Source organism: Corapipo altera, unplaced genomic scaffold (genome assembly GCF_003945725.1).
Source record: "Corapipo altera isolate COAL_440 unplaced genomic scaffold, ASM394572v1 22b, whole genome shotgun sequence".
Classification (NCBI taxonomy): Eukaryota; Metazoa; Chordata; class Aves; order Passeriformes; family Pipridae; genus Corapipo; species Corapipo altera.
Window position 1 is genome coordinate 22275348 of NW_020884876.1, and position 72089 is coordinate 22347436.

The 72089-nt window shown below is 40.1% G+C and overlaps 1 protein-coding gene across 1 annotated transcript; it reads right to left on the reverse strand.

The window, feature by feature from the left end:
* Positions 1 to 16250: 16250 nt before the first annotated feature.
* On the reverse strand, positions 16251 to 50515 carry ENPEP (glutamyl aminopeptidase). Its single transcript, XM_027636324.1, has 20 exons — positions 49643 to 50515; positions 44602 to 44743; positions 41945 to 42076; positions 37968 to 38088; positions 35706 to 35860; positions 34966 to 35079; positions 33178 to 33312; positions 30027 to 30092; positions 28589 to 28654; positions 27128 to 27279; positions 24200 to 24279; positions 22409 to 22536; positions 22236 to 22291; positions 21268 to 21418; positions 20598 to 20671; positions 20396 to 20497; positions 20117 to 20287; positions 18215 to 18355; positions 17326 to 17404; positions 16251 to 17079 (listed from the first exon to the last, which is right to left on the reverse strand). Exons 1-20 carry the CDS (start codon positions 50272 to 50274, stop codon positions 16939 to 16941), a joined length of 2838 nt encoding a protein of 945 aa, XP_027492125.1. The 5' UTR covers positions 50275 to 50515; the 3' UTR covers positions 16251 to 16938.
* Between the last annotated feature and the right edge of the window lie 21574 nt (positions 50516 to 72089).

Consider the following 72089-nt stretch of genomic DNA (forward strand, 5'->3'; position numbering starts at 1 on the left):
GGATTTTGCACACAGGAACCCAGTTTCAGTCCATCACATTTTTTATTCCCTGTATATGGCAAGATGGGCTGCCTGTCTTTGTCTTCTTATCCCAGGAGAAGAAAACGGTGTTTTGCTACACAGCTGAGAAGCCTCAAGAGTGGTATTAGTGTGCAGCCTTCAGCTTCAAGGACGGTGCCTATATGTTCAGAACTGACAGCACTTTAGACTCACACAGTGCATGTATGTGTCCCAGCGATGTCCTCAGATCGTGTTGGGTCAAGACCTTGCTGTGCAATACTTCCCATGCCTGGCATGGAGCTGCAGTAGGCCTGGGGATGGAGACCTGAGGGCACACAATGGCTCTGCCAGAAGTCAGCATTGGCAGTTAGTAGCTTATATCTATACATGAGCAGTTCTATACCTATGCATGGAGATTATTACTTGTTATTACAATGGCTAGAGAGGGAGATGTGGGGAGCTGGAGTTAGACAAGGTTTGTAATTAGTGCCACCCAGATCCTCATATGACAGAACAGGAGGCTATCAGAAGTGGTGGCCCTAAGCTAACACTGAGCAGCACAGTTTTCTGCAAAATCCTTCTTCAAACCCTGTTTCATCCAGATATGTTACTGGTGAATAATGACAGTGGAATTTGTACCATGTTATGGAGAGTATCTGAAGAATACAGTGCCACCTCTCAGGTATCCCAATTGTGTGAAAACTTTTTGACTTTAGCTTCTCTGTGCTTACTTCACCATGACAAAACCAAAGACAATGCTTTTCCTTTTTGTCTTCCCTAGGAAAATTTTATTTGCCTGCTAGACTCAGGAAAATAGAGACAGGAACAAGAAAAAAAAAAAAAGGAAAATAAGCAAACAGAATTAGATTTTTTTTTCCTTAAAAATGTTGAACATTTTAAAACACAAATATTTTTCACCAAAAAAAAGGCTTACATCTGTTATTTATAAAATTCCATTTTTATGTGATTTTTTTTTACTGTCTTCCATTCAGATGGCAAAAACCCAAATCAGACACAAGAATTACATGTTGTAGCAGTAAGTATTAGATTCCCTGAAAGAATATAGCAACGATTAGTTTTTTCCTAAAGATTTGGCAACAGAGGTGTGTTTGGAAGAGGGGTAGAAGGACCAGAGGCAGCTCGAGAACAAAGAGAAGGGTGATTAATAGAATGCAACCCTCTTTATCTTCTTTGCCTTCAGATACCAGAAATATTCAGGTGAGCAATGAAAATGGCAAGTACGCGTTACATCCCTGATGAGAGCCTCAGTCAGATGAAACAGACTTTCAGATAAATCCATTCTCTTCTTCAGATGAATATATTCAAAAAGGCACAAGCTTGTCAGCTTGGGCACTAGACTTATTTTTAAACATTTATCTAGTCAGCATGCCAAGCTCCTAGATATGCTCACAAGCAAAATTCTTAAGCCCAGTGCTTTATAACAGCAGAATGGCACTGCTGTCTTCCTTGGGAAATGCATTATTTGGGCTGTGTCTGCACACCGAAGCTGTGTGGCTTCGACCACTCGGGCATAAGAGCACAAACACAACCATTCTCCTCTCCCCCACATCGTGACTGCCATTATACCGACATAAAGACCCCATACCGATGTTGTTATTCCTCATCAGGAAAAGGAATGAATTGCAAGCACCTTCCTGCCACTGTAAGTGAATTGATACCATGAGCTGTAGATGCAGTTAAAAGACCCCTGTTGTGCTTCCCCCGCACCAGGTCTCTCACACAACCGACACAGTTACACTTGTACAAAATCTAGCTATAGAGCAGGCTTTCATGGACCAGGAGTCTTTACCCTTATTTAATCCACTTAGACTAACAGCAGTGCACTGCTAATTCACATGGCAAAGGGCAAAGGGCTTTTTGCAAAGAAAAACTTTTTCTTGTAACAAAAACAGATGAACCCACTTTCCTACAAAGAATTGATTACTGGATGCCTTTGTGGATTTTGTACAGCAATCTGGTCGTGTGAACTAGGTGTAGTTTGGTGGATGCAAAGGCTTAACCCCCTCTTCCTCCAACCATATATGGGAAAGGAAGGAATTTGTACTAAGTTTAAGATTGCAAAAAAATACAACAGCTCTCTATTTTTTTTTTTACACATAACCTACTTGGTTTTACATGTAATACCAAACATTTTAAAATAGTAGCAATACAGAGCCCTCTGAAGTTTTCCTAAAATGTTTGTTGTGCTAAGAATCTCAATCTCCATTAAGCTGTCAATACATTTTAATGGGAAACATATAAAATCATGAATTTGTTATGTTAAGTGCTAACTTTGTCCTCTTAACATTACTGCTAATCTGAAGGAGCCTTGGTCCATAAAGAAGTTTCTTAGAAGATGGGCAACTAAATATTATGGCTTTATTAAATATTAAAGGATTATATACACTTTATGCACATACTTGCTTAAATTGTGTTTTAGGCCACTAATGATTTTCACTAATCGAAATCAAGCATTTTTGAATCCAGTCTATTGCTGCAGTCTCAGTTGTGTTAAGCTGCAAAAGGAATTTTTAGGTATGACATGGTCTCCTATGTGCTACTTACAATTCAATTACATTGAATTTGACCAAATGCAATAAAGAGCCAATGCAATAGAGACAGATGCTGCAATAATTCTAAGAGAACAGAAATATACATCTATACACACAATGGCAGGTGCCACTAGAAATTATAGTAAGCTGGAGGGGAGGTAAGTGAAGGCAATTTGTACCCATGTTTGTTTAATTTTTTTAAATCTCCTTTAGTATTCAGAATTTTCTTTCAGCAGTGGCAGATCCTTCAGCAATTAAATGAATATGCAAATATTTTAAAGTTTCTAACACTAGGTATATATATGAACTCAGTGACATTCACATAGTTAAAGTCAGGTTTGTGCTTCATTGCTATGCTGAAAGAAACAAGCAGATTTTTCCCTGCTCTCTTAGCAAGGAAGTTACATCGATATTAACAAAAAGACTTTCTGTATGAACTGGTTATTAGTCATGTTCTGTCAGTCTGTCAGATTTTGCTTCCTCCTTGTCTGACACCGCATCCACTAAATCTCTATTCACCTGTAGACTGAGGCAAGTAGAATAAACCAGGACTTGATTTCTTTGTATAAAGTACTACCAGAAAATCTCAGTCTGCAAAAAAACCACAAAAAACAACCACACAAAAAACCCCAGCCTTGTGGATTAGTGGAGATTAAAACTATGGAAAGTTATTTTCTTCCACTATTCAATCACTTTTGAAGGTAGTCTTAAATCTGCACTCACACCGTCCTTTTCAAATTTTCCAGTGAAAATTGAGATTTGATTTTCTTGACAGTAAAATATCAGTGGCAGCAAAACCAAGGCTTTTCTTCCAGGCTGTGACAGAGATGAAAATTGTACGGCCCTTCTTTTCCTCTTCCCTTTCTTGGGCTCAGTTTCTTACCCCGTGATAAATGGCACTTAGGTCCAGGCAGATCCAGCTGTATTGCAAGCACTGCTTCCTTAAGCATAACATCGTGCTCTCTGTATCAGCTCATGGCCAGAGCCTGGGGTAGTGTGGAGCCTCCTGAAATTCAGCAAGGATATGGGCGTAAGCCATCCTTGTTGTGTGTGTGTCAGATCTGGAAAATAACAACTGATTTTTGCTTCAATAAGACATAGAGTCAACATCATCTCCAAAACTGTGGGGTTTATAATTTCTGCTCATAACAGTACTTTCAGTCTAATACATATTGGAGGGGTTGGGAGGTGCTAGTAATGTTATCTCACCTACTAACATATAGAACTTTTCAGCTCTCATCCTGCAAATTATATCGCACAGTTGGTGCTCCATAGAAAGAAAGCTCCTCTTTAACAGACTAGATGGGAAATTTAGGGCTTTTAATGGTTGTATCCAAAACCCACCAGACCAAACAAACTCAGTAATTTTGCATCCAGAGACTCTTTGCTGAGCACATGAAAAAAAGACCTAGCTTCTGCACTCACATAGATGCACAGATCATTTTGCCTTTGTGAGAAGGGATTAATTCCTGATGGCTGTGTCTTGCCTGTGGGCCAGGGGTGCTCCGTATTACTGCCCCTCAAGGAAGTTGTTCTGGTTCCCTCCTAGCCCACAGACTCCTTTTCCTCCCTCCAGACTGGGCAGGGGGCAAAGCGAAGGGATCATATTCCCACATTTCACCCCAACACAGAGTCAAGACGTAGCTGAGCCAGACAGCAGGACCCAGGAGCTAAGCAGTACTCAGGGTCAGACTGCATAAACACAGTCAGTATTAAATCTGTATTATTTGCTTTTGCTGCAGTGCCTCAGGTCTCTGAGAACCTTACTGTGCCAGGCACTGTATGAGTCCAGAACAAACTTACCCCGATATAGAATTTGAATAAGGACAGTATTGAACCATGACAGATTTAGAACACAGCTTTTAAAGATATCATTAGAAATATTTTAAACCCCTGGTTTTTTTGAACAACACCATCCCCCACTGCTTTAGAGGGGAGACCTTGTCAGGCGCTAAATAAGTGTTTACAGAAAGGTGTTTATGACCCAATATTAAATAATAGTTTAAGATGGAAATGTTGACAGAGCCTGACTGCTAGCAATGCTTTGCAGAATCTTGATGCGTCTGGGAATTTATTTCCTTTTACAGCCTATGAAAAAAAGAGAATAGCTCTCTCCATGTTTTAAAATTTCACATCAAGGGCCAACCAAAATGATCTATAATCCCTGAAAACAGGAATCTCTACTGGAAATGGGAACAAAACCTCTAGTGTAAATGTTTTAGCAGGAAAAACAATATAAAAATCATCTCCATATGTTGCATAGATTCCTTTTTCTGTTTACAGCTCACTGTTTCAGAAGCTGGGATTTTTAACTAGTACTGTCTTTTCATTTTTCTACTCCCCTTGTTTGTCTTTTTATCTTAAAATGTGTATTTGCTTCAGAAACGTCTTCTTAATTTTGACCCACTGGTGGCCCAGCTAAGCACTGAGCTAATATTGACTAATATTTCAAAATAAATTGCTCCCTCTAGTGAGATCACGGCAGTACTGATGTCTAGCAGATGTGTGACTGAAAACTGCTTGAATGTGTTTCTCTCTAACACTCGATTAAGCAGCTGGGTTATTATAGATTTGAGTCTGTGCTTCTTACCCCACAAAACTCCAGATGATCTCAAAAGGAGACTTGCCTGAGCAGGGAGTGCATGATAAGGCTTTTTGCATTTAAGATAATAATATTTACAATGGCTTATGCCTCCTACACCATTAATTCTTCTCTTAAAGAATGCAACAATTAACTAGCAGACCTTTGGAGGAGCACTGCTTGTAGAATGCTAAAGTCTTTTCTATGAATAAGTTTCATACAAACGATACTGTTATCACTATCTCCTTCATTTCTTTCAGCTCCAAGTTGTTTAAAAAAAATCCAATTAAAGGTAGACTTCACGCCAAACAGAAGCCACATGCTTCAGTTTGCTCCCCTACATCCAGTAGCTTCAAAAGTAAAAAAAATTAATATGGCATATTTTATGGCATCTTCAAAAGTCTTCTGAGAAAAAAAGACATTTAAAAGGAACAGCATTAGCATTGTTTTCATCACCTTCTAGCACGATGGCATGGTAGTATCGGAAGTGAAGCATTTCATAAGGAAATGGGTGTCCTTTCTCTTTTCAACTTCTAGATTACATGGGGAACACTTGGGAATAAGTTCCAGAGAGGCCAGAACCAGGGTGCTGGGATGCTCCTCTAATTGTGTGAGCTGTTCATTAGCAGCATTATCCCAAAGCTGTCTATGCAGTCACTGAGTGCTGCAGATGCCAGGTCCCTCCCTGAGTGTCTGTACTGCATGGTCCAAGTAGGCCATCACCTGTGGAGGGCTCGGCCCAGGTGGCCTCTCTTCCCTCCACACAGGGGCATCATCTCCCAGAGCAAACCCGTGCTGTCAGGGAACTGGAAAACCAGCAACTGGCACCTTGTTATCAGCCCATTCTGCTCTCTGCTCCGTTCTGCTTGCTGGCAGGGCAGGGCTGGCAGAGGCCCTGAGAACTTGCTGCTGGAGTGGCTGGCTGTGGACATTCTGCCTGTCCCCACCTGCTGGAGTAGGTCTGGGGGCTCTCAGCAGAGATTACCCACAGGCAGGCTGACTCGATGCTGAGAGTGGCAGCGTGATTTCATTAGCAGCTCAGCCTGATTTCATTACCAGGATGATTGGATTAGTGTGGAGGAGTGGCTGTAATGGGAGTGGCTCGGCCACCCACCCCTGCCCTCCCTGGTGCACCAGCAGCGTGGGGGGCTTGACCTGAGGGAGGTTTGGGTGCTGCCCAACCTCTTGCAGGGGGGTTTGGGCACTGCAGACCATGCAGGATGGCAATAGGGCCTTTTATTCTCCCTCCCATGGCCCTGCCTGCTACATGGAGAAGATGCAAACACTTAGTAGGCTCCTGGCTCTCTAAGAGAGGTCTCCCTCACAGTGGTGACCTTGGGACAGCTTGACTCATGTGAGATGAGTATGTGGAAGAGACCTCAGCCTCCTCAGAATGTGTAAGAGCAAGGCCACCCCATCAGAGGAGGTAGGTATGAGCGGAGGCAGGAGACATGCCTGAATACAGGGACCTGGTGTTCCAAAACTTTGTTCCAGTCAGGGCAAACACTGCATAAGCACTGGGATCAAGGCTTTGTTCTCCATAGCCTGTGGAAAGTCAGTCATGTGAGGGAGCCCATCCCTCTGGCAGCTTCTCCTAGCTTGGCTGCCTGAGGGAGAGGATCTGCACCGTGTGTGCCAGGTGCTGAGAGGACAGGTACCCAATGCCTTGCTACTGTCCTGCCTGAGGCGCCATTCCTGGACTCACCCTGGCTCTCCAGCCTCCCTTTGTAGTGCTGCAAAAGTGTCACTGAGCTTCTGACACTACAGACACTATCGTGACTGTGAACCTGGGTTCATCTTCTGTAAGCAGAGGTTGACTGGCTGTAGCAGTTCTCCAGAGGTCTGTGCATAGCCATGTCTGCAGGAGGGTAACCACCATAGTCCTTCTTCTGTACACAAGGTAATGACTTAAAGGCAGGTGCTCAGGCTTCTTAAACAAATATTTCCCAACTTCTTTTCAGTGAGGAATAAAAGAACATGTGACTCCCCAGAGCAATGGATTTAAAAAAAAAACAAACATAAGCTTGTTTTGGAAATGTTGAGGGCTTTGTTGTGGACTACTGGCAGGGCTGTGGGGGGACATTCTCTCTGGGATAAACTGGCTGTGCCATTCTCTGCCACACCTCTGGTAGCCAGAGCTTGTTCCCAGTTGCAGTGTGGGTCCTTCCATGGCCCCTCAGCGTTTTGCTGAGCACAGTGAGTTACGCAGCATGAGCACAGGCAGACACTTGGTTTCCACAATCTCTCAAAGCACAAGTGTGTGTGTGTGTGTGTGTGTCCATAAAGAAAGTCAAGTTTGCAAGGAGATGTAATATCTTCTTAATGACTCAGTTGCTATAGGTGAAACAAGTTAAAAAATACCTGGCTCAGGGTGACGGTAAGGGAGTTTATGGGCATTTATGATTGCTGTAAGTTACACATGACTGTTTTTGCTAGGAAGCTTGTTTTAGTTGTAAACAACTTCTTGAAGTAAAATAGCATGCCAGAATCCAGCACATCTGCTGTATACAGACATCTATGAGAACTTGCTGTGACTGTCTTCAGTTCTGAATATTTGGGTTTTTGGTTCTTCATGGCAGTGCCCACTGCTTTTTGAAACTTAATGTGCATTTCTCCATTTCTGATGACAAGTGGTGTTCTCCAGTGGTCAGTATTGGGACCAGTACCATTTAACATCTTTGTCAGGAACATGGACAGTGGGATTGAGTGCACTCAGACAGTTTGCCAATAACACCAGGCTGTGTGGTGCAGTCGGAACTCTGGAGGGAAGGGATGCTATCCAGAGGGACCTTCACAGTCTTGAGAGGTGGTCTAGAGTGAACCTCATGAAGTTCAAAAAGGACAAGTGCCAAGGTCCTGCCTCTGGGTTGGGGCAATCCCAAGCACAAATAGAGGATGGACAGAGAATGGATTGAGAGCAGCCCTGAGGGGTGTTGTTCAATAAGAAGCTCAACATGACCAGCAATGCGTGCTTGCAGCGCAGAAGGCCAACCGTGTCCTGGGCTGCATCAAAAGAAATATGGTCAGCAGGTCAAGAGATGTGATTCTGTCTTTCTACTCCACTTGCATGATACCCCACCAGGAATACTGCATCCAGCTTTGGGACCTCCAGTATAAGAATGGCTTGGACCTGTTGGAGTGAATTTGGAGGAGGGTCACAAAGATGATCAGAGGGCTGGAGCACCTTTCCTATGAAGACAGACTGAGAGAGTTCGGGTTGCTCAGCCTGGAGAAGAGAAGGCTTCAGGGAGACCTTATAGCAAACTTCCAGTACCTAAGGGAAGCTACAAGAGAGCTGGAGATGGACTTTTTACAAGAACAGGTAGGGATAGGAAAGGGGGAATGGCTTTAAGATGAAGAATGATGGGTTAATTTTGGATATTAGGAAGAAATTCTTTATTGCAAGGTACTGAGACAGGTTGCTCAGAGAAGTTGTGGCTGCCCCATCCCTGGAAGTGTTCAAAGCCAGGTTGGATGGGCCTGGTCTATTGGAGGGTGTCCCTGCCCAAGGCAGGGGGTTTGAACTAGATGATCTTTAGGATCCTTTTCAACCCAGGCCATTCTGTGATTAAAATGGCCACATGTAATCTTAAAAAGTGATACAGAAATTTTTTTTGTGGGTTGATCCCTTTTTTTTTAATACCTATAAATTTTAGAATGATTGTAATTTATTCTAGATTGAGTAGTTTTATGTGATGTTACTTAGAAGACCCTATGTGCCTAATGACTGGTGCTGTTCATAAGGTCTCTAAGGCAAGTTTGGAGCTATTTTGTTTATTTTTTGAAGATGTATATAAATAGCTAAGGAACTGTTTCTGTAACCACGCACGCTGTGTTAAGGTAGTTATAGTTAAATGCAATGGCTACCAACTGTCACTAGAGGCTGCTCTTAATACACTGTGACGAAGGAAAAATAGTGAAAAATTTACTGCACGTCTCCTATCTCCCATAAAGTAGATTTTTTTTCCTTTCTTTAATGAGAGGAAAAAAAAAATTAATCACCATGCTGCATCTGCATGGTTATCCTATTTATTTCCATTGCTGAATATTCGTTTAACCATGAAATCATCCTAGCTATTACAATCCAATACAAGGACAAACCACATTTCCCAGACCACCAATACTCATTGTTTTTCTAGTGCACACAGAAAATAGATCAAAATTTTTGTATTGCATTTTAAGAAGTATTTGAGCAATAGCTCCTAATTATAGAAGGAAATTTTTGGTTTTGGAATAATATATTTCACATAGTAAAAAATTAATGATACTCCATTAATATGTTTTCTGGTGCTTGCTTTTTTCTGTTCCTAATCTTCCTCATCTGATTTGTCCTTGAAAGATTGTATTCACCTCCTATGCAAGGAGTCCTAGCTAAAAGATAAAAATAACTTCAATATTTTGCAAAGAACTCAAATATTTTCTATGTAACTGTTAACCTCTAAGCCAAGCGTGTTTAAATAAACAAAACATACAAGCTGTTTGTGTCACTAGGACATGGATGTCAACCTGCTTTGGTAATTTAACTGTCTCTCTGTTCCCCTGTCCCATTGTTTCCATGTTCATTTGGACAGCCCAGAAGGTACCCCAAAAATGTCTTTTTCCTTAGTAAACCCGCCCATCCATTAGACCAGAACAAGCAGTTTTGGCCAAATGAGTTGCTCTCCATTCATTGAAAATGCAAAGATGTTCAAACGTTTCTTGCCCTGCTCTTTGTCTTCTAGCTGTGTGTCTGTAGACATGAGTAGGGGACATAGGGAGAGGTCGGTCCAGGGTGAGCAGAGGGTGCTGTATTGGTGTGTTAGTGTAGCACCACATTTGAATGAATAGTGCCAGCTAAGACATGCTCTTTGGTGTTGTACCTGATTTCCTGCTCCTGCAACCTGATTTTAGCTACGGCTGACCTTCCCCTTGGTTGCGGTGTTTTGATGCTAACTTTGTGTTATTGGCTCTGTTGGCTGTTCCATTTTTGTAATACTTAGTGTCTGACTCAATGTTCATTAAAGCCAGCCCCGCTTGCATCAGCCCTTCTGAAATTGCTCAATTGTGTGCTTCTGTCTTGTGGCTAAGGTGATACCTGAGGGGGTAGTTTGCTCTGGTTTGCCTCCCAGTTTGCACTGGTTGACTTTCACGCCTGGAACTTGTCTTTCCTCTGTTGCAGTCTGGCTGGGGAGCTGAGCAACTTGTCTGTGAAGCCAACAGTCGTGTTATTTTGGGGCATTCACTGGAGGAGTACAGTTCTGTTTGTTTGTTTTTCTCCTGAATTAGGGAGGAGGGGAGTGAGTCTGTACAGCTTGAATTAAGCTTTGTTTTCTGCTGAGGAAATGAAAAGCTGAAGTCTTGTCTCACCTGACACAGAAATATTCCCTTTTGCAGGAGTGAGCCCTTTGGTTTGGAGTCCTTGAGGTGGTACAGTAAAAGAAGGTACGTATTTACAAGAGCAGTGGAGAGAGGAGTGCCCCTTATGTGCGGTGGTTGGAGACCTTGTGTGGGAAGTGGAAGACTTGGTGAATTATTGTTTCTGCTGGAAAGAATTTTAAACCACGTCTGCCCTTTAAGGCTATTACTCAAACCACTGTACTGTTGAGTGGTGCTCCCCTACATTTCTAAATACTTAGGGCCTATTGATTCAGATCTCAGCTTATTAGCAGCCTCTGTTGAAGACATCCATCTTTACTTAAAGTAATAATAAAATATTCTGTTATAAAATGTTAATAAAATAGTCTGGCAATCCTGTGTTTTCAGATGCTCATGTGAAGCACCAAAGTAGGAAGTTACTAATTTGCTTTTGATTGTGGCTGTTGTTTAAGTACCACGAGAGAATGTGAGAGACCAGACCCAGTATAGTCATGTGGAAGAGTTCATGTGCATTTCTGTGAGGGAGGCAGAGCTGAGCCTTGATCTGTTTGCTTTCTTTGCAAGTGTTTCAGCCCAAGAAAAAGCGGGGATGATGACTTTTAATCAGGGTTTATGTAACTTCAGGTCCATAGTGTTTTCTCCAACTGAATTGCTTAAGGAACCTGGGTGGGCCATAATTTCAGTTTGCTGAAAGTGACTGTTTGTTAAAATAAATGAATCCAGTCAGTTTTTGGCTACTCACCAGACACCTGGAAAACCTGCCTCTCAGACTGCCACAGCAACACCTTTGGCTTATAAGAGCTTGACCTACAACTTAACACCTTTTTTTGCCGTGATGTTCTGCAGCTTTTACTCTGGCTAATAGCTACGTTAGCTACCCTCCAGAGAGCATCCTGCAGTTGTTTGGTTTCAGGCTCCCTCTTTGAGAAAGACATGAAAAATAGCCCCAGGTTGCAGAGCTGCTACAGGTATGAGCTCTGTAGCTCAGTGGTATGCAGTTCCTGCTTGGAGAGGCTTCTATGCTGACCTGTGGTGCACAAATGGATTTGACAGCAGGCAAAACAGAATGGGAAATCTGGAATGACAGAACCTCATCATTCATGTTTTGCCCTGCACTTCTTGGAAGAAATCATAGAGGTGACCAGTCCCTTGTCCATTGCAAACTGTTGAAAAAAAATTCAGAAGTGCTGGAAAGGATATTTAGAAGTCACCTGGCCATTTCATTAATGTCCAAAAGGAAATTAACATTGATGGTTTAAGCTGGATGAAGGTTATATGGTGGATATCACATATATAACTGTAACATCTATTTCAAATTTTGATTCTTACTAAGAATAATGACCCTATATCCCCAGCCTTCCTTCTGAAGAGTTAGGCTTCAGTCCTGTCTCATGCCTGGATCTCTTCGTTTCCCTGATTTCCTGGTTCTTGAGATGATCCATACACATTGTTTCAGCATCGTTAAACCACTAGCAAGCAGATACCAGCTTGGTATCTGGTCATCTCTTTGTGAAGAGAATATGGAAAGGTTTTCTGCAGGTGAGGGATTACTGAAAGAACTAGTGATTACTACTTACAAATGGTGTCTCTCAGATACCGTGTCATGGTCAAATTTTTCAGAATTTGCTCTTCCCTTGTGACTCTTTAGAATAGAGGGAAGCCAGAAACTCTCAGACTTATCTGAACCATATACATTTTAGATACTTTTATAAATATATTTGGGGGAGGGGGTTTCTGAAATGCATCCCAGAAAAGCTCAGATATTTGGGCAGCCTTATGAACCACTGTAGTCCCTGTGAGCTGGAGAACATTTCCTTAGTCTTGTGTAGCTATATCTTTCTGTACCAGTTTTCTACATACAGGCCTATATCCAGCTGCCATAGGTGTGGATGTGAAAGCAAAATACCTCCATGTCAACTCGCTTCTGTCTAAACACTTGGGAAAGCAAACACTACCTAATTTGACTAATTTTCATAATTGGATACATATAGCACAAAACAAATTTTTCATCTGGTAGTATGGTATTGCTGCTGCTAGCAACAGGATAAGGTCCTATCCTTCAGATTCTGTTTACACAGGCTTTCCTGTGCCCATCACAGGCCAGCTTTTTCCTTTTCACCTTGAGTCCGAAAAACTGCTAGAAGATGCCATCCAAAATGTCAAGAAATGTCACTGGTTATTGTGGGGTACTTAGTCATGTCTTATTTCAACAGACATACCATATGTATAAGGTAGGGGTCATTTCTTATATCTGCATACTGTGTAGGGATCTTAGCTGCTGTTTTAGGAACTGAGTTAGTTGGCGAATTGTAGACGCCTTGGTGCTATTAATTTTTTGCTCTGTGCAGTAATACAATGTTTTCAGTTGTTTCTTTACCTGAATTATCAAGATAAAGCATTTTCATGTGCCTATCAGGCTTACAGCCTCCTGAGGCCCATGGGCTCAGGCTCTATAGGACGCACAGCTGTGGCTGATATGAGAAGGATTTACAGAGCTGGTGTAAGGGAACACTGCTACAGCTAGAAGTGGCCCCTCTAACTTCACCACATTGCACTTCAATTACTCAAAGTGTTTCTCTGCCTCACTGCGTGCAATAGCCTTTGCTGTGGTACAATAGGGACAGCAGAGCCTCAAAAAGCTGTGGGGATCTAAGGGGCCAGCTGGTTCTGTACTCCCTCACTTGGCTTTATCAGTAGAAATTCCTTCCTCGCTGATCGAATGACCGAGGGAAAATTATCTCTTTTTAAAACAGTTCACATTTCTTTGGATTCAGTTTCAAATTGGCATTCTTAAGCTTATCACAGACCATTTGTAAAAGCACTAGTTCCTGACCGAAAGATTTAGCATGTACCAGATTTGTTATCCGTCTAGGACAAACAGTCTGAAAGAGGCACATGCCATACAGTACATTCTCCATGAGCCATTTAAAGGTAGCAAGAGCACTGCATAATCTAGAGAATATTATTTAAAATTGACAGAACCTTTACTCTACCATAAAAGCAGCTGCCTTCTGGGGCTCTTGGAATTAATTCCACGTTCACCTACCCACTTAAGATCAGTGTGGAAATCCAGCTAACCTTTCTGTAACACCAAAAGTATCCAAGAACTAGTCAAAAGTCTCTCTGATTCCGTGTGGCTCATGCACAAAGACTGCCCTTGGTCCCACCTTCCTTAATAAAATGAAAATCAAATGACAAGTGGCAATTGCTTGGTTCGCCATTTAAATCCCTTTCTCTCCCTCATTTACCCAGGATCATGAGTCCTGTAGTTGTTCAGGCTTGCCCTCTGCTTCTTGTTCTCTCTTTGCCTCAGTGGTATGTTTCTGTTCCCTCTCTCTGGTTGACCTGTTTTCTACTACAGCGATACACAATGCTACCAATATGTATCTTGTCTGAAACAGTGGTATGTCTGCGTGATTTGGATGAAGGCTGTTTTAGCTATAGCTTTCCAGCATCATAGAAAACCTTTATTACTTGCTCTGTTTCTTTGACGAAAGCCTACTATTGTAGCCAACAATATTGGCCAGCCGGGCCCGCTCAGTGGTAGTAGGGACTACATGTAACAAAGGATAAAAATCTCTTAAGGTAACTACCTAATCTTGTATCACTCCCATACTAGTCATACTTTTCTTTCTACAACAAATTATGGCAGATGTGTATGAATAATTAAAATATCAGTTCTTTTTGCCAAATTTCATTAAATCATCTCTGAAAGGGAAAACAACTGAGCTATGTGCCTGGATATCTTCATATTGGTTTTGCATTATTGCACATCATGGCCACCTGGAGTTAAAAACTTTCAATCAAAACATACTGACAGTGCACAGAAAATTTTTCTGACATGATTGTACTATTGTATAGTCAAAGTGATACAGTGTGTTGATAGTATTACAGTGTGATGCTACCAAACCAGTTTGTGACCTTGAAACCAAGAGAGTTGTTATTTGACTTCTACTCCTTCAATTCACTCATTGAAAATGTAAAATGGTGAAGGTGAGTTGTCATATGTTGTACTGAGTAGGCAGCTGCCCAAGGACAGTCTGCTCCCTGTGTGCTGATGGTAGTTTGGGTGTGGTCAGCTGCTTCATTTTCGCTGTCCTCTGTGTGTGAATCTGAGCAACAAGAAAAACTGGAAGAAATTGCCTGACCCTTTGCCACCTCCTCACCTTAAAGAGCAGCTGGTATCTCTAGCAAGTTGTAACCACTGTTAGCCAAAATCCTGCCATATTTTGTTTGCAGAAGGCAAATGACTGACATTTTCCTTTGACAGGTCTTGTGTTTTAACCCCAGTTGGCAACTCAGCCCCACACAGCCACTTGCTCACTACCCCTCAGGGGGATGGGGGAGAGAACTGAAAAAGCAAAATCGAGAAAACTTGTGGGTTGAAATAAAAGCAGTTTAATAACTAAAGCAAAAACCACACATGCAAGCAAAGGAAAGCAAGGAATTCCTTCACCACTTCCCATGGGCCAGCAGGTATTCAGCCATCCCCAAGAAAGCAGGGCTCCATCACATATAATGGTTACTTGGGAACACAAATGCCATCTCTCTGAAAGTCCCTCCCTTCCTTCTTGTCCCCTGCATCTCCATATGCTGAGCATGATGCCATATGGACTATTCCTTGGGTGCATTCAGGTCAGCTGTTCCAGCTGTGTCCCCTCCTAGCTTGTGCACCCCTAGCTTCCTCACTGGTGGAGTGGGACGAGAGGTAGAAAAGGCCTTAACTTTGTGTAAGCACTGCTAAGCAATAAGGAAAACATCCCTGTTTTATGAACACTGTTTCTAGAACAAACCCAAAAAATAGCCCATACCAGCTACTGTGAAGAAACTTAAATCTGTCCCAGCCAAAACCAGCACAACAGGACTACTGACTTGGTCACCAGATTTGTCTGGGCTTGTCGCAGCTGATTGGGTGTCTATGGAGAGGGCCAAAACAATACCAGCCCTGAATCTGCTGTGGGAATGGGATAAAGTGTTTCCATCTGGGACTGTATAAGCTCCTCTGGAGCCTTCTGTGCTGTACCAAGGCCCAGAGGCAGGCAGAGCCTGTACCCTGGAATTTCTGTACCTTAGGGCTATCTCCTCTGCCCCTTGAATAGCACTGCAGGATGAAGAGAAGTGGTTTTTTGCCACTTCTGTCCTCACATCCAACTACAGAGTTTCCTGACAGCTGTGCCTAATCTCTCCCTGCACTACCTACTGTGAGATGCTCTGTGATCCTACTCCCAGGACATCCAGGCACTGGCTCTAGCTGGTTATGTTCTGCTGCACCTTTCCACTCAGGAGACCAGGGAGAAGGCAAGGAGGTGCTCACTTTTGCTGCCCATACAATGTCAGGGCACAGTACATGGCAATCTGGGAACTCCAAAGCGCCCCAGCTTCCAGCTTGGGAGGGACAGACAGAGCAGCCCCACACGCCCTTCTCCAGCATCACAACAGCACAGGGATTTGGGACTGAGAGTTGTTTCTTTGTGTCTGTACTTCTGCAATCGATTGAATTGCAGCAGTGGGACTCATCTGCTCCCTCTGACTGCATTTACCATTTTTTCTGTTTTCTCAGAGGAGATAATAGATTTTTCCCCCTCAAAAGTTCCTGAAGCTATATGTACAGCATAGCTGGGCTATGTTACAGCCACTTTTCTATATGTCAGGCCATTTTATCATTTCATTAGAAAAAGACTGAGACTTCAGGTAGATTTTTTAATTTTATTTTTCCATAAGAAAAGAGACAGTGTGTAAAGTATATCTTGTTTGCAGTATTGGCTACCCCATGTCCTTCTTGGTTTTTTGAGAAGATTTAGAAATAAGACAAAAATAACCAAGACAACTCTTACCCTAAGCTACAGAATCCCAACTAATAACATTGAAAAAGAAGCTGGTAATATTGATCTTCTGTGTACTGGTAGTTAAACTTAAAAAATCAATGGAGAGAAAAGCTTAACTGGCCTTTCTGAAGTGTCAGAAAGCAAATCTAAATCCCAAATGTAAAATTTTTACAGCTATAAATATAGGGAATGATTTTCAGACAATGTTAAAATTACGGCTTAATTCCCTTTCCTTCAGGAGAAAGCTCCTATGAGGTGCACTTGGAAAGGAATCCCTGAGAGTACTAGATATACTTCTGTGTGAACCAAGAGTAGCTTTTCAGAGTGGTATGTGTAAGGAGTGAGACCAGAGTGATCAGCAAGGACCTCAGTTCTGCCATCACTTCTGCCTTGAGTAACTTTAAACATTTGTCCTGTTTGTTCAGGCAAATTCAGCTTTCAGAATCTAAAGCTATTCCCGCTAAGCAACTACACAAATATTGTTCTGGCAATGGTCTGCTGAGTGTTTGGAGAAAAAAATATTAGGCCTTGGTCCTCCGAGGTACCTAGGTGAGAAATCCACATTGCTAAACATCTTTGAAGATCCGACTGCCTGGTCTTTTTGACGAAGTAAGACATTGAAGTCTTATTGTGCTTCTAGCCACATTTGTATTTCCTCCTTGTTTTCTTTTAGCCATTCAATATTGCTCTTCACCTGCTCAAGTGACTGACTCCTGGGCAACTCTCCTGCCCCAGCATTAGGATATTTTTCAAAGAAATTTTCCATCTGAAAAAGAGAAAAAGTATTGATGTGAAGTAAATAATTCTGTTATTGGACAAGTAGCTCTTTACAGGGACATGGTCAAGGGCAATTTTGGCTGGGAGAGATATTTAAGCTCATGTTAGTACCACTGAAATAGTTTTACAGTAACTCCTGCTGCTTTACAGAGTGAGAAGATAAAAAGCCAAGATTCTGGGCCAGAAGAATATTAAAGATATTGACTTAAAGCCAAGAAAAGTGCTGTCACCATACCTGCCAAAGCTGGAGCTCGGTATTGAAGTTTTGGGTAATAGTTACTATTCGACCAAGGGTTCTGTCATTAATAGTGAATCTAGAAAAATAATTTAATAAATGATACTTCATGCAAAACTATTGAAAGAGAAAAGGCACAAGTAATTATCTGAAGGTTAAACTCATAATTGTGCTGCAATAAAACAGATACATTGAAATGTCAGTATTTTTTGAAATTCTTGAAAAATAGTACTCCTATAAAATATCTGTGCTGTTCTTTAATATGTTTACTAATGGAGTGATCTCTTATGGCAGATTTTTTTCCTTTTTAAATGATGACTTATTGTCTCAAGCTGGAAATTAGGTATATTGCTGCCCAGCAATACAAATACTGTCCAGTTCACAGCTCTAGATTTGCCGGTGTGTGCTGCTTCTGTGCCCCCACCAAACACTTAGAAAGGAAACCTAAAGAGAGTGAAGTCACTCAAATAGGGAGGAGCCAAGGTAAAAGGTTTGCTATTACTTCTACTGCTCATCTGTATGTTTGCTGCCTGCTATTACCATTAGATGAAAATTTTAAAAAAAATTCTATATGCTGTCATCTTGATATGAAATCAGCAGCAAGAGTGGAGACAAGACTGACTAATTTAGATTTCTACGGCCTTGGTAGAACTTTCTATACTTCTTCATCACGATTTACCGGTAGCGATCATTTAGGGAAAGAATGGTTTTCAAGTTAGCAACAAAGTACTTTTTCACAGCAGATGGATATAATTGTGTTGAATACGCTTTCAGTTTTCATTTTGCAAAGGCCGGTGATTATAGCTGTATAGTAAAACACAGCTATAAAAAACATGCATGTAACAAGATTTATAGATGGATGTAGTTTCCAGTGAGTTTATTAGAGTACCTGTCGACTAAGTATTGCCAGTTCAGTCGTATCCAGTCCCAGGCCATTGTTTTCCCATAGGTGTTATATGAGATGTATCTCAGGACTGTGAACACATCTTGGCTTTTGATGAGGCTAGTGTTGTAAATATAGTTCAGATACCTAAGGGAAACACCATAAGAATTGATGAGAGCCATTTCCGAACAGGAATATTACGTTTTTTTCTACAGCATTTTAAAGGTGAAGTACATGGATCTAAAACATTACTGTGTCAAGAGATAATTGTATTGAAAGAAATCTAGGCAGTTAGGAGTCTCTTTAGAAAGTAGGTAGGGTTTATGTTTCTACTTGCAAATAGCCAAATGCCATTATTATTCCTATATTTTAATCAAGTTGGGAAAACAAGATTGGATCAGTCAGTAGTTCAGCCTGTTTGGGCAGCCAAGAGCCAAAAAAGTAGTAGTCCAGGCTATAATGATCTTACAGGACACACACAAGTGGCTTGCTCACACTGACATCCATGTTGTTTGTTTGGATACTTTTATCCATACAAAATTAAAATTCATTCGGGCAGAGCATGCCTGCAAGTGCTGCAGTTATAATTCCAGTTATAGCATAAATGTTTTTGACTGACAAAGTGGAGGGATTCCCCCAGCATGCATGTTTGCAAGAATAACCTGATCATGGCTTCACAGCAGCAGCTGCAGAAGAACAACACCGTTTTAAAGTGTCGTGTGCTGGGATTAAGGATTGTCTTCCTTTTTCCTATGAATAAGGGTCAATTTTGTTCAATCTGTTTGCTCTTTTCTCCTTACTCGTTATTTCAGTATTAAATAAAGTGACAAATTTTCCCTGGTTTAGGGGGGATTTTTTATTTTCTGCAAATACAGGCTGATCTAGCTAATTAATTCATGTCTTAATCATGTCAGTTATTATTTATTGAATGGCTTTAGATTATGGCTGTTGTGGTCAAAAGAATTTAGGAATACACCTGCTTCCTATCATTATTTTAATTACCCTAACTCTTATATTTACTCTTCGTGAACCTCCTACACTTCCTGATTTCGTCTCATTTAAACTTGGAACTCTTTTAGGCAGAGATTGCTCCATCTTATGATATTTAGACAGGGCTCCAACACAATGGTGAACGGCCCTGGTGAAGATGTTTGCCTGCATCTCAGCTGTGTTATACAATTACATGCAGAGTTATCAGATAAGTTGAAAGTAGCAGGTGTGTCTATGCAGAGCAACAGCCTGGTGAGATGCTTGCCCTGTCTGACAGCTGGACTGGCCTGGAGCAATATCCAGACTCCTCATCAGTGCCACGGCAGCATGAATATAATATTTTTGTTTCTAGCTCAAGTACCTCTGCACAGCACCTCAGGGGGCAAGTTCACACAGGACAGTTAGTAACAATTGCTCAAGGTTGTTGCTTAATTTTGCCTACTGAGAAGGTAGACATCTAGGCTAAGTAAACTCCCTCTGGAGCCAATGGAGGGTGACTGACAACACCCAAAAGCAATTCTTCCCATTGATTTTAAGCACCTTTCCTGGTCTGGCATAAGCAGTGCTCTGGAGGTCCTTCCTCTCTTCACTGATTATAGAGGAAACAGATGACTAATTTTCTCCTGATGCTTTACTATTAGGCAGCTAAAATTGTGCACAGTGAAGGTGGACGAGCTGAAGTCTGTTGACTGGTTGCAGGAACTACCATATGTTCAATATCTTTCCACTAAATGAAAAAAGCTTTTTTTCTGCTGTAGTACAGTCTCAGAGGGGGGTGTTAGATAACTGGTCTTGAAAATGTGTTGCATTTCCTCATGCTGTGTTCTGACAAAAATGACAGGACAGAGGAGAGGAGAAGGGAATGAGCAAACCAGTTGCTTCTGCAGGAAAAGAGAAATCTTCGTATGTTTAAATCACCTGTCCAAAAGGGCAATGTTCTTCACTGATGCCAGGCCATATAGCAGCTTCTCTTTTTCTTGGGCTAATGTAGTTTCTTGGTATTTGTTGAACATGTAATTCCACGATGACTCATTGCCTGAGTTCTGCATCCCATAGCGATATACTATGAGTCGGAGATTTGCAGCAATACTAAAATAAAGAAACAGTGTTTAAATATTCTTCTCCCTTTCCTGCTTGAAATCAGTGACAAAGTCACATGCTGTATTCTTCACCACGATAAAAGCTGTGAGCACTCACGGTTCTCCTTGTAACCATTTATCGAAGAGTTGAGAAGCATTGTTCAAAGAGTCCGTGTCACCCATACTGCAGGCAAAGTCTAGAACAGAAGCACGAAGAAGCCTTGAAAAGAGAGAGAGAGGGAGAAAGAGACATTTTCCTACTGCTTACCATTGTTTGAATCCATCAATAATGTGAGAAGGAAAAAATAAGATTGTTCCACCTCTGCAAATGGCTTCCAGAATCATTCCAGCTCAGTTCATCCACAATGGGTTTTACCAGAGAGCGAAAATAATGCTGAGGTAGAAAAAGGGGGTTGGTTACTTTTGTAGATTTCTTCAAAGAATAATATATTTGTGTTCACAGTTTATTCTCCTGGGGTACAGCAAGGACACACTGCCACAACTGTTTTGCACAGATGATGCCAAGTTCAGGACATAATTGTTTTAGTGACCATTAAATCATGTTCACTGTGTTAGGTCAATTAACAAACCTGCTCCCTGCCATACTGAGGTATAGCCATACTTTGTGCTGAGGACAGATGCCAGAGATTTTGCGGCCCTATACATGCTTCTTTATCAAATGCAGGACAGCTTTGACTAATAAATGTCTGTACTCTGGATTATTATGTATTATGGTGATGGATTATAGCAATAATTAGCCATAAATTCTTTTATTCAGGTCCATAGTCCTGAATGCAGAATCCAGATGATTCAGATATCACTACTGAGCAGTTTTTAGCTTTCTTTTTTTTTTAAGATTACAAAAAGTAAATACTGATAACTCAGCACCACTGAAAATCACTTGAACTTCAACATTATTCTTGTTACAAATCCTGAACTGTCAGATGCAGTGGTCCCATGCAGGAATGGGTTTTTTTATTGTTTCATCACCTGAAAGAGGGGATAGATATTTGTATCATCTTCAAGCATGTTTGCAAGGTAGGTTACAGCTGATATAGCTCTATTCCAAGGCAAATACTCTGCTTCGTTTCTCAGGTATTTTGTGAGGTTCAGAGGAACAGAGTAATCCACAAGTCCAGGTCTGTGGAAAGAAAAAACATAACATCTGTTATTTTAATGAATTTGAAGAACTTGCTTCTTCAAAGATATTAGATTTACTATTTACTCTAGGAGGCCTGAAATAGTAAAGTCTGTGAGGAGAAAAGTAGTCTGGAATGTAACCTGGAAGGTGTTTTCCAAAGAGATACTGAGGATCAGTATTGATCAATGCCAAACTGTAGGAACTGTCAATTTTATGAGTAGACTGCTCACATTGTGCAGCAGCCCAGTGTGCCCAGAAGTTGGTAGCTTTTAACTGACTACATTAACACCACACAAAAAGGAATTGATAACTGTAGACATCCTGAAAGGCTGAGGAGACTTAGACTTAGAGGCTGCTACAGAACGTTGCTTAAAATTTATCTGTGTCAGCCTGGCTGCGTACAAGAGCTAGAAGTTTCTGATCAAGTTTCTGAATAAGATAGCTGAGGTGGTAGACACCTAATGCCTTGGTATGCATTGTGGGCATGCCTCTGGTTTTCTGGATACCTAACTTCTTCTGGAGTGCTCCTGTTATTGTTATTTACATGATAAAAACACCCCCTTCTAAGACCTGTGCAATTAAAGCCTGCTTTTTTCTTGCCATGAAAGGGAGCATTTCTCTTGATTGCATTGGTAATGCAAGCTGGCAATGCATACTTAAGGTCACTCCTTTTGGAGGACAAGGTAAAGCAACAAAGAAATAAGACTTGTAACAAATTCGGAAAACTTCTTTCAATCACCTGTGTTGAGTTAATTCTAGTTATTAGCAATGGAAGGTGAAAAATTTGTGTTGAAATCTCTGCAGGGAGCTAGTTTACCTTGCTAAAGAAAAGGCATCATCCAAAATCCCTGCACGATCAGCAATTGAAAAGTTCTGTATGAAAAGAGGAAAAGAGGCATCAAGAGTATATAGATTATTTGCAGGATAAAAACAGCCTTTACAGATCTCTTCTAAGAGATCCACCAGACAGGTTAACATTATGATACTCACTTTGTGGTCTAGGAACAGAAGAGAGCTTAGCTTGGCCCAGTTTTGACCATCATAATTCACCCGATAGAATCCAATGTGGTCTGGATTGATGTTTAAAAAAGTATCAGGAGAAGCTGATATTGTAATTCCTGCAAAACAAACCAACAAACAGGGATCAGTTTGTGCATCTTATATGACACAGAACTCATTGGAGATTCCTTGACTCCAAAAGTATTATTTGGTTTTAATGAATACCAAAATAAGATCCAAACATTAATTTTATTTATTTACTTATTTTTAAATGGCTGTGAGGAAAGATGAGTTATTATAGACTTTAATGAATGCCAGCATTTGTATTAGAACAAGAAATTGTGGTAATTACTTGGGCCAGCTAGTTTGTTAAATTTAAAATGGAGATCATTGTGACTAGGGTGAGGACAGTGAGATTTAGTTTCATTGTAAGAAGTAAAAAATTGCAAAGAAACAGTTCTTGCAAATGTATTTTTAAAAATTTTTTCATCCTCATGTTTACTATTAGTTTCAAAGTTATCATATTTTATCCTCCATTAGTTTCATTTTTAAGTTTGCTTCAACTAACTTTTTAAGGGTTTTCTTCTCTGTGTTCTTTACTAATTCATTTTTTGCAGTTACAGACAAAGGAATTACGAATTAGTTGAGATTTTCCTCAAGCACTCATGTTAAGAGATTTTCCTATTTAAAATGAATACTTGAAAAATGTTCCTTTCTCAGAATCTTGGGCTGGTCCAGTTGATGATGGTAGTCATGAAAGTTTTTCTATTGCTCATTGAAAACAGTGTTCTTCAATCTGCAGTTTGAGCGTGGCTGTAGTTAAAAGCACATTTCTATTTGGGTGACCCAAAACAAGTGTTTCTAAAGGCATTTTTTCCTTACAGTTGCTGTTTGCCTTACTAGCCAAAAATTTTATGGATGTAGAAGTAAGCACTTAATCATGCCTTTGCAGGCTTTCTCAAGTCAATAGCCCCTTGCAGTCCACTGTAATGTCATGTGGAAATTGGAGAAAGAAAATTCCTTTGTGTAAACTTCTGACTTGTATCATGACATAAAACTTTTTTTTGTTTGCTTTTGCATGTATAATAAAAGCAACCAGGCAAAAAAATATAACAACCCCCCCCCAAAAAAAAAAAAAAAAAAAAAAGACAAATTACATTTTAAATAGGTAATATTCAAAAAAATTGAAGAAGAGATGAGCTGATTGTAATATTTCTGAAATTCCAACATGTGATGTAACTGAAAAACTAAACAAAGTTTCCCCCCATTTTTGTCTGCTACAGCTATAGAATGAGAAATTCAGATTTGATTGCATAATAGAACAATGATCAAAATTACCCACATAGGTATTTTCTCAGTCCTGAAATCAGCATTAGAAAAGATGTTTAATAATTTGTAGATCTTTTTCTTTGACTGAATTCAAACTGCCAGTTTACCCTGCCACAGGTGCATTCATGACCCTTCCACTTCACCTCTTTTCCCAGGCTCAACAAAGGTCATATCTAAGTCCAATTGATTTTATCACATTATAATTAAGAGTATGCTTAGATGCTTCCTTGAATAGGACTGTATTTAAACAGATGCTTAAGAACCATACTGTACTGTGCCTAAATTGACATAATGTGTGTACAGGGGGAATAGTAATCTTATCACAGAAATTACTACCAACTTCAGCCCAACCAAGCTGTGTACTGGTTCCTGGATCTGAAAAGTGAAAAGTATGAAAGTAATTCTGTGTTATATTTCTTGTAAAGGACACTTAAAAGAGAATATGAAGTTTACCTGTAGAATCTGATGCATTGTACAAAGTATAATTTGTTGAACTCCCAAGTCTCCATTTCACTGGTATATTCCATTTGTAACTGAAATTATTTAAAGGAAAAGAAAATCAAATGACATTTGAAACCAAATGGTGAAAAACCCTCTCCAGTATGTCCAGTATGTGGCATGGAGCCACAGCACAGCCTGACCAAGACTGTGGCCTGGCAGTCAGGAAAGTGGGACAGCAGAGTCAGGGAAGTAGAACAGTGGAGCATGCTTTGAGCACACCTGCACAGCCACCTGCATAGGCCTGCTAAAATTACTGAGCCCTTTTGAGCAGTCAGCTGCCGTTCCATGTTAACATATTATAGTTCATCCCAGGGAGATTCTTCTTCCGCCTTAAACCCCTTGGTGACAAGTGCTATGGGAAAATGTAAGTCATCTTAACAACCCTGGGTTAAGTGAATGGTCATTAACTCCCAGAAAATACAAAAATCAAAGTTGTGTTATCTCCTCTTGATAGAAAGATCTATTGTTTTGTATCTGTTAAACAAAATAAGTTATCAGATTTAATACACTTTTAGGTTTTACTAGTTCTCTTATGGAGCTTACTGCAATGGAATTTAGAGTTGTCATTGTTTGGCCAGAAGCTCCAGTACTGTGTTTCCCCAAGAGAAAGCCCATATATGATTTTTTTTAAATGCAAACTCGATTTTTGTAAATGTATTTAATGAGGGTGTGTGATGACCCACCCTTTACAGGAAGGATTTTATTTAGTTTTCATGTTCTTGAGATTACATACATAAGTACTTTTGATATATTAGCTGTGTCCTTATGTGTTCCTAACACGCTGTGCTGAAGCTATGTATTTGCCCAGCAGCACTACTTTGAGAGTACCGGTTTTTGAACTTCCATTTCTTTGGAGTGCCAACATGCAGGAGAGGACTTTTTCAAGCCAAACAAGCTTGGAACAAGCCAGCAGCTCAGAATTTTATTCCTGCAGAGTTCAGAGAATAAAGCATACACAAGACCTGGAGTTTTCTCTGCTTAAATGAAACCCTGCACCCGCACATGAAACAGGCCAGTTCCATCTGGCACAGGATCTCTTCAGGAGCTTCTCATCCCCATCTGTGATGGTGGAAGGAGGAGGTTTTGATTTTTTGGTGAATTGACCTTAGGCACAGGAGTCAGTCTGTCACAGCATAGGTAATATCAGCATTATAATATATATTATGGGGAGTTTTTAAAATTAATTTATAAAAACTACATATTCAGAAAAAACATTCCCCTTTCACTTTGGGGATAGCAGGGGCAATACACATCTCAGCTTCTTAACAGATTAAGGTAGGAACTGTGCTAGGATTTCTACTTTAGATATGGCAAATCGTAACATACTGTAAACACTGAAGTCAAGCAAAAGTAGGATTCCGAAGTCTGCTACTTCAGAGCATAGTGCAGTAAGTCAAATTTTTTAATACAAAGAAGTATTTTTTTCCTGAATAGTCTGTAACACCACCCTTCAGATGGCACAGTGCTGTACTTTGAGTCTATGGAATCTTCTGCTTAGGTTGGGAGAAATGTAATGTTGCAAATACGCAGGTAGGTAGTTATCTCGTTCCAACTCTTTTGACACCTATCCAAAACTGCCAATAGCATGGGCCTTCTCATTGCTCAAGTTTTTTTCTTTTTAATCAGAAGGAAATAGAGTGGTCACAACCGTTTCTTCTGTTTCTTCATTTTCTCCTCCACAGAATCACAGAATATTCTGAGTTGGAAGGGACCCACAAGTATCATCAAGTCCAACTCTTAAATGAATGGCCCATAGGGGAATCAAATCCAGAGCCTCGGTGTTATTAGCACCATGCTCTAACCAGCTGAGCTAATCTCAGGGTCCTTGTTCTTGTCCTTTGAATTAGAAGAGCTAGTACAAGTTAATGGAAAAAATGCGCTTGGGTATATTTAGTTCTGCTTCATACTGGCAAGTTTTACTGATTTAATTGATTGGTACAGGATCCAGTTCAAGGAACAAAACCTTCCTAACATGGATTAATTTGAAGCTCTTTCACTGAAAGGCTAATAAAGTTGTACTGTCTCAGAACTGGGGCTGGCTATGAAATTACACAATGCCAGATCTGAAAAATTTTTCATCTGCTTAATGCCATGGTGCAGCCACACCATTGTCCTGTGTAGGTCCTCCAACCCACAGATAGAGTTCATTTCCCTTCAGGTCAGTCGTCTGTTATTTAAAAAATATGCTCCAATACAGGATCCCACCTCTCTTGAATGGGTAGATGAACATCTGCAGATGTCTGTCTGGTCACATAAGAGCCCAAGGTGGCTAACTTTGACTAGACAACTACATTTTAAATGAGTAAAATTAAGCAATACATCCTAAGGAAAATATCAAAAAAGTAGCTCCTGATTAGGATTAATGAAATTTATACATGACCAGCTACTTCACATTAAATCATGCTTTTAAGACATGCAGAGAAGACCCTGTATTGTATGTGAAGATCCTGTGATATATTATAGATCCTACACCATATAGGAAAGGCAATAAACTACTGTCATGTAAAATACTTGGGTCATAGTATCTGATTTCTGGACAATTTTGTATTAGTTTCTTAGTCTGAGAGACTATAATTTGCAGTGATTCAACAGATGATTTGCAATAATCTGAGCTGTCTGTGTGCAAATAAGGTTTTCTGAGAGATCTTGTCCAATTTTATTCTGCTGCATTTGAGAAAGAAAAACCCTGAGACAAAGGGCTGATGCTGTCCTAAATTTGAAATATTTGTATCTAACTTCCTCCTGTCTTCCTCTTAAAATAAATGCTGAGAGTAAGTTTAACAAGAATGAGTAAAACACAACCTACATAAAGTCAGATGAAAAGGGTATATGCACAGTATTTCTACTTGTTTTGAACAGACATTTACAGCAGGAACTTACCCAAGATCAGATGGAGGATAAGAAGCATTTGCCCTGGGATCCAAGAGAAAACGTTTCTGTGTGAATACTGAATTATCCCCCATTTCCAAAACAGGGTAGCCCATCTGTCTAGTCCATGTGTCCATGACTTCCTTTACAGGTTTATTACTTGCCTATGAATGATGGAAGAAGGTTGCGGTGAAAATGCAAATTCAGTACAAAGAGGAAAAAAAATTAAATATCTCTGGTATTGAGAAAAAGAAGAGCAGAAAGGGGCAGAGGAAAGAACAGGTTCAGTACAAAAAATGCTCCATTAAATCCTTTTATGGTGTCATTGAAAGAGTGAGTTGGAAACTTAAACACAGACAAGAAATGAGAAGTGCGTGGACGGAAGACTGGCCAATAACAAGGACAAGAAATACTGAGGAACCTTTGAGGCCCCTTGCATGCTCTAAGATCTCTCTATTTTTTCTGAGGGAATAACTGAACAGGACAAAAAAGACACAGTGAGATTTTTCCAAGCCAGAAGTCTCTTTGCAGTGTGTCCTGTTTTCAGTGTGAAGGAACAGCCAGTATTAACCACCAGCAGCTGCACTTATGTAAAATTTGGTCCATTTGATTCATTATGTGGACTGTGAATGTCTGTCCTAGGAACTGGAGCTGGAGAAAGCTGAAACTGCTTCCCCAGGATGCCACCTGTGAGGAAAGGGAGCTACGGTTACTGTTTCCTTCTCAGGATGAGGTGGATGATATGGAGATGCAGAGCATCAGAGAGAAAGTAGGAAGAAGTCCTGTTGAGCAGGAAGAAGTCTGGGACTAAGGAGAAGATGGGAGCTAGAAAAGAGACACAAAAGCATGACTTGGGCAGTGTGAGTGTCCACAGTGGTGGAAAGAAAGGAAATAATATCAAGGAAAAACTTGGTAGTATGTAGGTGGGGTTTTGGGGGTAATGAGATAGATGGAAAGAAATAGCCCAGTCTCAAAGAAAGGCAAAGATCAGAAAATGGTGGCACCAACAATGACTCAAAAGCTAGAGAGGCAGATAAGCACCAAAATTACTTGGGAATTGATACTATTGAGAGCTTTCAAACAGCTGGTTAGAGAAAAGGGAGATTTTGTGGTGCACGCGTCTGGTGGATGAGCAGTGTTTTTACAAAATGAAATGAGTTGAAGTTGTGGGGGAAATGTTTCAGTTGCAGGCTGTTCGCAAACAAGGCCTCCTTTCTTGTTTCTTATTTCACTCCCATGATCTTATGCAAAAAAAAAAAAAAAAAGAGAAAATTATATATATTTGGTGGAACTAAGATATACTGGAATACACTAGGAGGCTGCCTCTATTGTGACCTCTTATTGACAGGAAAGGTACAGAATACAAAAAGTTTGGGAAACTGAAATCAGTAAGTTTGATTTTTATTTATGATTTATTTATTTATTTATTTATTTATTTTTATTAACAAGGGTTTGGATTGATGCAAAACATACCTCTTCCAGAGCTTCCCAAAATTGTTCTGTCTTGGCATTCTGGAAATGGTGGTTCTTCAAATATGCCTAGATAGAAGTAGAAGACTGTGAAAGTACTACCAGGTCTTTCTTTTTTGCCTGTGAAAACAGTACACATATTCAGTTGTACAGAGAGTTCCAATCAGTTGTGCAGAGTACCCATGGGTGGTAGTATAGTGAGTAGAAGGTTAAATGGATTAATATTCAGCTGATGAAGATCCTTTGTTCTGCAATGCATCTCATAACACTAAAAGTCAGCCTTTTCCGGTGTGACTTGACAATACAAAATAAATTTGTAATTCAAGAGCTGTTTGTATTTTGTTTGAAGGGACAGCAACATACCCTGTTGCAAATTTCTGTCTAATGTTAGAGGTTGTTTAGCAGAAGGAAGCTAATTCAGGAGATTTCCCTAGCTGTGGACTTGGAGTGGAAGTACGAAAGTCTAATCACCTTTAAGTTGTGATCGAAACAACTATTACAAGGAACAATCGTATCCAGCGAAGTGTTTGCACCTCCTAAACTCTATTCCTGTCCTGTGTCTTACCTGGCTGCTTAGTTTTCCTACGCTGTTACCTGGCCCTGGCGAAGTTCAGTCAGTAGATGGTGCTGTTAGTTTCGCTGTTAGCCACAGCTGCCTACGTTAATGCTCGTGAAGATAGAAGGGGAAGTGTTAGGCTCTTGAGGACTAAGTGGCTGTATTTTCCCGTCCCGTGTACCTGTCCCGATTGAATACATAAAAGCGGAAACAAAGCAAAATACAGCTGTCTTGTAGCAACCTATAAATGTGCTGTCCTGAAGGGACGGAAGTAAGAACGAATGTGGTAAACCTGCAAAACTTGTAGAGACAACCGATGCTGGTTGGGAGGAAAGGACAGATAAACTTCCTCCTTCTGGGAGGGCTCCTTTCTCCCATTTCTTCTTTCCTTAATTTTGTAGCAACACATTTTCACTCCACAAGAAAGGACTATGAAGTGTGCAACCCTTTTCTACTCCCTGTTACCTTGGCTTTCTAGAGCTGGTAGCGTCCCTGCATCAGGGCACAGATGAGCTTACACCTGTGTGTCCCTACATAGCAGGCTTGTGTGGGTTGGAGGATACTGGCCATATGAAGCTGCAGACGTGCTTTACAGCTGAATGAGGGGATCCTAGCTGACAACAGGGTAACAGTGGGGTGGAGTAGGTTTCTCCACTAAAAGTTGTCATGAATTTAGGTCCTTGCTGACAGGCTACCAAATCTTAATGCAGTTCACATTCCTGCTTCTGTGGGAGCATGGAACTTCTTCCCCTCCATATACTCAGTACTGAAATGCATTAAATACTTTTGCTACTAATACCAGGATCTCTGATACTCAGCTTTTGAATAATGGCTTTGGTAGTGAGGATGGGCTGTATGTCCAGCAGGTTTTGGTGACAGCCTTACCTGACAGCCTTTCTGGAAGAGCTCTGGTGTAATCCAGTCTTGAATCATTCTGAGGATAGATGCACCCTATGGACATAGGGAAAGGGGAGAAGGTTATTCCACACTGCTCTAACACTGGATTTCTGTTCACCTAAAAAGCAACATGTGAATGAGTATTCTATAAGGCAAAAAGAGAAACCATCCATGACACTAAAGAAGTGTGTTTTCTAATTCCTTTGTGGCGTGGCATGTGCCTGCCTGGTGGTGTTTAATTCTGGATGTGGGAATTGGTCTTCAGTTGTGATCAGATACTTGTTTCTAAGTTCAGTGGTGTTTGGTGGAAGGGCTACTAAGCCCCTCTGCTGAGGGTTACAGTCCTGCCACTCTGCCAGTTTCTGTGAGCAGGGCTCCCTGTTTCATTTTGAACAGGACAGGGGTGAGGGCAGCTGGGGAAGTAGCCCTGTCAGGGGAACAGCCTGACAGAGGCAGACACTTCTGCTGAACATCCAACAAGCAGGGAACTCCAAAAATGCTGCAAGTCTGGGGCTTTACATGTTGGGGATGCCATTTCAAGATTAAGAAAGAGATTTTCTGAGGACTGGTGCAAGAGCTTTGGCCTCTTAAGCAGGGTAGAATTGTGATCAGGGAAGTTACTTGGATGTCACAGAAAAACCCTGAAAAAATTAGGGCTTTGAAAGAAGAGAGAAACAAAAGGAAGACAGGAGAGGGAAGTAGAAGACTCATGTAGAACAAAGAACAGAGTAGGCACAAAATGACGGAAAAAAAAAGCAGGGCAAACCCAGTCTAAAATGCAAAATATGATTTGAGGATTAGCATGTTTTCATTTTCCGAACAAAATTAAAGGGCAGCTGAGACCCTAGTGCTACAAATAGTTTAAAAATCTAGTTGTCCCATGAAAACAAGAATGTTATATGAATTCTCAGTAAATCCTGTTTCCTCTCTTTACGTGTCTGAGAATAACAACTGCACTAGTCATGGCAGAGGGACTGTTTGAACAGATATGCCTCAAACTGCTTTCCAGGCTATTGTTGCAGAGTCAAGGTGGTCAGCAGAGGACTGTTTTCTGATATAGAAATTTAATGTGTTTGCCATGGAACATGTTCAAAAACAATTCATTAAAATTTAGAATGGATATCCATTACTGGTAATTATAAGGCTGCTTACGATTAATGGTGATCATAAGGCCACATGTATGTACTAGGGTACCTCAGTTCCTCAGCTTTGTCTATCAGTCACTTCTTATCTGAAATCACCTCTCATGAATCATCCCCTCCCATTTATATTAAAAGTCACAGTAGAAATACACACTTATGCGTGCATTTGGAAACATTGGAGATTTCTTTTGCTTCAAATTGTAATGTATAATTAGTTCCTTGCATTTTCTACTACTGCCATTCCTTTCTTTCTTTCCATCGTGTCTTTCCCCTACTCTTGTCATTACTCTGAAGTCCATGATGGAATGTGTTTGAGAAAAACTCATCCTAACAAAATCACTGGTTATAGGAACTCCAGTGTTTTAATAACTTTCCTTTCTTTCAACTGTTTGGGGAGGCTCTGGAAAGAGACCTACTCTGATGGGGATGTGAGGGATGTGAGGGGCAGATCAATACCAACAGAACTTCTAGAGAGTCATAGTAATTGCCAAGTGTATGACAAGATTTGTTTTTGGCAGAAATATGGAACATGAATCCTAAACTTCTTTAGCTGGGAGACTCGGAAAATATGGGGGTCCAAGAGCAAATTTCTATCAGAACTTACTTAAGTATCTGTTTGCTGAAAAGATTTGCAAAGTTTGAACTCCAAAGACAGAAATTCTCATTATTACTTCAATAAAAACTTTCAAACTAAAGGAGAAGATTAGACTGGAAAAAAGGTGAGATGCAATTACTTTTTAAGACCAGATTAAAAAAATTATATACATTAATTGTTTAGTCACCAGCTCTACTCTAGTAGAGATTTCCTAGGCATACAATGCTCTATGGATCATACAGCAGTTAGAGGCTCCGTTACAGAATACACTGCAATGGCTCCATAGACTCTTAGGCAATTCATTAGAGTTTTAGGTTTGTATAAGCCTTGTAACTGTTCTAGTAAGACTAACAGAGAGCATTCCAAATTATTCTTTATTTGTTTAGTGATGAATATTATCAAGAGAAGATTGTTTTTATTAGAAAAATGCAAAAGAGAAGCCAAAATAAAGCTAAAAAGAAACAAGTTAATTTTGTCATGCATTTATATATAAATACCAACAGTAATTTGAGCTAAATCTACGCAAATACTTTCTCTTTCAAGCCAAATTATATCCCAAGCCAAATTATATCCCAAGCAAACTGTTCCCAAACAATACACAAGTCCTCAAGTGTTTTCGCTTAAAAAAAAAAAAAAATGAGTTCATGTAGCAATTCTCTAGGCACAAAGAGATGAGTAAAAGCTAGGATTTTTTTTTCTCCATTGTTTTTTCAGACCCTGCAAAAGTGTGTGTCTTGCTTAGCTCAACACTGAAATACATTTTGATTCAGAGTATTTGATTTAGCTCTGTATGTTTCATGACTTTTGCTAGTTTGATTTAAAAACAGTGTTACACAATGCAGGTTTTCACATGGTTTATGATTTGCTGTGAAGCATTTATGATGCAATAAATACTGGTTGTATTGTTGGATAGAGGATTTAACAACTGAGTACATAAAACTGATGGAAATGGATGGATCAAATCTAGTTAATGAAAGTAGTAACTACGTTTACAGACTGTAGCACAGCTAAAGCAAAAGTCAATGCAGTATATACTCTATGTTTAGCTGATAATGAGAGCTTGGAGGGAAAGCAACAAGCTGGTTTAGTTTCATTTTAAAACCATCAACTCTAGTGGCAGAAGCTGCTGATACTGTGATTTCCCTGCAGCTCTGCATGCTGTGAGCAGGTCTGCATGGTGCACAATGGCTGACCAAGGCTCTGGCTGCGCTGCTTCTTTCAACAGTTGCTTTTAACTGCATCAACACTGACAACAGTTGGGAATGTCCCAGAAGAAAGGTTTGCACAGACACAGCTCAAGTGAATCAGGAGTCATGATTACAAGCACCCCCGACTTTTATCTCCTCTGCAAAGCCTCCAATTTCTTTTACATCCAAAGTCACAATAGAGGAGGATTTCCTACCTTACTGTAGGATATCCCATCAAACACAGAGGTGATTTCAGCTGGAGATGACACATCAACCACAATTGGGTGGGAAGACAGTAAAGAGTCATCCTTCAGTACAGGAAGCACATCGTCAATTAAAACCTGTTCAAGCTGAGAAAGAGAAGACATTAGAATAGAAACAAAGGCAGGAATATATGCCTAACTTCTCAAATAGGTAGCTTGAAGTGCAACTTTTCTAGGGAGAGGCATTTGGAAATAGAATGAGATTTCATGCCCTCTAAAGAGGGACTTGCAAACTCCTGCTTTACATCTGAGTGGGGAGGGATAAAGTTTTTCCCTAGCTAAGATAAACTGCCTTTTGCAAATCCTGTTTTCCTGTGTGTATCAACACAGGGAACACATACAACACAAACACACCCAGCCCACTCTCCCTCCACTCCCAGTAAGCAAAAAAAGTAGGCTGTGTTACCAATTTCAGCAGTGTAACAATATTTGTGAAGGATTATGGGCTTCTCTTGCAGAAACAGAGCTAGGTAGGAAGGGAGGAGGAAAGAAGGATCCCAAAGCTTATAATTATTTTTAAAGTGATTTTCATTTTTTTTAATATTAGGTGGTCAGCAGTCAAAATACCTGTACTATCTAATAAATATTGACCAAAAAAGGCTAAATTTCAATTTAGTTTTCCTCTTCTAATACTCATGAGGATGATAACATTGAAATGTCTCTAGATCTTAAATTAATATGGTATCTAGATACAAAAAAGGGTTTTTAAATTTTAAACTCAGCAATAAAAATGTTTCTCATGTAGTTAGGATAACAGATCCTCTACTTCAAAGTATAAAAGCGACCCAGGAATGATTTTTTTCTCAGCCTCATATAACATGAATCACAAGAGATATTTATGAGGAGCAGCAAGGGGGGTACGGAAAGCACCAAATAGGCACTGCCTGCTTCTGAAGTCACTAGGCTAAGGGGATAGTAGATTACAACAACAGACCCAAGCTATGCAAAATCTTCCCTGTTTCCTTCCACTGGCATATGGTGTATATTTCTTAGTAGCCAGAATCTCATTACACCTGGACACCTGGGGGAACTATTCATGCTATGTGCCATCCCATCTGTTTGGGAGGGGAGGAAGGAAAGAGCAAGAAGCCTCCCTTTATTCACACACTTCTATCACTCCTCAGAATCTAATGCATGCTTAAGGCTACTCTCTTTGCAACCCCCTTAAAGTGTCTGGAGTTGGTTCTGCTGCACAGTGTGACTGTAGGCCATCCACTGGCACTACCTGTTTTTGCACTGCACAGAATAAAGATTGTCTGAGTTGGAGCATTTGAAATGACACTTAAAATGTTGGCAGAAGCTGAATGGGAGTCCAATATTTCCCTTGACAAGTAGCCCAAGCTGTGGAGACAGGTCCAGATTCTCAACCCTGACCAGATCAGATAACAAGTATAAGTCCCATGAAGAACTAAATCTCCTTCTTTCAGAGTTAAACCTTTAAACAATCTTGCAAAGTTGCTAAGGCTCCAGAATCCATCTAGGTGTTATTTGCCATAATCATAACTAAACACTTGACTCACTTATTAAAAAATAATTACCCTTCCCTGAAGACTAAAACTTTACTAAGTTTACTTTGACTAAGTAAGGGAAAAGGTTTAAACTGCTTTCTTTATGTTGCACTGCACTGTGTTAGTTTTCTACAAATGCACTTTGTGTCTTCCTTAACCTTGTCTAAGTTTTATTCCCTTCCGAAATACTCCTCCCAGTCCCACCAATCCTCTACAAGACAGAAATAATTACCATTTGCCAATCTGGTTCTGATGCATTTGCTCCCAGGAACTCAAAATAACTGGCAAATCCTTCATTTAACCACAAGTCATCCCACCAGTCCATGGTTACGATATTTCCAAACCACTACAATTATAAACATAAAGATGTAGTGTTAGCTAAATATTAAATGTACATTTCAGTATCTCACATCTCTACACAGAATAGTCATTTGCTTACTTTTTCCTGTTGCCAGATGAAAATGATCATAACTCTGGGGCTTAAATAGGAATTAAGGCCTTGCCTCGTGTTAAAACATCACTTTTATTACAAAATTGCATATTACTGGGAAGATTGCTAATGATTCATGTGCCACTGAAAATATTTTTAGTTTTTGCCTCTTGATTTGATGATTTGTGCTTGTAAGGATATGTTTTCAGACAGCCTCCACAGTATATAGTTGTCCCTATTTGCTTACCCAAAAGAGACATCTGCACATGTAAATGAGTTCCTTTAAGATATTTCAAACAGATTTTCATAAGCTGGCTGACAGTCCGGGCCCAAGCATCTAACTTCCTGAGAAAAATTCCAAGGCAGCAGTCGTGGTATTTTAAAGCTCTAATGGGGATCTGTTTTAACATGATATTTTGCAAGCAGATTGTAAGCACACAGAAAAGATCCTGAGATGGAGTTAATAACAATATTTTCAAGATTAAAATATTGTGACTACATATTTGAAACACTTTAAAAATTAATCATGTCCTAAAATGTACCTGATGAACGAGCTCATGGGCTATCACAGCAGCTACTCTCTGTTGGTTGGAAGAGGCTGACTCCTCAGGATCATACAGCAGGTTTGTTTCTCTGTATGTGATCAGCCCCCAGTTCTCCATAGCACCTGTCCCAAAATCTGGAATAGCTATTTTATCTGCATTGAAAGAAAGATAACATGATTACCACTGTATCCCTTCAGCCACTTAGCTTGTCCTCTCTCTGTGTATTTACAGCCTGTGTTGCTTACCATTTCTGATTCTTGCTTACTACTATGGACTGCAGGCTACAGCCTGTGTTTCAGAAGCAAGGAACTGGCCTACAGCAGCTGATAGCAAGTGCTCTGGCTCTGCTGAGATTCATAGAGCTGGGATCAGTTGCCCTAGCTGAGGATCTGTCCTGTGAGGTGATGCTATGCCAACTTCTGTGAACGTGTGCATCACACATTACTTAATTTTGGCTCCAGAAATTATACTAGTGTCTGGGGATGTGCTGCAGGCAGTAAACCTCCTAAAACTATTTGTAGCATAATGAGGCAGGACATTGTTTGTCACACTGTTGTATTAAAATTATTTATTGACATTTTAACTGAAGTAAATCCCCCATGTTGTGAACAGCATCTGTTTCTACGCCTGGTAATTTGTAGGGGTCACTCATTTATGGTCAGTAATCAATAGAGATTTAAATGAGAATTGCGGACTCAACTGGACTGGTATTTTCTTCTACAAATAATGACCACAGCCTTTTTATGTGGGTTGGTGAAAAAGTACATATGGATTTAAAACTGAATAGAATGAGCAACTCTCACCCTACCATAAGAGAAGATAGGAATTACTTACTATAAATTAAACAACTTGATTACACAGTCAAAGCTGATAGTCTGGCAAGGGCTTCAGTGATAGTTGAAATGAGGATCACAAGGAGACTGGCAATGCCAGAAGCCATAAATCAATGTGAAACACAATATTTAAATAAAACATTATGCAGAAAAATATTTGATTCATCAATTTTGACCCAGATGACTTCTAATAATGAACAAATGACATGGTAAGTCAAGATTTGTGATCCAACAAATAGACACTGAAGAAAACAGTATAAAATCTACAAAGGTATCTATCTTCTGATACTTCTGATACTGCTGACCTGGGGATACCAGTCCGCCCTTATACATACATTGCCTGGCAAAGTCATCAGGCTTTCATGGAAATGAAAGTTTGAATATGAAACATAGGTGAGATATAGTCCCCATAATTATTGGGGACCAGTGTGTGAAAGAACAATATGTTGTACTGGTTTCCCTATTCAGTTGTCATTGAAATGCAAAAAGATATTTACAGTAAACTCATAATGTTTTGAAAGGAAGAGGTAAAAATCTTTTGTTAAAGTAATATAGGTTAGCCTGATAGGTACAAACACGAATAGCCAATAAAAAGTTTGCATAGCACTATTACTTGTCTTTAAAGTTTTGGGTATTTTTTCCCCATTACATTGCCTTGACTTGTTTGCAGTTAGTATTTTTCCATCCTTTTTAGTTCATGAACCTAACTAAATTACCTCTTTGAAGGTCTTAGGAAGGGGCATTTCCAAAATACTGATTACATTCACAACTTTATTAGTTCAAATTGCACACATCAGATCCATAGTCCAGATATTCCAAGCTAAAGGATGCCCAAATGCATTACTTTCTCTCTACTTATTTTTAACCATGGGCAAAATTTGAGAGTGTGCCTGGTCTTGTTTATTTCTGGGTCTTTATTTAGCCTAGCAGTAGAAGCTACAAATTAAATGCTGGACCACATTCATCTTTCTAAGAAGTTGATACACATCCACTTTGCACTAAGGTTAATAAATAATATGACATACTCTCTGGCAATTTACATCATCACTTATCTCACAGCTGAGTTTTGTCCAGAAGTTCCCATGGAAGTGGTACATATTTTTATGAAATTTCTGGCTCTGTTTAAACTCATGATGTTCCTTTGCTGATGACACCAATGCTTGCCCTGTTTTTCCACAAGACACTTTAAAATAACCATGCCAAGACCAGTGCTTCAGTTCAGTAAACTGAGACCAACTCTCCCATCGTGACATTTAGGAGCATCTTGAACTACATTGCTACAGTTTTAAAATATCCTGACATAATATAAGCAGTTAGCAACCAAATGCTTTCATGCTGTTTTCCACTAAAAGCACAGAGACCTGCAGGAGCAACATAACCATGACACTGAATTAACAGAATGAAAAATATAAATATTAATAATTACCTAGTTTTGGAAGGGAATAGCTCAAATTAAAGTACTCTTCAAGGAAGTCAAATACAACTTTTGTTACGTTTGCTGCATATTGTGCCGTGTGTAGTTGCTGTGGCTGGGCATAAACTCTCAGCTGTAAAATAAAGACAGTTAGAGCCGCTTTCAGTTAAAAGAAACCAGAAGGTGTCAATTGAAAAGGCATTTAGCGTACATACCTATAACTCAGGAGGTTTTCTCTAAAAGACTGGCCTGAACGCTGAATTCTGTTCCCTAACACCTTTATTCAACAGTTTTTCAAATTTTGTACGTAAGAGAGACCAAGCCAACATAATCTGTGCACACTTTCCACAGCATACCTAAATTGTAAAACTGTCAAGACTCATGTCCAGAAGCTCACGGTGGCCTAGCTTGGAGCAGGGCCTGGATGCATACCAACCCCTACTTCCCCAAGGGCTGGTTTTCTCCAGAAGGAAACCTGGGCAAGCACAGTAAAAAGGGATCCATGCAGGACCTTGGGCCATACAGCCCCCCAGTCACAGCTGTGGTGCCCGCTGGGTTGCTGTGCCCCAGGAAAACACAGCCAAAAATCAGCTCTTTCTTTTCCCAACAGGCAAATCCAGGAAAACTGGCATGTTTGGTAGCCCTGTGTGTGATGAGTGACCATTTCTGTTCTCCTCTTGCATATCTGAATGCAAAAAAATGGTGTGTTGTATGTTGACCTTTCTATCCTTGTGGTTTGGTGCCTGGGACTACTTTGGCTATTGCTGTCAAGCAATAGAAAGCCTCAAACTCTGTAGAACTAGAGACCTTATGGCACCCATATCCCTGATGAGGAGGCCTACCTACAGCTTGAAAAAACCTTTTGGGATGTTACCTCCACATTTTGAAGACAAAGTTTGAATTCAGAATTACGGAATCTCTTGAGGATCTTTCCCTCAATCTCTTTATCCCAAAGCTTACAGGAGCTCTAGGCTGTTCTCTTCACTGGCCCTATATATTTCCACTGTGGAAAGTAAGAGATCTCTATATGGAGCGAAGTTTCTGGTTTTAGGAAAAACGATCCATCTCATTTTGCCAGCTCTGTGACTCTTATGAATGGGCCACATTCATCTGGCTATGTCGGTGTGGCTTGTTTACTCCTCAGTGCTGTCTTACAGCCAGGCATTTAGGGCCCAAGCTGAGCAAAGGAGCTGGTCTATTTTAAGAGCTCTCTTGGAGCCTGACTACACATTGATTTCAATACCATGAAATTACATTTCCTCCAATGAGAGGGGAGGATGGCAAAGTGGTCAGAAATAAAGCTGGAATGAAAAAAACAAAACCAAAAAAAGCTTATGGGATTCAATTGGGAATCCATTCTAGGCAGGGGATTTCCCCCAGGGTCAGTTTGCAATTACAGTCTGCAATTTCCACTTCTGTAAGCTCTTTACCCAATTTAGCAGTCTTCAGTCCCCTAGCTGATCCATATTAATGGTTTTCAAAACCTTCAGCATGCACTAGAACTGACTCTGGGTTTATTTGTATAACCTCCTCTGTGATTTTCCAAACCAGACATTTGGTACCTGACAGGTAATCAGCTCAGGAGCACTGTTTCCAGCTGTAGGCACATTTCCCACCATTGATTCCATTAACGTCTTCATTAGAGCTTTCAGAGTGAACAGCAGAGTTTTTAAATAATTTACCATTTAAATAATTTACCATGAGCTGTATGTTCTTGATGTTGTTTACGAAAGCAATTTAAGGATCACAATGATACTTTTTGTTGGACTTTTCTGCTGCTAGAAATTGACACAGCAAACTATGGAATTTTCTTTTCAGCTGCTGGTGAATCTAAATTCCTCATTGTTCAACTGGGCTTCAAAGTTCTTGGACCCCTTGGAAAGGTGTCTAGGAAACCTTGGAAAGGTTAGAAGAATGACTTTCTAAATATCTGATTTAAAACTGTAAAGATAGTCTGGTTTTCCTAGCTAAAAGGTAATTTTTCTTGATAGAGCTTATGATTCCCTTTATTAAAAACCATCTTACACATGTACTTTTTATTGGTAAAACTATGTCCATGTTAAGAGAATGGAAACAGTTGCGACATTAACCTCACTTAAACCCCAAGTTTTCTAGTGCAGGCAAGTCCTCAGATATTGTTTAGTGAACAACATTAATAAAATATGTAGTAACCGAGGCCTCAGTTAGATGTTTCTTCAGGCAACCTCTGTACTGACACAAATACCCCTGCTTCTACACACACACTTTAATTACCATGTTTCAGTGAGCACTCCCTTCTATTTAGAAAAGCTACAACCAGTTGGGAACATTGTGAGCTTTACTGTTTTGCTTGGGGAAAAAAAACAAATATTGACCTCAGAGCCGTACTCTGGAGCAGGGAATGGACAAGCAGAAAATATTAACTTTTCCAACTGGAAAATAGTGTAAAACACTTCTTTTTTTTACCCTACCACATTATTTTCTGCACAAAAAGCTACACAAATTCTGCTTCTTAAAATAACTAAACTCTAGAGAACATCTATTGAGGCCAAATAGTTAAAGTCCTGTCCCTGATAGTAAGTGGATCAGCTGCGTTGAAGAGCAACTGGTTGACAAAATTGTGTGACTGGGTGGCTTAAAAATGTGCTCCTGTTTTGCAAATTATTTAGCCAAACAGCAGGGAACTAAGCATATTACATATCTATCTCAAATCAAGCTCCATTTGCTTGTTGAAGTGTAATTTAACCTTAGCTATTTGTCAAGAAATAATATAAGCATACAGCATGATAGTAGTTCGGGCACAGAGGATGGAGGCCTCAGCACAGCACTATGCCAGGAAGTCTTTGCTAAGAACTGAATCAGAACCTTGGAGATTTCTACAAGACAGATTTTCACATCAGTGGACAGCCTTAAGTAGGCAAGGATTTGCTGAGGTTTTTGGATAGGGAAACTCAGGAAGAGCTAACTTGCTAGGCTAATGGTGGCCCGGCTGGGGCTTTGTTATAGATTCCCTGTCCATTTGTGTCACTATCTCCAGAAAAGGAGGGAAGCACTGCTGGCTCAGGTGAACCGCAAGACCACTGTTTACATAAGGGAAAGGAAGGGGAAGCAGCAATAGCATACAGCCCTGGGATCATCCTCTGTGTCAGATGAAGAAAAAAATCTAATCCAATAACTAATTAACAGCAGGTTGAGCATCCCAGTCTAGGTTTAGGCTAAATGAGGAGTTTATGTTGAGGGGCAAATTATATTTAGGATTCCAGTTTGTGAATCAATGTAGTGTCTTGTTATTTCTTTATCTCTAATCAGCTGTACCTTCAGGAGATTTGAATCTAAGCAAGAACTGGATGGGACTGCCTACTGCATCTAAATAAAGGAGCTATTTTAACTTTATGGATTCAGATTCAAACCCATGCGCTTCATTAGGGCACCTACCAAATATCTAGCTCTTTAGGCAGACACTATCACTTCTATACTTATTTGTAAAGAACTTACACCGGGCAGTTGCCTGCAGCAGCTGTTGTAAAATAAAGAATATTAAAGCCAACACATAATGGCACATAGCACTGTAGTCCTATGTCTCCATGGCTGTGATAATATCAAATGCATGGATTCATATCTTTTAACCCACAGAAAACTATAAGATATTTGTATCCATGGCCCGTGACTCTCCTGCACCCCTTGACTTGCACAATCCTTCAGACACTGAGCTTCAAATCAGGGACAAGGTCAGAGAAATAGTGCTTCTTCCTCACCTGTGTGCCCATATGGGAGGTACTGACTGAGATCTCACAAAGATGGGAGACAGGGAAGGACTGCAAAACACTATATGTAGTTAAGGTCAGAGGGACCACTGTGAACACCTAATCTTATAAAATAGGCTGCATATAATGGGCTATGGGAAATGGAAAAATATGTTCCTGTTTTTATAAATTGAGATTTTTTTGGTTTAAATGCAAATCAAGGTACATCTGTCATCTGAAGCATGTTCAGGTTGCAGCAGGACTTACAGGTTTTCCACTACGGGATATTCTCTCTTCATAGGAAAACTGGTGCACTGCAAAGCATACCAAGTAAGTGCTCATGGGAACTGACTTCTCAAAAGTTGTTCGATTCCAGCCATCGCCGAGTTGTACAGTTTGCTGCAGAAATGGAAAAATAATCAGTTTGATTTTTGGGATTGCAAATACACGCAGAAGAGGGTACAATATTTGTATGAAGGCTGCAACTACGCAGGAATGATAAACCACCTCTTCAGGTTCACCGCTTCTGGCATCTCATTGCTGAAGGCATGAGAACAGGCATGGATTCTTCTGCAACACTGCAATACATGAAATGGGACTTTGTTTTTCTGCACTAAGTAAGTTTACTTAATTGTAATTTTCATCAGAGATTTGAAACTATTCACATGCACAGGAATTTTTCCAGTGTATGCTACTGTGTTTTGTTCTTGCAATACTTCCATAAAATAACATCACTTTGGACAGATCAGAGAAGAGATTGAATTCTCTCCTCTCTTAAATATATGCATCATGGATGATTCAGGCATTCTAGAGACGCTACTTGGGATAAAGACCAGTGTCATGAATCTATCCTGAATTCATTCAGATACAAATGAACAGTGCTAACTGGTGAGTTGCTTCAGTTTACATAAAATGTAGTGCTTTCTTGATTTTCCCAAATGTCCTTAATTCTCAGATGAACCATATGACCAAACCTTCGTCTTGTTGTATGTGATTTATTCCATAAATATTTATTTCTGTTACTCATTTTATGCTATTGTCTGATAATCTTTTGTGCTTCTGACTGGATGACTAACTTAAAGAGGAAAAAAGCAAAAAGAATATAAAAGACATTAGCTTTCTAGAGATACAACACTTCATGAGATTTTTTTGTAATAAACACAATATAAATAAAGCTCAGACAGTGAATGTTACAGGTAATATGATTCCATGAGAAAAAACCCTTTTCACAGATATTCATAACCTGCTTTTGACAGAGATATTCACAGTCTACTTTTACATTATTTGACTTAACTTAATATCTTTTTTTCTTTCAACAAACTCAGGACTTAAGCAGAAAAAAATTTTTTAAAAAATCAAATCCAGTGAAAAATGCAAATGAAATGCACAAGTTTCAGTTTTGCTGATCTGATTTTGCCATGCTGATTATATAGCTCCACACCACGAAAACTGCTACAAGACACGTAACACACAACATGCCTTGCATTTATAAACTACTACATTTCCATCTGTTGAAAGGATGTTTCCCAAAGATCTTTCACTACCAAGACCAGAGCTACTCAACTTGTGAGCATATCAGATATAAAAGTGCCCCACTATAATCCCTCAGTCAAACTTGAGTATGAACTCAGCATAATCTGCATTTTCTTTTCTGTACTTGTTTTTTAGTAAATTAATTAAGAAGCTGTAGCTAGCCTTTAAAAAGCTTATTTTTGTATGTCCATTCTAGAGGCAAGGTCCACATGTCAGGGTGTAAAGTAAATTTCAAAACCCACTAAATCTTCATACTATCTAGTCTTATCCCCTTACCTTCCTTGATGGTACCCTCCTTTATCTGAGGTCTGTGAGGAAAGGTACAGCACTCTCCTTTCATGTATTATTCATCAAAGTGCTTGGTCTCTTTTAGGTATCACAGAAATGTCTTTAATAACAATGGGTCAGATCTTTAAATTTGCAGAGGGTATGGAAGGCATCTGTACTAGAATGGCAATAGTTTTCTCTACTGCATTGCTAGGAGAAAAAGTTTAGGGGACTCTAAATGAAACAGTACACAGTAAAGCAGACCTTTGTTTTTTGGGTGGGGGAGCAATTTGGGAAGATGAAAATGCCAAAAGCCTGGAGGCTTTTTTCTTTCTTTCTTCTTTTTTTTTTTAACTTGGCACTTTATCTCCCACTACAGAACATATTATTAGAAATCACACAATGGACTACACATTCAGTTGAACTATTCATTAGAAAGTCTCTCATCTGAAAGCCATTCAATCTTCTTCCCAGAGAGCCCAGAGGTAGATAATTGATGCTGTTGAATTTCATACAAAACTTGGAATTTGACACACTTGGTCCAGAAATGGATTATTTATGAAATTATAGACATGATGGAATGACAAATGCCCACACCCATGAATTGACAGATGGGATTTCAGATCCTGTATTATTAAAAATAATAATCCTAGACTTCCTTGCTAGAAGGATTCTTTGCCATTAGATTGTGATCAGCAGACCCTTGCTTTGGACCTTATTTAGTTTTAGTGATTATTTTAGGCTTTCCACCTGGAAAGCTGTCTTCCAGAGTATTCCTTCTCAGAGTCCATCCAGTTTGGCTGAAGAACCTGCCATTATCTATTTATAGTTACTAGAGGACACTCACCTAGAATATCTGAATACAGGATCAGCTAGCTAAAGACAGGAAACACATTTCATTTCTGCTTTGGATTTGATTCTGTATTGCCATGTTGTGTCCTGGTGGACCACCATGAGTCCTAACAACCAACTAGTCCTGTTCTATGGAATATTCATTAACCATTAGTTTTACAGTGTCCAGGTAGTAGAGTCTGTGAACACACAAGGACCTTGCGATCCACACTACTATTCCAGTGGCTTTATAGAACCGTTTCACTTAGGCAGCAGAGCTGGGAAATACATACCTGTACAGGCATGTTTGAAAGTACTTCATATGTATCTTGATGGATGATAGATATGTTGTAAGTTGCCTTTTTGTTTGGCTCGTCAAAGCAGGGAAACGACTTCCGTGCATCTGTTGGCTCATGATCAGTAGCTGCGATGCTCCTTAAACAAGCAACACATTGGCAAGCCTTCATTATAGAGCTTTGAAATCTTGTCTGTAATTTCTAAACATTTTTTTAGCAATTTCACAAACTAAATTCAGCTACAAGTATTTGTGTGTACTTGTCCATTCATAAAACCAAGTGACAGCAGAAATGCACAAGCTGACATCATATAGGCATGTGTAACATATAAATCAAAGTCTGTCATCAGCATCCTCTAGGTTTCAGAGCAAAAGCTAAAGCAAATTGCTTATCATCAAATATTTTTAGGAGCCAGGCAGTAAGATAGGCATGACCCCTCATGGATGGTAAAAATTTTGCTTACCCTCCTAATGAGCTTTTCCACTGATTTATGCACCTAAAATAAAATACTGATGATATCACCTGAAAGGAAATCAGATCACTCCATGCATCATTTACCCACTACAGCATATCTTGGGATTGGAGTTTTGAACATATCCTGAGACACCACCTTGAAATTGTGTAAATGCCACTAAAATCTCATCCTGCCTATGTGTTTCTTTTCTTGCATTTACCACATACAGCTTTCTGTTGGTACTGTTATGCTTCCCTGACTCCATTAGTGAAACTGCTGGAGAAAGCGTGGAAAGTTCAGGTGAATATCCTGGTATATAACTGATGCTATGCAAGCTGTATTGGGGGTTTAGAAAGGCATCTCAGTTGTGCAAAAACAGCTGGAAGTGCTGAACAATAGGGGTCACATAAAAACAAGGTGAAGGTTGTGAACGTTCGTATCATGTGCTTGCTTCTTGCAGTGACATTGGGCTTTCCCGTTAATGAACCATACAGTGGCAGGGTGTATTCTCAAGTGATTGATGGTGAAAGGGATTGCAGATGCTTCTTCAATTAATCTGGAATGTTGAGCATTTTCTGACAGCAATTCTACAGCTGCTCCAACTATATTAAGGTAGTTTTTCTTTCCAAAAAGTAATTAAAAGTGTACACCATAAATTACAAATCTGCAGCAATCCTACAAGCTCACTTGACAATCAATTTTTCAATGTTTCTGTTGCCCTTGGCATTTCCCTGTGACGGTTAAATACTAAACTGGTCATTAGGAACTTGTAGCAGCAAGAGTCATTTACCAGTCTGACTGAGGTAATATGTCTGGGTTCTCTCCATTCATGTTCTTTGGAATAGTAACTCAAAAGTTCATGGCCAGAAAGCATAATGAACATTCACCTTAACATAATTTCAGACTCAACAGAGTTTCTTTTTCTTGGTGCATTGTTTGCTGTCACTCTCTATTTTTGTAGGATTTGAAAGCTATTTCACAATTAAATTAACTCCAAGCCTCCAGGGCAATGCTTCACAGCTATTGCTTAAAAAATCTGCTATATATTTTGACACGTTTATGTCTTGTTCCTACAGACTGATAACACTGTGATATCTCTGTTGATTTATGAGATGATAATCCATCTATCCTCCTATGCTTGTAGAGGCACACAGACATTACGAGTGCAAAACCTTAGCGCTACCATTCCTATAGGCTAGACAATGACAGCTCCAGACTATGGTATGCATAAAAGTGGCATCAGAAACTCAAAATGTTGTAATTTCCTTTCAAGCTTCATAATGCAGTTTTTAGCTAAGATTTTCTTCAGTCTTTGGTGGCTTCTGCTCTTCTACTTGCTGTTGATGTCCAGATCTTTAAATGTGAACTAGAGGTGACAGTTGTAAATCATACCTAATAAGAAGTGAAAATGTGACTGAGACTGCATCCAGCTGTTCTCAAAATAAAATAGTGATGCATTTAAGATTTCCCCCCGAGCCCCCCAAAGTACATGGCATTAGTGAAAAACCCCTCTTCCCCTTAAGCCATTTAAAGCATTTTTCTCTTAGTCTTTCCTAAAATTCAGATTCATTGCTTCTTCTGAGGAAACTTTCTCCTTGAGGAAGAAAACTAGGAGTGTTATTTCTGTACACTAAAGAAAATTTTGTCTTTCACTATTTAACAAAATCCTAAATGCAAGTGTCCCTGTTAGCCATGTGCCAAACCTCTTGTTCTTTTCTTATAGAAAACAGAAAGAATTCCTATAAAAGGGAAGCCATACCTTATCACTAATAGTCGTGCAAAATCCAAGCCAGATGTTGTGACATTTGTATTATTTGTAATGTTAAGGAGAAAATACAAGAGGGCTTTAGCACATTTCTTGTGAGAAATTAGTGAGCTGAAATAACCCATTACACCAGGCAAGGATTCTTCTTATACTTCTTTCCCTAATATCTGAAAATAACACAGTTGTAATGTAGTTATGCTCACTGCATCATGCAGAATAAGGAAGAACTGTTATTCGTTTTCCATCAATGGGGAAATGGAATGCACAAGGAATAGTTTCACCAAAGGACTTATGTGCTTACTGCTGGATTCAGGAGCCCACAGGACGATCTAGGCAGGTCTATGTCCAAAACCTACATTCTCAAAGTTTCTGCTTTCCTGTTCCCTATGTACATGTGCACACCAATTTAAATAGTTGTGTTCCAAAGTATCTCAAATCTCTGCTTTAGGGATGTCCAAAAGCACCTTTGCCCTGATGGGAGTTGTGTGATCTGTCTTAACAGGATTCCCAAATGAGGTGTTCTTCTCCCTGAGACTCTCAAGGATCCCAGACTTATAGGTATGTTCAGCACATATCTACCTGTTTTCCACAAAATGTAGTGGGAGATTTGAATCTAAGCAACAGCAAAGTCTGGATATGTGCCCAGTTTGTAAACAAAAGGCGTTATAGAAATGTTTTGGCAAACCTTTGCCTTCACAGATAGACAGCTGGGGAGCAGCTCAGTTCTGGGAGCTGACTTTCCAGTTGTTATTAATTCTCTCAAAAGGTCCTGTTGCTTCTAACACTGCACAGAAGGAAAGGTTGAGTAGGTTAATCACATGTTGGATTGCATTTTCACCTCAACCCTCTTCAATTTAACACTCCCTATTAATAGACTTTATCATTGTTCTTACCTAATCTGATTTGTATTTACTTGCAACATGATAAGAATGGAACTATTTGGGTCGAAATTTTCCAAGAGTGATGTCTACCTCAGGCAAAGACAAAAAAGCCAGTTCCAGTCAGCATTGCTTTGAATGGAAAGCCGGGGAAAATGCAGTTTTATTAAATAATAAAACCCTTCTCTTGCCATCCTTTCTCACCTCCCCTCGTGCCACAGAGCAGGAGCTTGGCTGGTGGTTGTTTTAATTTCAAAGCCGTACTTATCACTATGATGTACATCACCTATTCCACCCCCACAAACAATCTGCTCAAGCTCAACCACATGCAAAACATTCCAGAAGTCACCATTCGCTCATTCTTATTAAAGCCCTTCTCAAGCCTAACAAACAAACTCACATGCTCAAGTTCCTTTCTGTATTGAGAGTTTTCAGACTACTGGCTAGGATCATCCCTGCAACTGTAGCTTCCAGCCAAGAAGTAGGAACAGTGAAAGTGAGATCACATTTCATATTTTCTTTGGTTTTTGAAGTTCCCCTTTTCTCCTGACATCAGATGCTTGGCCCTTGTCTACCTCTACTGTCTGGATCTGAGGGAAAGGCACTCACCTCTCCTGCTCTGCAACTCAGGAGACCTGTATTCTGGTCCAGCTGTTCTGGTGTTGTGACAGGTCTGGAGCTATTACTTTAATATCTAGATATCCTTCACCAATAAAAAGGAAGTAATACACCTCAACTCAGAAGTATCATAAGAGGTTGCACTTTAAAACTGTTGTGGAGATGTCAGATACTCAAAGTATAAAATCAAAGCACCTTTCAAGTAAGAGCAATACTGAGGTCAGAGATGGAGGAAAACAAGGGGGAAAGAGCCGTCTGGTGTTCGAGCTGTTCACTACATAGATTCTTCGCAGATCAGATAACTGTGTTTAACTAGGAAAAATCAATGCTTGCTTTATCCTCTGCCTCTTGGATTTGCTGGTGTCAGTACCAGTCACTGCTGCTACTCCTGACATTGTCTGTCAGTGGTTGAATGGAACTGATGTGACTCTCACTCATGACACCATTGTCCCAGGAGGGCAAACAAGTGACATGACAACACATTGGTGCTTGTCTTCATGTTCCTGCTACAGGGCCTTGTAAAAGTCTAGCTAAGTGTATCTTTTGGCTGTAAAGGCTGGAATGAGTCACTTCAGAAATATAAATATTGGAAAATGGATGAGTGTCCTCTCCATACATTAACTGTGAAGAAAAGCCTTTGAATGGTGGGCAATGGCTTTTTCAAGCTTTCCCTGTAGTGCAAATCTGGCAAATGGAATGGGTTAGCTGAACGGGCAGAGGCTTTGTAATCTTTCAATAACTGTTGATATGTTAATAAGGAAGAGATGGAGCACAAAAAACCCAAGTCAAATATAACCTTAATTGTTCGGATTTTCCTATATAATTTGAACCATCTGCAGGAGGGACAGAGAAGTTCTGGTTTGAATATTCCTCAGGCTTACAATATCAAGGAGGCATCATATCAGGAAACGTATCAGAAGAGTATTTTACAACAAAACTGTTACCTTGGGGAGTGACAGGAAGAGGGTGGTAATAGTTGTATGCTACTTATTGTACTACAGAGATAAAAACAGGCCTCAATCCTTTCAGCTCTCTGACAGAGCAATTCATAAAGTTCAAAGGTAATCTGGGATCAGTAGAATTTGAAAAGGTTTTTCAGAAAAATAATAACAAACCCTCGTCTCTCCAGCCCAGATTCACTAGTCAGCAGCCAAAACGTTTTGAATACAGGATCTTCCTTAGGGGAATGAGAAAACTAAAGAACAGCCCAGAAATGTCAGCAAGTAGGTGAGAAGCAAGACTGAAAAGCTGAAACAGGAATGGAGCAGGCCTGAACAAGTAGAAATAAAGAAAGTTTAATAAATAAAAGAAAAACTGCTTTACTTGATCTCTTCGTTCTCAGTATAGGTGGTCCTATAAAACCCAACCAGTGAACCATTCAGCCAGCCTTGAAACTTCAGGGTGAGCACATAGGGATCACTTTGATCAGTGACAGAGAGCTCTGCTGCTGCCTTCATCACTATGTATTCCTGTGGGTCGTACGCAAAGCAATCATTCAGAGCAATCTGCTGTCCTGAAGATTTCTGGAGTGTGGGCATTTCTGTAATCTTGGTCTCTCGCAGGTGAAGCCACAGGGAGCTGGTAGGTTTTTCCAAAATAATAGAAATATTGACTGTCCCACTGTAAATGTCTGCCTCCATTTCAGGCTTGATTTCCAGATCATAGTGGACAGGCTTGACATAAGTGGGCAGCCTAAATTCTGTCCACTCTCCAGTCTCATCTTTGGACGGACAGGGACCCAAATCCACCGGGGGACGAGGCTGATCTGTTGTTGGTTGATCTGTTGTTGGTTGATCTGTTCCCTCTGGAGTTTTCTGCGATTTAGGTCTGCTCAGTCCCACACCAAGCCCCACGGCAAGACCTACAATAACCACAACACCACAGATGATAGCCACATGCTTTGTCTTCATGCAGTACCTCTTGGACTTCTCATCCTCAAAATCCATGCCCTCCATCTCTGCTCCTGGGTCCGCTTTCAGAGCAAAACATTAACTACAAAAAAGCTTATTAGTCACTCCAACACTTGCATTCAGTAAACTCAGCAGTCTTGGTTTGTATTTTAATTGTGTAGCTATAGCTGTTCTCTGCCTGTCTCCCGCACCTCGCTTTCCACGAGACACTTAATTAATTAAAGACAACATGCTCTTGGAGGAAATGTTAGTGATCAAAAGAAGTGCAGCTGGACTGAGAGAAGGAGGGAACTGACACAGAAGAACATTGTTCCTGCTGTGCTACCCTTATAAGCAGTGCAACCCCACCCCCAGCCCCTCCTGTTCTGGCCTGAGTTAAATATAAAACAGTGCTATGTTAATCAGCAGTCAGGACATGATCAGATGCCAAAGCTCTGTCAGCAGCTTTCAGAAAGAGTTTGCAGATAGAGGTGTAACTGCTCCAAATCCTCAACCTTCACCACTACCTCTTCCTTTTTTTTCTCTGCTATGTCTTGTTTAGGTTTTTGAGGTTTGGGCTGGGTTTTTTTTTCCCTCTTATTAATAAAGATTTCCTTGAACTTCCACCCTATATGCTGTGAAATGACATCTCCAAACTCTCAAAAATCCAGCAAAAATCACACACATCTTTCAATTGTTTCCCCTCTTTTCTAGGCTCATTTACCTTTGCCAAGTAATTCAAGGCAGTCACGGACAGATGAATGCACAGTGGAATGATAAATTTTGATCACTGACTTAAAATTTTAAAAGATGTCTAATTCCTCTTCCCCTCATAGGGCCAGTTTTCCAGGAGATTGATCACAACCATGCATGCAAGCTGGTAGCCTCAGATAGCATTGCTTTGTGGGTCAGCACAATTACAGTGCTGCCTGTGAACCCTTGCTGTGAGGGACACTTCTAAATATGCTATTATATGATTTGAGCACTGAGGATCTAATTTAGCGTTTATTGCTTGTCATCACAATGTGGCACTTCATTGAAACAAATTAAGTGAATAGAGCCTGATTCTGCTCGAAGGAACTTATTGTAAGTAAGGCCTTACTAAGCCTGCAAGCAAGATGTTGCTAATGCAGTGTGAAACTGAGCACAGCAGTAGTCTTGGCCTTGTTGTTACTGGGCTAAAGGAAGATAGTATAGAACATAAGCCTTAGTCTCTGGATCTCTCAACCCTTTTACTCCACTTATGTAGCCCACTTGAGTAGACTGTTAATCAGGCACATCAGTTTGGCTTCACGCCTCCTGTTTTGGTTTATAAGGAGGCAGATTATTATCACCCTTTACATTAGTTACAACTCTGACTAATTAGTCTTGACTTTTTTTTTTTTTTTTTTTTGAGATAGATAAAGTTTCACCTGGTTGGATTAATTTAGGCCTTAGAATTAGTTAACGTATACTCTGAGTGAGATGCACTGAATCGGGGAAGGAACTTTTCTAGAAAAGACTTCACCCAGTCTGTTTAGAAATGGATCTGCTCATAAGTCTCACTTTGAGATATTGTCAGCCACCACAGGGAATTTAAGTCACCCAGTTTGCATCAGCATTCTTCCAGCACACTGCTGTTTATATAGCACCTTGTTTTAAAGGCCAGGATTTCCTACAGGAACTGAGAAAATTAAAGTTTTGGAGTTTTTTTGCAGAGCATCAAGTTAACTCTTACTCAGATATTTTCAAAAGTGAGAAACTAATGTAAAAAAAAAATCAAGCAGAAAGCTAAAAATCTGTTTCATATTACGTCTGTTTTTATTGTTTCCCATTTCTCTACTGTGATCAAAACTAGATATGACATGGGAAACCAGTGCCCTTTAATGGATTGGGTAAGAATTCAACTTCTAGCAACAGAGCCAGCACTGAAAATCATGGTCTTAACATTAAAAACCACTTCATCTTTTCTTTTGTTACGATTGGACAGGACAAGGAAAAAGAGCTACAATAGATTTTAAATAGGACATCTTTAGCCAGCACAGACCGTAAGTGATGAGACAGTAAATGTCTTGATTTCAGACATGCTTTTTGCATCACTTCCATTTGCACTCTTCTTAGCCATGAGCTTTTCTGTTACGTTTTTAATCTGAAGATGAAAAATGCTGTTTGAGCTGAGAGACTGAAGAGCAGGTTATTTACTGTAGTTTTGAAAAGACTTGCAGATTTTTTCACTGGTAACAATTACTTCCTTCAGGAAGATCTAGAAAACATATGTAGATGAGCTGGTCCTAAAAGCAAATATCAATGTATTTCTTATCCTAAGCCTTGAAAACAACACTAGCAGAAAAATCCATTACAAAGTGTCAGTCAAGGGAGTAGTGTACACAAGCTCTAGCATTGATCTCTGTATAACCGAAGTTCAAACCTAGTTGCAGCCAAAACTAGATATATTTCTAACAGTGGTAGCTATGAGCAGACTTACTTCTCCCAAATCAGAAATGTGCTTTGCTGCTAGCTGACACTAATGGAGTCAGTGCTAAGCAGTGCTAAGAAGCAGCCCAGCTGCCAATGACCCAATATAGATGTCCAAGGGCAAGTAGGCATCAAACTATTATTTCCTCTACACAGGAGCAATGAAGGAGGGCAGAGCTCCCAAACGCAATGCCAGTGTTCTCTCTGCTTGGCCCTCTCCAGGTAGAAAGGGGCAGGGAACAGGATCTACCTCTCCAGAGAAGACAGCACCATGGCCTTCATCAACAAGATATAGATACTTTGTTTCCCTTTCCCTTCAAGGATAAGATGATGAATCTCTAGAAGGAAGGGAAATGGAAGAAAGCCCACCCTAAGCTCCTCCAGCACAAACCACAACCGTGACTGCAGGCAAGTGCTGGCCAAGCTTGGACAGGTTTAGATTGCTTTAGTTTGATTTCTAGAAAACTGAAAAGAGATTTAAACACTCCTAGCAGTCACTCGGCCAATGCTAACACCTGATATTATTTGTTTGGTGTTGATTTTTAACTGAAGCAAATTTCATCTGAAGTTAGGATTTAGTTTTCAGTCTGCACCAGAGTTACCATACTGGCTTAACCCTTCCCCTTCGACTAACTAAAAAGGAGGGGGTGTGTGGAGTCACCCTGCTCTGTCATGACATTGCTGGTGGGGACATGTACATGCCTGCAGAAGCAATACAGGTATCCTTTCAGATAGCAACCAGGAGTGTAATGAATCCTAATTTTTATTCACAAATTGTCAGTCATTCATTTCTGATATAATTTCCAACTCTGATATAATTCCAACTTTAAGTATGCAAAACAGAATAAAATTTCTGCAGCCAGGATCAACATTAGCAAAGGTCTGCTCTAGGCATGCAGGAAGATGTCACATACTCCCAGGAAATCCTTAATTGAAGATGACAATGAGAAAAGAGCTGCTCTGGAAAGCATCAAAGACATGAAAATAAATGAAGTATATTAAAAAAAAAGAGAGAGAGAAGAAAAGAAAAAACTGCTGCAACTCACAACAAATGAAACTCCTATGAGCCAAGTCATCTTTGGAATAACATGAAATGCTTACCAAGCTTATGCCAAGGAGGTCTTTGTCTCACTGTGTCCAGGGACTTTAAGGCAACATGAGGGCAGCAGAATCTGAGGACATCTGATTCCCTTCTACTCTCTGAGCTGCCCTTGCAACAAGACCTAGGGATAATAAATGGATCCCCTCTGCCTCCATCAGGAGGAATTTGTCTCTCTTTATGCTAAAATAACACTCCTTGCTAGATTTTTCATTACAAGAAATAAAAAAAAGAAGGCATGAAGCAATCTGTTGTAGTGACTGCTTTCTGGCAGAGCTGCACTTGCAGATTTCTCCCTTGTGGCTCCCTAAAAAAAAAAAAAATCTTTAGGACATTAATTTGAGAAACAGGAAACTGGTTAGGGTGTTGTTCCACCATGTCATAAATGAACAGTGTCAGAACAAATTCCCTTGTCCAGTGTTTTCCTATGTCAGAACAAATTCTCTTGTCCCGTGTTTTCCTATGTCTGTAATGACTGATTTTTTCTTCGTCTTTTGGCTTTGATCATCCTCTAGGAATCATTAATCCCCTGGAGTTCACAAGTCTTAGTAATTACTGGCTTGCAGTGGTACTTGTTCCTCTCACAATCTTTTCTATGACAGTTTTTATCTCCAAAAGAAGTTCTTTTGGGTTTGTCTTGTTTGGAAGTGCAAATGTTTTGAACCGATTTGAGAAAGACAGTCAGGACTTCTTCAGTCATAATTGTTTACCCATTTAGATCTTTAAAATCTGGACTCAGCTGTGGAATACCATTGGCTGCAGTGCCTTGGGAGGACTGTGTTATTTTCTGCTGCAGACTGACAAGCTCTGTCTGTAACACACTAGCTAAGTGCAGTGCAGTCCCACCACTTATTGTGGGTTCTGCTGTGTTCCCCCAGCAGGTCAGTGCTAGATGTTTTATTTATCACTGCGGTCGAGGTTGAAGGGAGTTACCTCAAAGCCTGTTCTCAAAGAAGTATTGTGAGTTACCTGTAGTAGAGGCATTATTTCTTTCCTTTCTTTTTTTCCTGTTTCAAGTTCCTGGATGTAGATTCTGTACTTTGAAATGTGAATGTCATGTCTTATACTATTTATGTAAACAAAGCAAGACAAACTGTATTCATTTGTTTTACTGTATTATATCATGTCCATGATATGATATGATATCATATATCATATCATATCAATCATATCATATAATTTCATCGTCCACTGCAGTGCTATCAAGATACTTGTGTTCTTTGAATCTAATCATTAACCTTTAATAAAAAACCAGAATAGTCTGAATCTTGGTGAATAGAGTTCCAACTTTCCAGTTCTATCATGCTTTATTATTTTTTTGTTTTCATATCCTTTTTCTTGTCAACAGAGGTCATTAAAATGGTTACAGTTAATGGTTCTGCACTCTTCAGCTTCCAGTGTGAAATTTCCCTTTTGTCTTTAAAAACATACCTGAGGAGAGTTCTACTGTATTGACCAAATACAATTTTACTTATACAGACACTTCTTTCAAACTCACTCAGCATAAATCTTATTTAACAACATCCTCCATAAAAGTGAGAAAAGCAACAAGCTCTTAGAGTGTAACTTCCAGGATATGTTGGAACACCAGCTGGCCCACAGGAAAACCAAATACTGCAGTTTAGAAATTCCACGTGAAATTCCTTGGTGAACTTTTGGAGGCATTTTATCCTCTTAAAATGAAAAAACTTGCTTTCCACTCTCTTCACTGGGTTTTGTGAGTGAGGGTGATATCTTAAAAGACCTCCTCTCTCCACTTGCAACTCAGGGCACAACTTTTATCTACCTGATATGAGTTGCAGTTCCCTGAGGTGCCACCTCTGCCCTCGAGCACTGCTGTGTCATTTGGTATGCAGTTATATTGATCCATTTCTATGTCTAGATAGCAGAGCACAAGAAAAAAGGCATTTTGATGGAGGAGAGGTGTAAAATTTCCTTCCTACCTTAACTAGCACCCGCCTAAAACTTAACTTTCAGGGCAGGCTTATTTGTATTTGCTTTCTGCTTTAGAAGCAGGGAGAAGTTCAGAAGCCAAGCGAGTGAAAACGAATCATTAGTCAGTCCAGTAATGGTGTCTGCTCAATATGCAGCAGATAGTACTAAATCCAAGCATGATACTACCTTCATTGAGCAGGTAATGGAGATTATCATGGAAAACAGTGTTTTCAGTTGATGTTTTCACTTACAGTAAAATTTGGGTTTCTCATACTACTCAAAAAGTAGTAATAAATGGAAATAAAAAGGTCATCAAACTAACTGGCAAGGCAAACAATGGTAGGATCAATCATTCTTTTAATCACTAAAAGAGATTAAGATACTGAATCTTGCACTCTTAAAACTGTGTGTACTGGGAGCAATTTCACAGGAGTCAATAGTAAAGTGCTTGAGAATCTGAAAAAAGAGCAATAGCATATGATAAAAACAGAGTAAAAATAATGATTAGTTTAGGTTAAGATAGTTTGCCTATGTCATAATGTAATATCAAGGAAACTCATCGGACTTTCAAAGGCAGTAAATTTGGCACAGATTAAACCTTTCATCTTAGTTTCACATATATTTCATTCATAGTGAGAGGCCATTGATTCTGTTCATGAAGCATCTAATGCAAGCCACTGAGATGCAGAACAGTGGACCAAGAAGATTTCTGATCTGTTCTGCTGTATAAATTCTTCTGGTCCTTTGCTGCTGAAGGTGAATCAGAAAACATTCCAAGTCACAGAAAAATAATTGTTGGTGTGATTTCCAGCACTAAAAAAGTCTCTTAAATGAAACCAAGTTAATGGAAGAGTTAAATAACAGTTAAATATTTTTGCTTGATTAGAGACGAAATCTCAGGGCAATTTTCTGTCAATGTGTATTTAGGTTACTTCCAAGTCTGTTATCTGTTTAATTTTCTTGACCAGGGTGATGAAGCTGAAAAAACAAAAACAATTGCAGTTGCATAAATGCTTTCGTTTACTATTACATATATATAAAAAAATCCTCTTTCCCCCCCCTTTGCAAACAGGATTGTAGTTATATTAAAACATTTCAAAATTAATCAAGAGATTGGGGAATGAATGAAAATCAAAAATTATAGGTCTGTCTTCCTTCCCTTCCGCCCTCCCAATTGAATCTCTTTGGCTGCAAAACAGGAATAGAACAAACTATGTCTTTGGGAATTCTACCACATTTACTTCATCTGTTTTGCCCTGCATGCAATATGTGTTTCTTTTGAGGACTAGGTCTGTTTTCATCAGTCCTTACCTCCCTACACCCTCTGCCAGCAGGTGCTGCAGTGGTTGGGTAGAGCAGGAGATAGATAGAGAGGAGCGGACTGATTCCCCAGCAAGTTCCTAAATTGCTCACCACACACACTTTCATAAACAGGGTGTGTATGTCAGGGGTGGCAAGATATATGCACTGAAGAACCAGTTAGCAAGTTTGCCTGAAAGAGGTGTTGCATTAGGAAGAGGACTCTGAAATGAGCAATATTTATTTGATGTTATTTGGGATTCATGTCCTTCATTGAATGCTGAGCAGATACCGTTACTGGGTGACTAATACTTAATTTTCATTTTTGACCTCCGAACTACCCCTTGCTTTTAAAGGAGAAAGCAGTCCTTCAGAGCAAGAATCAGCCAAATGTTTTCACACAGAGATAATACTATAAAATATTTTTTCCTATTTTAGCAAGCCCAAGCTGATCTGGGAGTAGGATTTTTTGGCCAATAGTCAGTCCTCATATCTAAATTAATTTTTATTATGACCAGCAGCAACCAAAATAATAGGTGTTTCCACACCACACAAGGATGAGGACATCTTTATTCTTCAGGTATATAACATGTTATTTTGAGCTTGTGTGCAGCAGTACAGGTTACCAACGACGTAAATAAACAGCAAAATTTAGCACTGAAGAAAAAGCAGCGTAGGCAAAACCAAAGAAACACAGGAATTTCAGACCTTACAGATGATCAAAGCAATATTTCATCTTCCTTCTAAAACCAACTAAGGAGTCACATCCTTTATATCTAACACCAAATGGAGCCAAAGAAGCTTACAGTTAGGGAAATAATCAAATAGCATCTCGGGCTATCTGGATCCAGTTCAAGGTTTTAACTCCTTGTCCAAAACCTTCTCCACTGATAATCAGATGTCAAATGAGATTGAATCTTATGCACCAATTCACTTTTAATTTTGTAGGATCACTGCTTCTGCTATGCCTGGAGAAGTTTAAGTACAGATGTTTTACAGGATAAGCTACAGGATGGGATATTGTACAGCCAGGTATTTCCTGCAGAGCCTTCTTTCCTTTCTCAATTTAATTCACTTTTTTATTTTCCTTTTCTCTAAACCTCAGTGGTAGACTTTAACGGGAAACTTCCTGTACTAAAAAGAACTTTATTCCAAGAACTTCTGGCAATACAAGCCACAGATTTACATCTGTGATATATATCCTTGATATATATGAATATAAAAGACATTCTTTTCAGCCTCTATCCTGGTGTCTTTTAGAAACAGACACAACAACTTGTATATGCTGTTTTCAGGCTATTTCTGGTTCCTTCTGAAGTCAATAATACCACTTCTATTCATTGCAGAGAGACCAAGAAGTGCAGGCCTACATTTATTACTGCATCTGAGGGCTGTGTTTAGACATAGGGTGTTTGATGCTTCTTCCTCACAGAACTTTTTTTCTATTTGTATACATACATTCAAGAGCAGCCTGATGGTTTTAGACACAGTAGAGGCTTGGTCCTTGCCCAGAGACTGTATCTGCCAGTATTGAATGCAAGAAAAAAGTTGCACGGAAGGGGACTATGAAATTAAGTGATAGGACCATTATGCTATTCATCTTGATTGTTTGTAATCCAACACATGTAATTTGTATTATGTATAATTCATATTACATGACAGGCTCTCATTCTGTTGTCTTCCCTCTCATAATAGCACGACTTTAAATGAAGTTCTTTTAAATTACATAATTCCATTAAAATATCTGCTCAGCAGAGAAGAGCACTTCTTGAACTCTCAAACAAAGCAATCACCAACTGAATTACCAGAACTCATATCTATGGTGCAGTCAACAATGTTTTTCAATTCTGATGAGTTGGCCTAAAGATTAAAAAGTCAAAGGACAAACTGCTCAGCATAGTTTTACAATAGTCATATCTTACTTTTCCAAGATTACAAAGTTGTTTCTGAAGCATATACTTAGGATAACAACAAAACAAAGTGCAATGTATTGAATGTATTGAACTCCTTCTCATACCTTTAAGTTCAACGTGACTTCTATAATGGAAATAATTTTTTGGAGGACAACACATTCCTACATGGATACATGTCAACAAAAGGCTATCTCAGAGCCAGAAATTTAATAATTTTCTTAAGCTAATGTAAAAATTTGTACATCAAGTTGACTATGACATAAGGGCATCTCTGTACAAGATCTGAGGCTGTCTACTCCAGCTGGAGGGTCATCTGTTTTTTTTAAAAGGCTTTGCCACCCTCTTCCTTCCATGTAGTTTGGTCTGTAATACTTCTGTTATTGATGGAGATGTTCAACTATTCAGATATGGACTGTAGGAGGGAAAAATGGGAAAAGGAACTAAAGCTAATCACAAGTTATGGAGTGACTCAAAACGATACTGTCTTTGTAACAAAGTTGTTAATGTAAAAGGACACTGAAATCTATTTCCATCCTGTAGTCCTTCCTTCTTACTTTTCTGATTGTCAATTGTCCCAGTCCAGGACAGATATCCAAATTGCTGGTATTCTGGGGATATTTCACCTAGATTTCGAAGGATTGCTTCTGATTATATGGAACATTTTAACAGTGCTGTTTTACCTACCAGGCGAAACCCCCTAAATGTTCTAATTACAGAAATAGGCCTTTTTCTGCTTGGTTTTCTTACTTATCCTCCTCTAAGAGAAAGCTGCACATTAGTAATGGAAAGAAGAGTTCAGAGCCTTATCTTCAGACAGACTCACTATAGTTTAACTTGCTGCACAAGCTGTTCCCTACCGTCCTGTAGCCATATTTTGGCACACACTCAGCTGAGGCTCCCAGACTCACATGAAACATTTTAACAAGCAGCCCAGTTTTTCATGTGCTTCCTAGTGAACTCAAGCATCTAATTTAACACTGAATCTCCAGAAAAGAATTGAATAACTAAATAATACCAAACCAAACAAACCACAAAACCAAAACACCAGAATTATAATTTAATTTAATATTTTTACAAGGAAAAAGCAATAAAATGTAAGCAGTAAAAAGAAAAGTCAGCACCTGCTTTTCATAGTTATCCTGAAAGCTTCTATTATTACATGTTGCAGTTCTGCACTCCTGAAATCCTATCAAAACCAGTATCATACACCTGACTATATCTAGGCTTGCAGACAGAAACACAGTCTTATTTTAACAAAAAGATTCTGGTTATGCTTCCCTGATTATTTGGATCATTGCCACTGCCACATTGTGCTGGTTGTCTGCACTCCCCTTGTGCCAGCCCTTCCCTACAGTATATAGCAAGACTCAGGACTTTCTGTCTCCTGCAATATACTGAAAAAGTCCTGCTGACAGGAAAGTTGTTATATTGCTTCAGGTCTTGCACGTGATCAGTAGTGGTGTCCAAGCAAATTATCTCTATGGTCTATTAGTGCCTTTTATTTGATAACTGTACGTGTAGGGCTCAGAGGACAACTCTGATATCTGACTCCGTCATTCCTCTGGAAAATAAAATTCAGCACTAATCCCACAGCCTCATCCAGGCCCAGAGCAACAGCGATTCTCCCAAGCGGTGTATCCCACATTCAGACCTGCATCATAGCCCCTCTGAGTAGCTATATTGAGTACCGTCTGTCCCAATAAGGGATGCTGTCTGTCAATACTGTCTGCTAAACAAGTCCTTGGGAATTAGCTCAATTCAGACAGGCCATTGTTTCTACTGTTCCTGATTCGTTTCTGCAATGCTAAATATAATGTCTCCTCAAAGCCTTTGCACTCTTCTTTTGGGGTCAGTAAAGACCCTCACACATCAATGCCTTCTTCCAGGGGGAAAACTATAAAATTCAGCTTCTCGGGTGTTTTCCAGCACACATCCACAGTTTTAGGAGTGTTAGAAACAGTTGTAACAAGGGAAAGGAAGTGCTTTTATTCAGCAAATCACTAAAGCCGCCTTCCCCTGGGAACAGCATGAACTAGTCTCTTAAATACAGTTCTAAATCCTTTGATCTGCTGGGATTTACGACCTCACCCAGAAAGCAAGAGGTGAAGCCAGGCAATGACCAGGGAGCAGAGGAAATGGCCTCAACTGCTCTGAATAAAAGCACTGGGAAGAGAGTGGTCAAAGGAGGTGATGGCTGAAGGAACTTGCCTGATGACTGAGATTTCTATGTACGTACTGTGGAGGTTGGATATATGTAAAAATATTTCCCTGATTGGGCAGTTAATGAGGCAACCTGGTTGGTTTTGGTTGGTCTATTTTTGGCACCTGTGTGACTCCATGACAGATATGTAACACTTCAGATTCAATTTCCTCTTACACATTCAGTCTCTCACGTGCATCTCCCGTCAATGTAAGAGCAGCCAGGACCAGACCTGTGTTTATGCCTGTCCCCAAAGCTGTGTGATTATTTCTACACTCTGTACAATCAAATTCCAAAAGCTGTGAGCTAAAGTTACCCAGCAACATTGGAAATATGGTGCCACGGAACTTTAGTATCAGATTATGATTTACCTTCCTGTTCCAGAATATGGAATCCCATGCTGCTTTCCTGAATTGCCTGTCTTGAAAAGGTACTTTTGCTATTCTCATGAGGACAAGCTTCCACTGTCTTACTCTGTGACAACTTCATTGCCCATTCAAAAATAGAAACAGATGCTTCACTTATATACGAATGAAGAACAGGTGTGGAAAATAAAATTATTTCCTCCTGATTTAGTATTGTTTCCCCTTCTTCACACTAGCTTCTCCGAGAAGATAATCCACTCCACTGTTGGCCAGTCACTCAGACTGGAGTGGAAAAGCCAGGCTGTGCTCCCTCCCACCGATATTTCCCACTGAAAACATCTGGATTTAACACTCCTGTTCTCTTCATTACCCAGAAGCATAAAACAGATGATTTTGCAGCTGTATGAAGGTGGCAGTGAGCAAGCCATAATCAATGTACCTGGCTATGCAAACTGTCCTGTTTTAGACTTGTGCTGATAGATTTGCAGTATTCTGAGTACAGGTAGTCACAGCTGTTGGTTCTAAGTGCAGCATATTGCTGAAGTGGAAACTGAGTACTCATTTTCAGGGGGATTCCTGTACTATAGTATTGCAATTAGTCTTCCAGTTAAACGTGTATTAGTGTTCTCCCATATGAAAAGTGGAGCTAGCATAAAAAATAGACTGATATGAATGCTTATTACCACAGAAAGATTTTGAAAAGACCTTTGTTGTCGCAGGTCCGACAGGGAAGAGGAGACAGGACCCGAGGACTGGTGCAAGCAGACTCCTTTATTCAGGCGTCTGTCTGATTCTTAAAACCTCCCGCCAGGGGCAGGGGCAGAACAAAGGGTGGGCTATCAGACAGACAAGCAGGGGAGCAAATCACAATAGGGTACAGGCAAAAGGGGGAGGAGGAAGCCTGGGCATGTGCAGTTGTGCACTGTGTAGTATGGATACAGTGAAACCACATAATAACAGTAAAGTCCATATGAAAGTCCTGTCGATTGCTGTATGCTTTTCTCCATGCCTGGAACTGTTCCCATCCTGAATCTTGCTTCTCTACAGACCTTCAGCTAAATAACCTCAAAGTTGTATAAAGAAGGCCCTAAGTTTCAAATGCTGTTTTGTTGGGGAGATTGTCCAGCATTGTGACTGTTAAATTCTGTGCTTTAGGTACATCCTTCAGTGGTGGTTTTTGCTAAAAAAGCACCAAAAGACTAAAAGGACAAGCTCTTACTCTTATGACCTCTTATGTAACTCACGTTGCTCATGTAAGCAGCAGAATGATATTTCTCTGCCATCCTGTTCTGAAGTTAGATGTGTAATCTTGCTAATACTTAAGGTGCACTCAATCATTCCAGTTCCCAAATGTACTTTTTATGAACTGTGGCACTTCTTTTTACCTAGTCATTTTTAGAGCTAGACTGTGTTTCATTACTACATAACTTAAACTGTTCCATTGCTTGTGCCTGATAGCTATTGAGTTACTTCTCTGTAATGAAAAAAGAACCTACTCCATTAAAATGCTCAAAATCCTGATATACACAGGAATCTTTCACAAGAAAATACATAGGCACCTAAAAGTTTAGCTGTTCAGATCCTCAATACTTATTCTGGTATTTCTAAGTGAAGTGCTGTACTTTCTAGAATATGACTGTGAGATTCTAGTTCACACTTTGCTGACACTATTCCTGTTGCGATCATTTTTCCAAAGCAGTGAGAGGTACACTCATGTCAGTTGCTTTTTCATGCCATCTGAAGTTGTTTTCCTCAACTCTATTGGGCCATGACTGCCTTTGTTCAGTCTCTGAGTCCTGTTCAACAATACACCTGTATAATAATTCTTGTCAAGGTCTTAATTTTGTCCTTTTTTTGTGAGTTTTCCAGTAAGCAACGGTAATGTTGCTCCTTCCAGGAGGGAGCACTTGCAGAAGAGAGCTGTTTAGTAGAGATGCTTAGAAGCCTTTGTCCATGCCCGGGACTAAAGTACTGTCTTTAGTGGCAGTTTCCAAATGGACAGTACAATGATAAAACTCTCATTCTTTAGGAAGCAGTTCACAGGAAAAGCTTCCAGGCTTTTCCTATCCGACAGCACAGCAGGTAGCACAGTTTGCTTTGACATGAAATGCTGGGTTCCAAGCAGGCAAAACATGCTGTTACTCTGACTTAGCAAATCAGAAATATCATAAGTAGATTAATTTTCTGCTGGGGAAAGAAGGATGTCAAATCAAGAAAGATTCATGTTCATATTGACTAACTGCTAGGATACTGAATGAGAGCGTAATCTGAACAATGAGCAGAAGGAAATACTGCCATGAACAAAGGCAATGTGCATTTCGTAGGAGCAACATGAGACCTGTCTTGCACTGTTTTAAAGAAATAAATTAGTTGACATATCATTTTTCTAAAGTTATGCTAACAATGATTAGTACAGTGCTTAGTTTTCATATTCTGGAAGTCTCAGTGCAAAAAGAATAAATCAGTTTATCATAAGTATGTTGACAGTTATTAAAGAAACATTCACAATTCAGGAACCTGGATACAGTATGTCATGGTTTGAGAGCTCCAAAATCCAATTCCCTAGTCCAAACCCCCTCCCACATCTCAACCCAGTGTGAGATGGGTTTTCCAGACACCACACGAGACTCAAATGGGGAAAAGGGAATATATTACAATGACTGTACAAATAAATACTACAATAAATTATATACAATCTTAATTATCTCTACCATGACATAAGTATTTACAATGGATCAAATCTCTTCTCCCCTCCAAATAAAAGTCCAGGAGGGAAGAAGGAAAAGATCTTTTCTATTTTCAGAGCAGCAATGTCTCTAAGGCAGCAGGTTCTCTTCTTCTCATGCAGCAGCTGTAGCTGGATCTCTGCCAGTACACACGAGGGGGTATCCAAGCCCCTCTCGGCCCGTTGTCTTCAAGCAAGGGTCTTCTCTTCTGTAGGCTGTGTTCACCAGGACAAGGGTCACTTCATTACGTCATACCACGAAGCTCAGGGGTCTTCATGACGGTCCCTGTCTTCAGGGGATCCAAATCCCCTTTGCAGAGCTCTGTGCTCTGTCTCAAGCAGCGGGGGGGCCAAGGTCACCCTCTCCACATTCCTTCTGAGCTTTACAGTTCCTTTCTACAGTGCTGTAGCACTCCAAGACTCTTTCAAGTAAGAGTCCATCATCTTCCTCCTTTCTCAGAGGTCTCAGAGGGGTATGGGGTTTTATTTCAGTTCTTACCCCAAAAACTGTCTGTAGAGTTTAGGTCTGCTCTCTCTGCTGCTGGCTCTCTTTCTCTCAACTCTCTCAGACAACTCTGTGTCTTCTTTCGCTGCATGCTGTTTGCTGCTCCTTATCTCTTCTGGCTCTCTGCCACTTTCTCTGGCCAGTGTTGTTTTTTGCTGCTGCTTCTGCTGCTCATGGTAGAGGGGAAAAATACTTCCAGCTACTCAGTCACAGACCTCAGTCCAGTTTAACACTCTTTCCGAGTTTCTATGATCCCAGTTGGAGGCTGGGGGGCCGTGGCCCCCCAGAGGGGCTCCTGCCCCTTCTGCTTGTGGCTTTACAACATGGCTACTTCTTCTATGACCACTACAACTACCTTCTCTTCCGTTCTCCTTGAGATATGTTTATATTTTGCAGAAGTGCTCATTGGGTAAAACCTCAAAACTTCAAGGGTCACCACCCCCTGGGGTTTTACCATTTTATAACTTCAGGGGGAAAACCCCCACCACACAGTAACATTTTAATACAAATCAAATCCAATGCTCCTATAAGATATTCTCCTGTTATTGCTATACCTGGGTACAAGACAGATACTACAAGACTTCAGTTTCAATGACCAGAAATTTTTTGGACAACACTCTCAGGCACATGGAGTGATTCTTGGAGTGTCCTGTACAGGGCCAAGAATTGGACTTGATAATCCTGATAGGTCCCTTCCAACTCAGCATATTCTGTGATTCTATGGTTTAACCTCTGCACGGCCCCTTCAGTGCCTAACCTGCCACCAGAAAGAGGGTACTAGAGCTCCCACTAACATTATAAACAGAGGAGCCAACATCCTTTGAGCCAATTGTAAAATTGGTACAGCATTGTGACTTTTGAACTAATATGTATTTCCACAGTGTATGTATGGCAGCATCATGAGATGTCACACCCATTACTGGAATCTTACAGATCAGTGTATGAGGGCTTCTGCTGAGATTAGATACTTTTATGCAAGGTACTTAAAAACAAGTAAATCGATTATAGTTCCAAATTCTTAAGTAGTGTTAACTGAAGACAAACCAATAAAAAGTAACATTGTACAATAAAACAGAGCATAGCCTTGGAGTTTGACTACACGTAAGTGTTGCTGAAAGCATTTCTTCATCCTCAAGTAACTTAGATTTAAGATTGAAATCCTCCCTCTCTCCGCATTCCATCCCTAATAGAAAGTTTGTAAAACTTTACATAGCCAAACAACAGATATTTACTGTGTTTCAGGACTGGCAGGTTTTTCCTCAAACCCTAATAACTTCCTTGGCTACAATTTTGGACTTCATAGTAGGCTGGTTTTGATGTCAAGGAAGAAGCCACCATTCCTCAGAGAGAAAGCCATAGAGTTCCTTGTTATAGCCCCAAAAACTTAACCACCCCTTGAGGAAAGTCCCCACCCTTAAAAGGGAGATTTCTAACAGAGCACCAGGACACCAAATGGATGCTAACAGTGGTGAGGCAGGGCTCAGGTCTAGTGGAAAAGCCAGTCCACAGTGTGAGAGTCCTTGACCAGGTACAGGCTGTGACAGAGTTTGAAGAAGGGAGTAAAAGCCCACCCTGACCCTATATAATATCCAACAGGTAGGGATGTGGGTGGGGGTACCAGGTGAGCCTAGTCAGGGCCATAAAGACCAGTTAGTGCACTCAAGGCTTCACACAAAGGTGAAAAAATGGCTTGTGTTTATTGAAAAGCATTGAAATGGCTACTGTGTGTTGAGGCAGGGGAGAGTAGGTGAGATTCCACATTTCTAACGCTGCCAAGAGATCTTAAATGAGGACTTTGAGGTGGAATAGAAAGAGAAACTTTGCCAAAGTGCTGATTACTGTGATCAGCAGCAATGATTTCAAAACAAGGAAGGGAAAAGTCAAGTTGCAAATAGGAATGTGCTTAGCAAGAGATTCCCTTAAGAAATGTAATGTACCTCTAGCCATGCAACAGCTGCCAAGATCTAAATTAGAGATGGAACATGCACCAGAGATAAGAAAATGCAAGGGCAGGAGTATGATATGCAAATTACTTTGATAGCTATTTGAAAAATGTATGATTGTTATAGCAAATTCTGCATGGCTATTGTGTATGTGGAATATATATGAATCAGAAAAGGATTCAACTCCTTAACAACAGTGTGAATCAGGAACCTTGCACTCCCACTTGAGTGATAATTTGTGGTGGATTGGCCTGTACAGCACTGCACACAGCTGCATAGGGACACTCAAAACGGTTCTGAACCACCTGGTAGGCAGAGTCACCTACCTAATATGCTATATTGTACTGTTTCTAATGAACTACATTGATTATTCACCTGTGTGGGACAACAGTGGAGAAATGTGTCAGTGGCAATAAAAATTCAGGATTCCTTCAGTGTAGTCTTGCCACCTTTGCAGATCTAGAAACCACCACAAAGTGTGCTTTTGCTTTGATACTGGAAAAGTATGAAGAGTTGGATACAACAGCTGAGAAACTGACTTCTCACCTGTTGTACCCACCTTTTCTGCTTTTCCTATCAGTGGAGCTGAAACAGTGTGTGCATGCACACTGCAATTTCTGTCAGGCTGCAGAAGTGGCTGGATTGGCTGAGAGAATAGCTGGTCACAGGGTATGCCTCATCTGGGAGCCTTGGAAGTTGTGAGGATGTTAAAAGCATGTGGAAGATGTAGGCACCACAGAGCTTCTGTGAGTGCACTATGTAAGTAGTGACTTAAGTCATCTGTTCTGGGGAGAAAAAAGATTTTTAATCTCTAGAGTGTGTTAAGACTTCAGGGTTACAGGAAGAGAAGCTGCATGGGTGCAGTAGGACTATATACCTGGTAAATTCCATGGTGGGGAACAACTTTGAGGGAACTATATTGCACACACTGTATTAGCAACATGATCTGGAGAGGAGGAAATGGTTCAGCCCTTGGTACCTGCAGGAAGCAAGGACTGTGTGGATCACTCCTTTCAAAGGAGCTCTGAGTGGGTTCTGATTCTGACACCCAAATGCACTAGCTGCGGGAAGATGAGGAAAACAGATCCTGGATGATCCAAAGAGTGCTTATTTGACCTCTGCTGCCTGCCTAAGCGGTGAATTGGGTGCTTCATTGACAATCTGAGCAGCAGAAGATGAGTGCTGAGTTTGCTTGTGTGGCTGATAAAGGGGATGGGGAAAGTGCTTGCTGGTGCAGGTCACTGTCCAAAGGGGAACAGGATCTCTGAATGGAGGTGAATGCCAGAGGTACAGGGGCTTTTTGGTTCCTGCTAACAAAAGTGACAGTTGCTGATTATTACTACTGTTGTGGACTAGCACTGAATGTGCTCCTTCATGAAATGTAAAATGAGGGCTCCCTCAAGAGATCAATGTACCCCATTGCCCTTGTCTGTATTTTATGTTCCTCTTGAACACTGCCCTCTGTCTTATGCTAGACTAGCTGAGGGATGTGTTAACCCTGAATCCAAATGTAAGAGTGGCAAGAAAATCTTCTGGAGGCAGAACTTTGAATTTGTACAGTTGTTGTCATAATAAAGCTTATTGTCAGATTCTTTAGACACTCTTACAGCACAATAAATACAGAGATATTTGCAGATGCAGAAGGATATTTTCTATAGGTTACAAAGTAAGATATATACTCATAGCATCAAGTTAGTTTTTTTGTACTGTCTAAACCAAGTAATATTCATATAGTACATATTTATATCAGAAAATTCCATTTATTTCTTTCATACTTTGAAGACATATAGTCTGGGTTGAAAGGATGCAATGATGTTTAATTTAGTCAGAGTATGTCCTGTTTCTTAGATATTCTTGTGTTAAAGATCAGTATTATTGCTAATACAGGTCAGTCTTACAAAATTTAACACAGACACAAAACCTTTAACAGAAGCACTGGAAGTTCATCTCAGGAATAGCTTCTACTATTGCAATACTGAAATATGGAGGGAATGGTGAGAGGAGATCAGAGATTAGAGATTCCATCTGTACTGTAATTTGGTGCTGACATCAGTTGGCAGGGAGAGAATCATTAACAGGATTAGTAAAGATTATACCATTTTTATGATATTTTATTACTCTTCCCCTCATGTGCAGTAAAGATTATATCATGTATATGACATTTATTACTCTTCCTCCATAATGTGACAACCTTGAACTAACTTCTCCTGGTGAAGACCAATTTAAATATAAGAGGAAGATTGCATGAAACTTTCTGAGGCAAGGGTCTATTTCTTTGTCAATCCACTTTCTTCTTTCCAATCTCCAATTTTGCAGTGTCAGGGCTCGCATAAGTTTAGTTCACTTCACTCTTGGTATACAGCCACTTTCTTTGTGGTAATGGCCTGGTGTAGAGGCCAGGCTTCTGATCATCAATCGTGGGATAATCTAAAAACCTGGAATCCTGATCACAGGTGTATGAAAGGGACAGAGAATAAATTACAAGTAAATATTCTTGTTTGTGTTTCCATCAGGGAAACACAGGGACCTCAGTGAAAAACATTCTCCTTATTTTTAAAGGGGTTATTAGTACTCGCTAGACTTCCACATCTTTAGTGGGTATTCCAGATGGACTCATAGTGAGATCTTATTGAAACAGCACTGACATCTTGCTAGGAAACAACCAGGTCCTCTAAACAACGAAGAGGAGCCAAAAACTGATGGTGCATTGTTGCTGATTTTTTTTAACAAGATTGCCAAAAATTTAGCAACAACAGTCACATCGACTTGAAGAGAAAGGATCAAGAAACTCTTGTTCAGAGAAGTCTGTATCCCAAGAGCAAAAGCTGTTTCAGTGATGGGAGACCTGTATGTCTGAAATCTGCAAACATACAAATGATATGAGAATTTTCCCAAGAACTCTGAAAGGCTCAGAAAATGCAAGATGCTTTTATCATGGATAATGCCTTTTCCTTCAGATTAAGCATGTCCTCAAGCAACCCTCTATGGCATACAGTAGTGGTGACACATATATAGTAACATTCTGGAAGTCTATGTGGCAATACATATTTAGCTGTTGGAGCTCGTGGGAATGGACTACACAGCCGTACCCCTGGAGACTGATTAACAAGAATTATTTGTAATAATTATTGTGGCCACAAGTATGAAGGATGGCGCTGAGTATTCCTAACTGTTCATGCAGAATAGAGCTGTCATAGACATTTTATGGTCAGTATACTTTGAATATTATGTATCTTGCTATAATTGTAGCATAAACATTCCCGCATGAATATTTAAGAAACTGCTTTTCTTTGGTTTTACATGGCATTTGCATAATTATCACTGAAATTCATGGCAGATTCAAACTGTCAAGCATATTTACATTGCAGTGGAAAAGTATTTACTGATCCATACAAATGTTACATTTGCATCTGCAACAGAAAATGCATACCTCTTCAGTTTACTGATGAGAAAAACTATACATCTGGTTAAAAAAACTTTCAGAGGCAGAGCTGGCATTTTCCATATCTCATGAATGTATGCGAAACTCTTCTTTCCCCCCTGGAATTTCAGTCAACTCTGAGAACATCTTGTTGAGTTTATATGAATTATTATATGAAATATAATTTATATGAAATATTAAACCCCAGGCTTCCAAGCCATTGACTTATAATAGTCACAGTCTTATTTGGCTGGCCAAGTAACAAGTACAGCATTAATACAGGATTTAAAATGAGAAAAACAAAATAAATGGGACATTGTCCTGTTCTTTAAAGGGCTGGACATTTGGGGCCTTAAAAACAGTGTCTGAGAGAGGAGGTGCTGAGTACCTGACCAGATTTAGTACCAGGACACTCAGCTCTCCATTGTAGCTGTTAAACCACTGACTGAAAAACTGGAAACCTGTGCAGAGTAGTAAAGGTCCCATTGGGCTTATTAGCTTAGCCTCAATAGAGATCAAATAAAGCATCACTAGTCCAAAGCTGGCTTTGAGGGACCATAATCTCAAACCTGGGGGAAGATGGTGGAGCTATAGCCAAAGAGCTCTGCAGAAGCCAGGACAAGTCCGGATTGATTTAATATGTCTAGGTTGGAACCGGCCATGTTGGCATGACTGGAGCTCTCAGCTGTTCGTTCAGAGAGGTTCAGCGTCTTTGGCCTGTGCTCTTGTGTTAGCTGTACAGGAGAAAAAGTCAGAGGACTTGACTCCCTGACAGTCCAAAAAGTGAAGCAGTGGGGCACTTTCTGCAACTCAGTCTTGCTGAGTCCTGCTGGATGCAGAAGGAAAAGTGACTCTTTATGTAACTGCAAAAAGAAACTGAATTTGAAGGATTACCCTGGAGAGGCAAATGTTCAAATATCAGGGTTCAGACTAGTGTTTTGAGATATGTTAGGTTCTCTTTGTCTTTTGAAACTTCCAGGTGTACTTGATGAAATTCCAGACTAGGAAGGCTACAGGTTTCCTTGTATCATAGTATCATAGTATCATAGTATAGATTGGGTTGGAAAAGACCTCCAAGATCATCAAGTCCAACCCCTGATCCAACTCCAATTACTATATCATGGCACTAAGGGCCACGTCCAATCTCTTTTTAAAAACCTCCAGGGATGGTGAATCCACCACCTCTCTGGGTAGGCCGTTCCAATGCCTGATAACCCTCTCTGTAAAGAATTTCTTCCTAACATCTAACCTAAACCTCCCCTGGCAGAGCTTGAGCCCATGTCCCCTTGTCCTATTGTTGGTTGCCTGGGAGAAGAGACCAACCCCCACCTGGCTATAACCTCCCTTCAGGTAGTTGAAGAGAGTGATGAGGTCGCCTCTAAGCCTTCTCTTCTCCAGACTGAACAACCCCAGCTCTCTCAGCCTCTCCTCATAGGACTTGTGCTCCAGTCCCTTCACCAGCCTCGTTGCTCTTCTTTGGACCCGCTCCAGCACCTCAATATCCTTCCTGAACTGAGGGGCCCAGAGCTGAACACAATACTCCAGGTGTGGCCTCACCAATGCAGAGTACAGGGGAAGGATCACTTCCCTGCTCCTGCTGGCCACACTGTTCTTGATGCAGGCCAGGATGCCATTGGCCTTCTTGGCCACCTGAGCACACTGCTGGCTCATGTTCAGCCTCCTGTCAATCAGCACCCCCAGGTCCCTTTCCGCCTGGCTGCTCTCCAGCCACTCTGTGCCTAGCCTATAGCGCTGCAGGGGGTTGTTGTGGCCAAAGTGCAGGACCCGGCACTTTGTCATGCAAACAAACTTGATGTTCTGTTACCAGGAACTGGGGTGCTACGTAATGCATCAGTATCTATGAGACTTGGAATCAAACCAACACCACACACTTCTGAACTGATAGGCCTGCATAATCCCAGACTTCATGCTCTACTGGTTGTCTTGAAACATTTATAAGACATCTTTAACTGGATAGGTCAAAGATAGTTATCAAAATACCTTGCTCTATTAATACATGAG

Coding starts and splice junctions, on each gene's coding strand:
- ENPEP (XM_027636324.1), bottom strand. CDS start 50,274: ATGGAGGGCATGGATTTTGAGGATGAGAAGTCCAAGAGGTACTGCATG. Junction 27,280..28,588: donor TTTGGGAAGCTCTGGAAGAG/GTATGTTTTGCA, acceptor CATCATTCATAG/GCAAGTAATAAACCTGTAAA. Junction 17,405..18,214: donor TGGCAATACTTAGTCGACAG/GTACTCTAATAA, acceptor TTATTTTTCTAG/ATTCACTATTAATGACAGAA.